This window comes from Coffea arabica, chromosome 11c (genome assembly GCF_036785885.1).
Source record: "Coffea arabica cultivar ET-39 chromosome 11c, Coffea Arabica ET-39 HiFi, whole genome shotgun sequence".
NCBI classification, from domain to species: Eukaryota; Viridiplantae; Streptophyta; class Magnoliopsida; order Gentianales; family Rubiaceae; genus Coffea; species Coffea arabica.
This window is the reverse complement of record NC_092330.1, coordinates 34245948-34317327: the sequence shown is the minus strand read 5'-3', so window position 1 is coordinate 34317327 and position 71380 is coordinate 34245948. Positions and strand designations below refer to the sequence as shown.

General features: G+C 33.5%; 5 protein-coding genes and 1 pseudogene across 14 annotated transcripts; 3 read left to right on the top strand and 3 right to left on the bottom strand.

Annotated features, from left to right (window-relative positions):
- The first annotated feature begins 580 nt into the window (after positions 1-580).
- Positions 581-8416, top strand: LOC113715639 (RNA demethylase ALKBH10B-like). Of its 6 annotated transcripts, XM_072070344.1 has the most exons (9): positions 581-1821; positions 3332-3400; positions 3757-3869; positions 3975-4092; positions 6429-6554; positions 6677-6789; positions 6879-7033; positions 7436-7896; positions 7972-8416. In XM_072070344.1, the coding sequence occupies exons 1-9, from the start codon at positions 1179-1181 to the stop codon at positions 8151-8153; spliced, it is 1980 nt and encodes a 659-aa protein (XP_071926445.1). In that variant the 5' UTR covers positions 581-1178; the 3' UTR covers positions 8154-8416. The 6 variants fall into 6 exon arrangements, with proteins under 6 accessions (XP_071926445.1, XP_071926443.1, XP_071926444.1 ...); XM_072070342.1 differs by having other exon boundaries at positions 3338-3400; positions 7436-8416; XM_072070340.1 differs by having other exon boundaries at positions 583-1821; positions 6432-6554; positions 7436-8416.
- Positions 8417-14869: 6453 nt separating this feature from the next.
- LOC113716333 (uncharacterized) lies at positions 14870-20334 on the top strand. Its single transcript, XM_027240623.2, has 8 exons — positions 14870-15025; positions 15117-15243; positions 15401-15476; positions 16094-16166; positions 17136-17231; positions 17701-17751; positions 18633-18998; positions 19761-20334. The coding sequence occupies exons 1-8, from the start codon at positions 14957-14959 to the stop codon at positions 20103-20105; spliced, it is 1203 nt and encodes a 400-aa protein (XP_027096424.1). The 5' UTR covers positions 14870-14956; the 3' UTR covers positions 20106-20334.
- A 433-nt stretch (positions 20335-20767) lies between these two features.
- Positions 20768-24367, top strand: LOC113716081 (purple acid phosphatase 8-like; annotated as a pseudogene).
- A 6159-nt stretch (positions 24368-30526) lies between these two features.
- LOC113716335 (purple acid phosphatase 3) lies at positions 30527-37359 on the bottom strand. Of its 4 annotated transcripts, none has more exons than XM_027240624.2 (8): positions 37036-37359; positions 34208-34426; positions 32393-32549; positions 31999-32106; positions 31677-31804; positions 31385-31513; positions 31013-31080; positions 30527-30929 (listed from the first exon to the last, which is right to left on the bottom strand). In XM_027240624.2, the coding sequence occupies exons 1-8, from the start codon at positions 37228-37230 to the stop codon at positions 30719-30721; spliced, it is 1215 nt and encodes a 404-aa protein (XP_027096425.1). In that variant the 5' UTR covers positions 37231-37359; the 3' UTR covers positions 30527-30718. The 4 variants fall into 4 exon arrangements, with proteins under 4 accessions (XP_027096425.1, XP_071927158.1, XP_027096426.1 ...); XM_072071057.1 differs by lacking the exon at positions 37036-37359 and adding an exon at positions 34536-34657; XM_027240625.2 differs by lacking the exon at positions 34208-34426.
- A 3756-nt stretch (positions 37360-41115) lies between these two features.
- LOC113716336 (purple acid phosphatase 8-like) lies at positions 41116-48209 on the bottom strand. 2 transcript variants are annotated; one of them, XM_072070451.1, is made up of 8 exons: positions 47685-48209; positions 44143-44299; positions 43944-44051; positions 43596-43723; positions 43276-43404; positions 42998-43065; positions 42789-42914; positions 41116-41421 (listed from the first exon to the last, which is right to left on the bottom strand). In XM_072070451.1, the coding sequence occupies exons 1-8, from the start codon at positions 47877-47879 to the stop codon at positions 41397-41399; spliced, it is 936 nt and encodes a 311-aa protein (XP_071926552.1). In that variant the 5' UTR covers positions 47880-48209; the 3' UTR covers positions 41116-41396. The 2 variants fall into 2 exon arrangements, with proteins under 2 accessions (XP_071926552.1, XP_027096428.1); XM_027240627.2 differs by lacking the exon at positions 41116-41421 and having other exon boundaries at positions 42485-42914; positions 47685-48204.
- Positions 48210-51442: 3233 nt separating this feature from the next.
- On the bottom strand, positions 51443-57399 carry LOC113716337 (annexin D5). The gene is made up of 6 exons (XM_027240630.2): positions 56751-57399; positions 53874-54019; positions 53424-53639; positions 52513-52728; positions 52345-52434; positions 51443-51926 (listed from the first exon to the last, which is right to left on the bottom strand). Exons 1-6 carry the CDS (start codon positions 56824-56826, stop codon positions 51723-51725), a joined length of 948 nt encoding a protein of 315 aa, XP_027096431.1. The 5' UTR covers positions 56827-57399; the 3' UTR covers positions 51443-51722.
- Between the last annotated feature and the right edge of the window lie 13981 nt (positions 57400-71380).

Here is a 71380-nt window from a genome sequence, read left to right as displayed (position 1 = left end):
CATTTTTGTCATAGTCAATACCCTCAAAGGAAAAAAGGAATGTTTTTTAACATAACCACAAATATATAGTAATTTTATGAGTAGTTCATTATTTTTTCTCACTGTTAAATTGCCAAACTGTTAGTAGCTTTAAATATAACATCCTAATTAGCAATACGCGTCAAAAAGTGTGATGAAAATACGTCCAAATGCGTAAATTACGCTACTTTATGCTATAGATTCACAAGTAATTGCCTTTTGTTTCTCAAGCAAGCTATTTAGACTTTGAAAATTATTGGTTCCAATTTTCTAGGGTTGAATTCCCTTTGTTATAATTGAATGAATTATTGACTCCACTTTCTGACATTATATTGTTGTTCAAGTCATAGGTACACAATTTGTATTCCCCCTCCCTCTATACACCCAAATTATTTTTCTCCAGAGCAATTTACTATTCAATAAAAGTTCCTCATGATTCTAGCAAAAACCAAATACTGCAACAGCAAAATTAAATAAAAAGAAACCTAAAATTTCCCAATAAAGTAAAATTTAACAAAACAAAAGAAGAAACAAAAAGGGCAGAAGCAGCCAAGAAGGCAGCAGCAAGGTGCCACCAAGCTGCTCAAAGAGCCCACCAACCCCATTTTGAGACTGTTCAGTACAAACTCCCAAGAGCTACCATTAAACCACCAATTGAAACTTTCTTTAGATTTTCTTTTAACAATCCTAATTTCTTTTGCAATTTTTCTCCTCCATTTTCCGCGTGCTCGTTAAGCCAATTCTCCATCTTCCTCCTCTCTTTTCTTTCCTTGTTCTCAAACCTAGATCTTCAAACACACACTTCACACACTACAAAACACGCACTAGGACATATGTAGAGTTGTACAAACTTACGTCACTCTCATTTCCACTCTACCCCAGATCTAAAAACTAAAACCCCACTTCCCCATAAACAGTTTTTTCACACACAGAAACATACACAAAACACGCACATTTTCGCAAGAACCATCAGAGTTTACTTCTTTCACTGATCTAAGACCAACCCTTTTCATATTTTTGCTTGTTTTACAATCCCTTTTCAGCTTTCCTCCAGATCTGCTTCCAGCAATGAGTTAAAGAAATTTTTTGGAATTTTAGTTATAAGTGAAAGAACTGGTTTTTAACATTAATTTGACTGGTAGATTGTTAGGTATAGTTGTATGTTGATGGCAATGCAATCTGGGAATGCGGTGGTGACGGAGAAAATGCACGGGGGAGGCGGCGGTGGTGGTGAGATGATGATGATGCAGCAGCAGCAGCAGGGGAGGGGGCAACAATGGTGGCATAATTATCAGCCTGCAGGGCAGCAGCATTTGGTGCAAATGGATGAGAGGGAGGGGTTTATGTTATGGTTAAGGGGGGAATTTGCAGCGGCGAATGCGATAATTGATGCATTGTGTCATCATCTGAGGGTAGTGGGAGAGCCAGGGGAGTATGATGGGGTGATTGGATGCATACAGCAAAGGAGGTGTAATTGGAATTCAGTTTTGCATATGCAGCAGTATTTTTCTGTGAATGAAGTGGCTTATGCGTTGCAGCAAGTGGGATGGAGGAGGAATCAGTCGCAGAGGGGGGGTTTTGAAGGGAGTGGTAAAGGGGGGAAAGAGTATAGGAGGGGTGGTGGTGGGAGGGGAGGGCAGAGATGGGAGGGGTTTAAAGAAGGGAAAGAGGGTCAACATGGGCAAAATTTGAGTAATAATGAAGGGACTTTAGTGAACGGTAAGGAAATGAATGTGAATGGGAATGAGAATTTGGAGAGTGGTGAGGGAAGAGTAGGGAATGGAAAGGTGGAGGAGAAGAAAGGTGAGTAATGGGAAATGAGAAATTAGAAAATAATTTGTTCACCTGCATATGATTTGTCAAAGAATAATCTTATGCATTCCCATTGCGGTTTACGTGATTGTGATTTAGTGTTTGTGAAATAATGATTGGTTATATGGGATTGATATGCGTGTATCCTTTCTTATTCGATGAAGGGTTTTTGGTTGTTTTGCATTCATGAGTGTAGAGTGGTAATTAGTATTAGAATGTGGACCTATTTCCATTTCTGGCTAAATAACACGACAATAATGGTTTTGGATAACTTTTTATAATTAGTGAAATTGGGTTGCCATTTGTTGATAATGAGATATGGTTGAGTGGTTAATAAGTTTTAGCTGAATGGAAAGTTGTTATTTACTGTATGGAAGCTCTGTTTTTAAACATCAGAGTAGATCACAGATTCATAGTTTGCATGTACTCCTTTTGTATGAAATTTGCTTTTATTTTGTATTTATCTCTCTTTCCCTGTATGTTCGTAGCTGTTATCTCTTAGTGATTATGAAGCATAGTAGCCTTCACTTAACATTTACATTTGAAAGATGAGGTTAATCTATTTCTGGTGTCTTGATAAGATGCACTAACCTTGCCCTCATCTATGCACCAGAAGAGAACTGAAATCATGATAAATATTAGTACCTTCACAGTTTTGCTAGAAATGGCCTGGCAATAATTGTCATTTTCATCTTTATTTTCATTCATTTAGTTTTTCTTTTTGGATTATGCTTATTTGCTGGTATCAACACTGAAACTTTCAAAGTCAAAGTGGTAATTTGATGACCTTTGTTCTCTAATATATTTTACCTTTTTCATTTTTTTCGGCAGTAACTGGTAGTTTTGTGGATTTTTTTTTAGCGTTACCATGTCTTCGGATAGAACTCTTGGTAGTCTTGCCTATAGTTTTTAACTTAACAAAGCTACACTTTTTCAAGGATTATTTGCATGTTGAGTATTCTTGAAGTCTAGAACATCTAGAGAATCCATTTTAGATTGAAATGCCTCTTGCCTTGTTTGCAGTTCATGCTTCCTCAGATGGTGCATTGATGGTATGCTTTTACTGTTTTTCTTATTATAACTGCTAGCCGATAAATTTGCGCGATCTTCATAGCAGAAAATTAGCTGCATTCTAAAAGTGACCCTTACTTTGCAGTATATCTATTATTTGTTTGACATTTTAACCTAGAATTATCACAACCAGATTATCTGTTATCGTCTTTAAAGGAATTCTGTTCATCAATTTGACAGAGGCTTATATTTGGCAATTAATCTGCTATTTTTTTGTTTGAATTTGCTTAAGTGGCATAAGGTGAAAAGCGTGAATTCTTCTAATGTCATGCTATGGTTGGTGTATTTGCAGTAGCTTGTGTCTGTTGCTATGCATAAAACTTGGACATAGATTTGAGATCCTCTTAAGTACTTTCTCTTACTGTATTTTCTTGTTAGGAAGTTTTCAACTAATACAGTACTAATATTTAGTTACTTGGTATTGGGACAGAGGCAGTTGTCAAACCTGAAGTGGATAGTTCAGTTGAAGTCACAGGAAGCAGACAAGCAGTCTCCTCTGGTTAGTCGGAGCTTGAGGAGAAAATTTTAGATTATTGACATATTTCTAACTTGAAAGCTGCTCTCTGTTTGTGTGATTGCTGGTTCTTCCATATTTAATGTGGTCTGGAAACTCAGCTGCACTTGTTGTAGCAGTCACTTCAATTTTGAGTGAACATCTACATCCTAGCGCATAACTTTATTCTACTATTTGTTGTGCCTTTGATGTGCTTTATGTTCTGGATGTATATGCATGTGTATATGTTTTTGTGCCTCCTTGACTTCTTCTTCCTTCTTTCTCTGATGCATATTTGATCATGACAAATAGATTTTAATGTCCTCTGTTTGTTTTTTATTTTTTATTTTTTGCTGTTGAAGGTTCATGTAACGTGGAAAATGATACTCACTCTGAGCGCATACCACAACAAGAGCAGAACCTTACAGTTACTCCAAAAACATTTGTTGCTAATGAGACATTTGATGGAAAAACGGTAATTTTCTGCTCCCACTTTGCACTTGAGATTTTGGTTTGTCAAGATCTTAGTTTTTAGTTGTTTAGCCTTGTTACAACTGACTTGGGCCAGTCGCTGCTATAGGTTAATGTGGTTGATGGACTGAAACTATACGAAGAAATTTTTGATAACTCAGAAGTTTCAAAACTTGTTGCATTGGTAAATGACTTGAGAGTTGCTGGGAAAAGAGGACAGTTTCAGGGCAAGTTCCTTGTTTTCTTTAGTATTTAATTTCCCTGACTATTTGATGCTTTTTTCAAAGTATGCAAAATTCAACACTAAAATAAACGTAAAAGTGTTGTATCATGCATTTATTCTTTCAGTGTGTTCATGTGACGGATGGCATTAACTACTGAATTGTTAATTTACTCATGTTTTATCATTGTGTCCTTTTTATGGTTTGCATGATCATTTTTCAGATTTGCATAGCATATTATGTGTCAGTATATAATGTTAGCTGAAGGAATGCAGCACTGGGACAATATTAGCCTAGTTGCTTCTTGTGTTATAGTTGCTTGTGTTGGGTCTCATCATGGAGTCTTTTTCCCTTTTGATGCTGGGACATTTAGGTCTTAATACACCAAATCTCAAGCCCTAAAAATGCAAAATGCAGCAGAAAACACTCCATTGAGGTCATTTTATTTGGGCTAACATTTCTTTTAAACCATCTTCAAGCTTTGTTGTGCTAAGGGATCTTGATGTCTCAAAACATAGTTCTTCATCCTTGATGCTATTGCAATTAAGAAACTAGAACTTCTCTGGATTTATATTTCAGGAACAAGATATGTGGAATTTCTTTAATCAACACTTTTAGCAAAAGAAATTCAAGATCATTAGCGTAGAAAATTTCATTTTTTTTGCTTGGTTGTAATTTACATTTTCTCCTTTCTGATTGGAATAAAAAAAGAAATTGCTCATAATCTAGATGACAGCATCTGTTCAACTAGAGAACAAGAGCTTGAGCTCTGGGATTGTGCTTCTGCAGCTGCCCTCAACCTCTAAAGACAATGCCACCTAACGTATAGCATGCTAATGCTTTGCGATTATGCTTGTGCAATTGCACTCACTCTCAAGTCTCAATAGATAATGCAGTCCAGTGTATGGCATGCTATAACACTCTATTGATTTCTTGTATTGATTGCAATTTGATCATAGCACTCAATAATCTGCTTTTTGGAAGTTTCTTTTGAAAGCTGTACTTTGGATGGTTTAATTTATAAAGCTTCCCTAACGATCAGTCAATCTGCTTCTGCTTTCAGGAAGTTTCTTTCGAAAGAGCAAACGACACTTTGGGTGTTTTGGCTGTGACATTCTTAATGTCCAGTCCTTTCTTATAATCTTGTTCCTAATGAAAGTTTTTGAATAATGCTGAGTTGAAAGTTGTTTTCTCGTTCGCTATGATAGTTTTTTTTTTTGGGTTCACCTTTTTAGGAGAGGATTTGTCCAGTTGATAAGTACATGCTGCATTATGCACGAGAAGTTTATTTGTTGTTGCATGTGAGATTGAGCTGAATAACATGGTTGTTGGTCATCCTGTACTTCTCACTGGTTACTATGACTTGTGGGACAAAATTTATGAACGTATTTCTTGTTCTTTGTATGAAAATAGTCTTAAGGATTAACGGATGTAAACCTGAATATATTATACTTTTCTCTCTTTCCCCCTCTTTTCAGTTCCCTTTTTGAATGTGCTGAATCATTTGCTTAGATGCAACCTTGTTAGCTTCTTTGCATTTGTTTGTTATAAGAGATGGATCACAAGAAGCTTGGCCATACTGCTGCCAAAACTTACCTTCCACCCTACCTTTACCAACAAAAAAAAAAAAAATGTACTACTTTCTTGCTTGATCATCATTTGCTACGTGTTACAACTATGAGATCTGTTTATTCAATGCTGAACCTGATTGGATGGTTTTTCCTAACTTGATGACAGTGATAGCTGGACAGCACCTTAAACAAATCACCCCCCCCCCCCCCCCGGGGGTGATTTATTTATTTATTTGTCAGAGCATTTTGATATGGTTGTAATAACTTCTTTTAATGAAAGGTGGATGGGTGACTTCATGACGACTATGTAACTGAAAATGGTCATTTCTTCATTTATGGTTCCCATTTGGACTTGTAATAGTTCTGTGATGACACAAGAAGTTATGTTGTTAGGGCCATAAACCTGGTTTCTGGTTAATGGTTTTTGGTGCTTCTTTTGTCAATGTAAAGATCTTGGCTTTGTTGATTGTGTAAACTAAAGTTGCATTCAAATTTTGTTTTTTTTTGTTTTTGCTTTGAAAATGTAGTGGAAGGATATGCACTATTGCATTAGTTGCTGAAGGTTTATAGGACATATACTGTAGACTAGTACAATGCTTCGTCAAAAAAGTAAAGTAGTGCTTTGTCATAACAATGCTCATGAGAAATTATGTCCTTCTATTTTTCAGTTGATGATGCCAGTTGTAGCATTATGGACCAGTGTTCTTGTACTTTCCAACTTTGACAGCCTGCATATACGATGTCTTGATTTCTCATTTCTTGTTTGTCAAGAAGCAGGACAAACATTTGTGGTCTCTAGGAGACCCATGAAGGGTCACGGCAGGGAAATGATTCAATTTGGCCCGCCCATTGCAGATGCACCACCTGAAGATGAGGCTTCATCAGGGACCTCCAAAGGCATGTCCATATTGGTCAAATTAATGCCAGTTGTGAAACAATTTGTTTTGCTTTAGCTGTTACAATGAGAATTTATGTCATGACTCTTAGATATCTTAATTGAACTAAAGATTAATTTGCAGATCGGAAAATGGAACCAATCCCTAGCTTGTTTGAAGATATTATTGAACGTTTGGTTGCCTTGCAAGTTGTTAGTGTGAAGCCAGACTCTTGCATTGTTGACATATTCAATGAGGTTTGAACTTATTATTTTCCTTTCAAAAAATATGTGAGATTTGGACACTCCTATGCAGAATCATCGACTTATTTCTTGTTTAATTGCAGGGTGATCACTCACAGCCACATACATGGCCTCATTGGTTCGGAAGGCCAGTGTGTGTTCTGTTCTTGACAGATTGTGAAATGACATTTGGCAAGGTAATTGGGATAGATCATCCAGGGGATTACAGAGGATCCTTGAGACTTTCGCTTACACCTGGGTACTGCTCTTACTCCTGTTAATTTTGTTTCTCATATATTCCATTTGCTGTCGTGATAAGTTCATTGGGATTCTTTTCATTTATTCTTCCTGTTGGGGTGTGGCTTTTCCTTGGAGCTTTGAGTTTTGCTGCAACATTGTTTTTTGGGAATATCTTGTTCATTTGCAAGTTGGGATGCATTAACTTACCAGTATTTTCTTTTATGTGATGGGAACCTGTCTGACGATTACAGATTGATCAATACTTAGCCACTCTTATGTGTTACTTTTAGTTTCTTGGTAGGAATCACTATAAGAGTTTCATTGCCAGCTTATAGTCTTGTATCTTCTGATCCTAGAATTAACTGTGCTTTGAACTTTTGATGTGTTAATCTATTAGCTTTCTACCATGAAAATGTTGTAGATCCCTGATGCTACTTGATGGAAGATCCTCGGATTTTGCCAGACATGCAATCCCCTCCATCCGGAAACAGCGCATTCTTGTCACCTTAACAAAGTCACAGCCAAAGAAGATTACATCCAGTGATGCTCAACGTTTTCCTTCCTCTGCTCCAGTTCCTTCTCACTGGGTTCCACCTCCAGGCAGGTCACCTAATCATATTCGGCATCCTGTCGGCCCAAAGCCTTTTGGTCCAGTGCCCACAAATGGTGTATTGCCAGCTCCACCTGCTCGTCCACCATTACCACCTCCAAATGGCATCCAGCCAATTTTTGTCCCTGCTGCAGTTGCCCCAGCCATACCTTTTCCTGCACCTGTTGCTCTGCCTCCCGCTACTGCTGCATGGCCAGCAGCCCCTCCAAGGCACCCTCAGCCTCGGTTGCCAGTCCCTGGCACTGGAGTTTTTCTTCCTCCATCTGGTTCTGGTAATTCAGCAAATCAATCCAGTATATCCACCCCAGCAACTGAAAATGCTAATATGGAGGCGTCGTCCCTTGCAGAAAAGGACGAAAGGGAGGGGAATTCAAAAGTTGACAATGCTTCTCCAAAAGTTGCAGTCAGTGAAAAGGTGGAACAGCAAGAATGCAACGGGAGCACCGATGAAATTGACGGCAAGAAATCAATAGGGAAGGAAGAGCAGCATGACAGTGTTGATTTGAAGGCAACTGGGGGATCAGTGTAGAGTTAAGAGAAAACAAGGAGGAGTTGGCGGTGAAGATGCACATTTTGGGAGAAGTGTAGGCTCGAAAATATAGTTGAGTTTTGAAGCAAATGTAAAGAGCGGCAAAATTGATACTTACACTTTTCACACCTACAGCAGGGCATGGGGAAAGGTGTTAATCTGGTCTTTTGTCTAATGCCTCTGCTTGCTGCTGCTTTTTTGTTGTGTCAATACTATATGGATTCTTAAAGAGTATTTATTAGCTAGGGGACTCTTTCACACAATTTCGAAGTAGTTCCATCTCCTAGACACTCTTCTATCTGATCTTGCTTCCACACTCTTGAGCAACCATCTCTCCCACACTCATTCGCACAATTTTGTCTAATGGCCTTTTGGTGGTCAATTTAAATTGTTGCCTGTTTGGGCAAACAGGGGAGGGAAGAAATACAGTACCTTTCAAGCCTGGATTGCTAAGGTCCACAAACTCTGAAAGGTGAATGCCAATGAAGAATGTTTTTGGAGTTTCTCAGTTTTTAGCACCCTGGGATAGTTTCTTGACTTCTATCGCTAGAAGTAAACAGGGAGAGAACAAACAATTTTCAAGAATAGTTTTGAATAAAAAAAGAGACGAGCACGGTGTGACAAAGTAAATTTTGCTTTGCATTATTTAGGGTTAATTGCAGTTTCCTCTCCTAAACTATCACACAGTATTACCAAAACTTTGGCCCCTACACTTTCTAATTTTTGCACTTAGATACCTAGAACTTACAATTTTTATCACATACACTCCGGTTAAAACAACTCCGGCAGACTGAAACGAGTTGCAGGCGGCCATGCATTTATGAAAGGACACTTTCAACACCTGGAATTTTTTGTCGGCCATGTGTTTATAAAAGGACAGTTTCAACCTTTGGAAACTTTTGTCCCTGAAGTTACAGCTAGCTTTTGTGAGAGAAGTGAACTCTTTTGTGGGAGAAAAGAGCGAAAACTAATGAATCACACAGGGAGAAAAACAAAAAGAGAGAGTGTACGAGAAAGTAGTTTGGTGTAAAGGGGATGATGATTTTTAGTGAAAAAGGAAGCAAAAGAAAATGGCAAAAGAGTTCTCAGGATATTGTTGAAAATTCAAATTAGTCTACTTTGGGTTTTTTTTTTTTTTAATAGTTCACACTAAATATGAGTGCACATCAGTCATAAGCACTCTTTTTTCTATTGGTGTCATCTTAAATAAAATTGTGCTAGAAATTATAAGTTTAAAGCGGTTAAGTACAAAAATTCAATCGTTGGGATTAGTCCAGTGATTAAGATAAGGTTCTTAGAGTTTTCTCCACTGCTAAGTTTAAGATTTGAATTTTAAATTTGACTGTTGAGGGTGAGAACTGGGAAGGATGGGGAGGGGATCAAGGGTAAAAAGAAAAAAGGTACAAAATTTCAAAAGTTTAGATAGGGGTGAAAACTGTGATTAGTTCTAGCAAAAAGATACTATATACTACCTTTACGAAACTTGGATCCCGCCTCTTCTTTAAATTGCTAGCAGCCCACAATCAGTTTTAACAACCGGCGCGGGTTTCCTTGAGCACTTCCATGTATTTTCCATGGTTTCCAAAGCTATTTGTGTTTTTTTTTTTTTTTTTTTGAGGGTAAAGCTATTTGTGTTCAATGTCATCAGCCAACTTGTGCTACTTCAAATAAGAAAAAAAAATACTACTACTTCTCAAGCATCTAGCAAAATGCATACTTTGAAGTATCAATTCAATCAGTTCTTCACTTTTCTTTCCTTAAACTATTAAATTACAAAAACAACTAAAAGTAGATTCTTTCAGCTCAAACTAACATCGAAACACACATAAACATATATAACTATACATATAAAATACACATTAAATATATTTACACACCATTCAAATAGTTGAATCATTTTTCCTTGTTAAGTTTTGTTGAGGAATTGTCTGCAAAAGGATCTTCTGTCTTACTTCTTATATCATTTCCTATCTCAACATCTATTAAATCGCCATATATTCTTCACGAACATTTGATTTTAATTTTTTCTTGTCCCTTTAAGTTTGAATAATTGCTTATAGTGTAGAAAAATAACAAACTAAATAAGGATATATAACAGATAAACAAAAAATATCAAAAAAATTATTGAAAACCCATTTTGTAGTTAAATTTTATTTTTTTTTAGTCTGTGACCTTTTATATTCTACTGTGTTAATAGTGTTGGAACTTAAGGGACAAGAAAAAATTCAAATTGGATGCTCATGAAGAATATATGGCGATTTAATAAATGTTGGGACAAAAAATTATACAAAAAAGTGGGACAGAAGATCCTCTGTGGGAATCATCTAGTGATGTATATGAAATCCGTCTGACTGGATTTGTTGATGCAATGCTCATAGTTTTCTTTATTTACTTGCTCGAAAGAATCTCAAATCTAACCTTTTTGGCAGTAAACTGTAGTTGAAGTTGCACTACTTGTGAACTTATTAACTAAAAAGTCGAATATATGTGAAGTTTATATGAGAATTATTAAACAAGGCATTAAATTAAATAGAAGGCTTTTTGCACTAGCTTTAAAATTTAGATTCCATCTCTAAGCAATAAGCTCGTAATAAAAATGAAACTCCACATAATCGGAATATCTTCTTTATTTTGATGGGAAAAGAAATTTTGAGAAATAAAATAAATGATGGTTATGTCAAAACAAAGCTTTGATTTAATCTTACAATGCTTGTTTAAGAACAATGTATAGGATTGTGAATAGGGATGGAATCAAACAAAATTTAAGTTGAGGGGGTGAAATTTAACAAATCTAAACTTAAATATATAATACAATATTTATTAAGGTTGTTGTCAGATAAAAGTTTAAAATTCTAGAGAACATCTCTAAAGATTTTCAATTTTCTATAGGAGCAAAATCCAATTTTGTAAAAACTTGTAAGACAGAAATAAATTTCTAAAGAATGTCTTTACAAACTAATCTTTTGGCCATGAAAACTACTAGACTTTTTTATGCACCCGTAGTGGAGTGAGTTTTTTTGCGTTGGTAGCTTTAAATGTATGTCATATATGCATGGTTTGAATTTTAAATTTAAATTCATGTTATGTGATATGATCTAAATTTGCTTATGTAAAAAAAAAAAATTATACACTGACAATATGTAAAAAAAAGTTACTCTAAACTAAATACGTGATTTCCTTTCATGTGCTAAACATCAATACACAGGAAAATCCCGATTGACATCCTTTTGCCACTAGTTTGTTCTGGTGTTGTAAGGGCAACTTTTCCCATCTGAATTTTTTCCTAAGGCTCTTGTTTATTGTCATTTTATGTTATTTCAATTGGTTTACATCCTTTGCTAAGTTCTGTTTACACATCTTTTTGTGAGCTAAATTTAAAGTTGTTAATTTATTTGACAATTCTTTTTACTATCATGTTCCATTCAAGTATTTCTCTGAATATATCTTCAATTGATGTAGGTGTAAACATTTCATAATACTAAATATGACCATTCCAACTGTAAAAACTGCTAGGTCTTAACATTTCTTAATATTGGATATAACCATTCCGACCATAGGACGATTGATCGACCATGTTGAATCTATTTACGATATTGATACTGATATTTTCATGGAACATGAATTTTCAACATGAAGACTCCAATTATATCAAGAACATGATTGTGAGATTGCCAATCAAGATACTAAGGAGGGGAGTATTATGTAACTAACAAATTGCAAACAACATTTCACCTATGTACCTTTGTCCTTGACCTCCTCTCCAAACCGGAGATAGTATCCTTCCTCCCCAACAAGAGATGGAGCAAGCGGGTTTGAGTGCAAGTTCATCAAAATTCTCCATTAGAGTTTAGCCGAGGCTTTGCTCAGATTTCAGATCAAATATCTTCGTTCCCTATCTCTATCTCCTCTTTGTGTGGTGAATAGAAGGAGATGTAGTCTGCAGCCATTGACTGGCTACCATATTAATGAAGGGTGTTGAATTTACGGGAAATGGGGTTTCTACTTTCTACCATGGATCAAAGACTTGACTGAGTCGTCACCGGAACGGGACTTTCCGTTCCGATACCGAGACGAAATGATTTCGAGATAATGGATCGTCGAAAACTTGACCGAGTCACCAAGAACTCGGCCGAGATGTCTTTGAGACGGAAAGAAACGGCTGAATCGCAACGAGTCATACCGAGTCAACTCGAATTTTTATTATTTTTGTTAATTTTTTATTATTTTTGTTTATCATATATATATTTTTTACAATTTTTAGAATATTAAATGTTTCAAAAATTTGCATTTCGCTAAGATCGCAACTGATATACTGAGGTTGATGTGGAATGGTCTGGGCCATGACGACGACTTTGAACCATGGTTTCTACAGTTTAGCTCTCTCCAGTTGTGTAAACCAATACAATTTTGATATAAAAGTGAATTATAACTACTAGTGCTTAAGGCACACTTTAACGCATTTGCAACTAATAAAAAAATATGTTTATCACAATTATCTCTTTAAAAGGCTTTTTTTTTTTGTATAGATTTTATGGGTCAAATTCTATTATAATGTAGATAATCATACATGAAACGGACATGATGGAATTGGAGAAGAATATGTGGGAGTTGGAAGTTAGTATGAGAAAGTTGTAGTAAATTGATAACTGAATAGATAATTACCTTATGATTCAAATAGCTATTTGCAATTGAGACAAATTTGCTCTTATAATTGAGGGTATATTAGAAATTTTAAAGAACGACGACACGGTGTATTTCACCACAAAGTGACGCTCTTCCTTTATATATTGTATAGATAAAGGTTTGAAGGAAAATAGAGACAAGGGTAAATTTAAAAAAAAATACAAAATTAACACCAAGTTATTTACTAACACATACTTTATTATTGTAAATGTTGGTGTAAATTCACAATTAGACCAAAAGTATATCAACTTACGTCAAAATTGTGTCAATTTACACAATTGAACAGAACTGGAGGAATCCAACTAGAGAGGCTTCAAATCCGAATTCACCCAAAATTAGAATTTGGTGATATAAAATTCTTTTTTTGGGGTGATATAATATTCTTTGAGGTCAATAACATTGCGCTAATCTGAAGTGTTAATTACTATGTCTGGCGGGTAATGAATTGATTTGTGGTTTATATCTCCTACACTCCTAGTGACTTAAAGGTACGAGTATAGTGTTAATTTCGTGGGGTAATTTCAGAAACCTGTTCTAAGGTTTCTAACAATATCACTTAGCCTCTAGAAATTCAAAAAATATTACTTGACTCCTCTATTCTCAAATTTTTATAAAATTTTCAACTAAATTTAAAATATAAAATTAAAATGTATTTGTGCTAAGGGTAATTTCGTAAATTCTCACAGCATAGTTTTTTTTTTTTTTTTTTGTAAAACAATTTATGAACGTATATATGTGATACGCCATTTACAAATTTTTCAAAAGTTACATCCTACATAGAATTTCAAATCTTCCTGTTAGCTTTAAAGTTTCCCCTTCAAAATTTGAGACTGATTAAAATTTTCATACTGAGATAGGAAACTATACATAAACTACTTCAAAAAGCATTATTATATCCAAAGCAAGCTACTTAAATACTTATCAAGCTTGAGACGAGTAGAGATCGTTTGAGATTAATAATTTATTATTTCACCAAAGGATTGCTTTACAGTGTTTGAGCCAAATCCACAATTTAATGAAATAATAACGCAATCAGCTGCTCACTTCTTGTACTTGGCTCAGTGAGCACAAATTGTTAGATAAATATCTTAAAAAAGAATAAATTGATGATGAATGAAAGTCCAATTGATCAAAATAGTAATAGATACATATCTTTATCAGTCTTTTAAGAAAAATTCAATTAAACTAAACCTAGAATTTGTTTTAAATAAAAAAAAAACCAAGATGAATTTTAAAAAGTATTAAGGGTCCGTTTGAAGTTATGGTAGTTTATTGAAAATTACTTCACCAATATAGCTTTTGATAAAAACACTTATTAAGTGCTTAATGCTTTTATGTATACTATTTGGATACATAGTTTAATAAGTAATTAATGTATTGGATAACGTGTAATTTAAAAATTTTTAAATGTTTTTATCGTTTATTTAGTTCATAATATAGGATAAAATGATTAAATTTAATGTTTTATTTTTTTAAAACGCAAAAAGTATTTTAAAAGCATTAAATTTGAACTTTTGTTAGAAGTGCTTTTGCTAATAAAAACTTCACTCCTAATTTTATGAGATAATGTTCTTCAAATGGCTCAAAAAGTTGGGGGGAGGAATGGTATGGGTGGCATGGAGAGGAAGTGTAAGCAAGAGGTCTCTGTTCGAGTCCTTCTGCTTATACTAAAAAAAAAAAGACTCAAAAAGTTATTTTTAGCAGCTAAAAGTGCTTTTATTATCAAAAGTACCGTAACTTTAATAGCTATGTGTACGATATTTCAATTCACAAAATTTGATTTGTAGCCATTGAAAAATAGCTATAAGTTGTAACAAATTTATTGTTTTTACTTAGAAATTTATGAAAAGGGTGATCTTATAATGATTGATTAATCAATAGAGTAAATGTAATTTTGAACAATTTGTAATGAAAATTTATAAATAACAATTTGCAACCAAATAGATGTAATTTTGCTTAAAAAAATTAAAATAAAAAACAAATTTGCTCAAATACCCTTCAAAATAAAGAAGATTCAAATCGCACCCTGTTTTGCCAGTTCTCTTTCCATAGCTTCTTCTTCTTCTTTTTAGTCAATTTTCCATTTTTCCAAGCAGCTGAAAAGTTTTTGGTTCACAACAATGGCAAAGGAGACTGAGGAGCACCCACGTCTCATCCTCCACAACTTTCTTTCTCCGGACCTTTGCAAGGTTTCATTTCATTTATCTATAATGAAGTTTTTGTGTATCATGAACTTCTAAATCAAATATTTCTTGAAACCATATGTTTTTTTTTGGGTAGGAACTGGAGTTCATACACAATAGCAATTGCACAGTTGGATACAGGCCAAATGTGTTCTCCACAACTCTTTCTCATCTAATTGCTACTAATTGTGCGCACCTGATCATGCCCTTTGTTCCCATTAGAGGTTCTTTCATTTCATTTTTTTTGCCAAAATCCTCCAGAAAGAAAAAAGATTTTTAATATATAATTTCTTTTCTTTTTCTTTTTTGGTAGTTTGAATTTTTAGTTTGTGGGTTCTGTTATTTTGATGTTTTTAAAGTGGGTTTTCTATAAAAATGTAGAAAAGCTGAGGGAGACAGTGGAAGGGTATTTTGGATGCCACTATGAGTTGGTCATCGAATTCACTGGCCTCATCAGGTTTGGCTGAGTTTTGGAAGGCTGGTTGTATATGTCTCTTCTGTTTTGCAGGATTAGATTTATATGGAAAATGGTTATTAGTGGAATAGGATCAAAGAGTGGGAAAGAAAGAAATTTGCACTAGGCTGTTCAGTAACTAGGGAAAACTTGTGAAAAGGCTGCACTTGGATGCCTAATTTCTGTTACTGCATGATTTTGGGCTAATTATTTTAAGGGATTTTGTAGTATTTTTGTTGGAAATGTGCTACTAAACGTATGAAAATAATATACATTTAGTATGCAAGTCAATACAAATGCTATTTGTGCCATCTTTATGAGTTAAACATCTATATTATATTTTAATGACGAATTAGCCAGAATTATTAGGCTTCAAAAGTGGTTAGTAGCTGGTCGTAGTTTTCATCTTACCATTTTTTTCACTTTGATCGGTCGTATATTCTCTCATATGGATAGTATATATGGCTTGCTCTTATTCTTGTTTGTCCAAGTTTTTCTCTACTTCATCCGAGTTGTAGTTTTTATCTTGTCCTGACTGAGCGTTCTTTACCTGGCTTAGTTCTTTATACATGGAACATATTCTGGTGAAACAACTGACTCTAACATGTTTGATGAATTAGCTGGACTAAAGGAGCAAATATTGGATGGCACAGTGATGATAACAGGCTTTATCTAAAACAAAGAGATTTTGCGGTGTGTATATTTACTCTCTTTCATTCCTCCACTATTTTATCCTATTTTTCTTTCTACACAGTGGTATAGCAATTTCAGTATTGTTCTAGAATATACTGCTTCTCATTTAGCATTTGGCTGTTTAATTTTGATCTAAGTGGAATTGATCTTTGTTTTCTATTTCGTTTTGTCTCAGTCAGTCATTGTCTGATAATAATCTCACAAAATGTAAAACAATAAAGGAGGTGTACTTTATAAAATTGCAGAAAGTAAATGGTTCATTGTGGAAATTAAATATACACATGATTCGCTGTCTGTGGAATGTGAAGATGTATGCTGTTTAGCTGTTCTTTACACCCACTCAAATGCATAATTGCACACATATTTGCCCTTATTCATTGACTGAAATAATATCAATTATTAACTGAATAGTATTTGTTTGGCCAAGCAAGATGAAACATCTTTTTATAGCTTGCGGTGAACATATTACATCTTTCATTTGCCCCAAAAAAAAAAGAATTTTTTTTTTCATTTGCCCTGGTGATTTAGAAAGATGATATTAAAAAATATTTTTCTAGGCAAGCATGGATGTTTTTACTTCTTTTTCCGTCTCCTGTGCAAAAAAGATGGTTTTTTGTGCTTTTAGAGGATAAGTTTGACTAAGATAATTTCCAGATTAGTAGACAAACTAAAAGATTCAGTCTATAGCCTGGATAATGGACTAATGTGCATTAAATTTTCTTATTATCTGTATTTTAATTTGTGATGTATCTTTGGTGGATTTGCTCAAGAATTTGAAATGATTCTTTCGTTCTTGTACGTTCTTCTAGGAGTATTTATTGCCAAGTGTTAAGTAATATCTATACCTTACCAAAGGAAAAAACTTGATGTTGGCAACTTTCATTGCTCATCTGTGATTGAAAAATCCATTTTTAACTGCATTACTTTCCTGTTTCGAATTTCTGATTTTGTTGTACCTCTGTGCTGAAGGCAGTGTGTTATTTGAATAGTTACAATGGGGATTTTAGAGGAGGACTCTTTCACTTCCAGGATGGGGAACCATCAACAATTGAGCCCATGGCTGGAGTAAGTGTTCAGCTTAGATGCTACTTTTCCATGTAAATGAACAATAGTGTTGATTGAAATGAAGTCAGCTGCTTTGACAGATATGCAGATGCAAACTCTGTGGTTGTTTCTTTAGAACTTACAGATTCAAATACATATTGAAAGAAAATGCAGTCATAATCATTTTAGTTCTAGTTCTACCATTTGAATTGCATTATATTCTAATTCAATTACTACGAAATGAATAGAGTATAACTAAGTGAACATTAAAAAGTAAACATGAAGCCCCATGATCTGTAATTTTCTTGTAATATTGAGACTATGTAAAAAAGAAATTGAAAACTCTTGTAGTTTAGTTAAAATGAGAATCTTAGCTCGAGCTTATTGCCATTGCCTGAGCATGTAAACTCTTAAATAGAGAGCCGTACTTTTATTATACTGATGATTTATGACTTTCTTGCACTGATTAACCGCTACTGCATCTTTTCAGGATGCTGTGATGTACACAGCAGACAACAGAAACATACATTCTGTCGATGAGGTAGTTTCTTTATAGATATTATCTTTCTCTGTCTTTATGCTCAGATGATTATTATGTCTAGCCAGGATTTCTAAGTCGAACCTTTCTAATTTAATCAATGTTGCATTTCAATCCAGTAGATAGGCTGCTGCAGGAGGAATTCCAAAGTTGGGCATACTCCAATTTATGATATAAACCTAGGCTTCCTAGTAAAACCAAGAGTCAAGATCTGGAAGACGGTTGGTTTATCAGAAACCCTAAAGTTCTATCAGGGGAAGGTAGAAAGGTGACTTGCTTTAGTCCCTCTTCTGAAGAACAGACTTAGGTTTGAAATTCAAGTTCCAAGATGAAGTAGATTATCACATAAGATCATGATTTAAAATACCATATACATCTTCTTCCTAAATTTGGAGAATGTTACATGAAATCTAAATGCTTAGATCTGACATTTGGCACAGCTACTTGATCTAAAAACTCCTAAATACATTTATATAGAGTGGATATGCTCTTCTGGATTACGTATCTTTTGTACTTGCCAATATGTAAATTTTTTTCTTAATACTCTGGATGGAGTTGTCAATTATTCATACAACAGAAATTGTTGGATTTAAGTTAGACTGCCTTTGACAAGGATAAAAGAGCAGCAGAAAGAAGCCATTCCTTCAAGGAGAAACTGTAGTTTTGTGTCAAATTAGCGATTAGTGGATGTATATTGGACTCTCCTGTATTATATCCTTGACAGTCTTGCCCATAACAAGTATTCCTGCATCACTGAAGAATTTTGCTTCATGTATTTGCTGAATTCTGCTTTCTTCTCCTCCTCTCTCTCTCTCTCTCTCTCTCTCTCTCTCTCTCTCTCTCTCTCTCTCTCTCTCTCTTTGGGCATTTATTTTTTTTATCAGATAGTTGAAGGAGAAAGGACCACCCTTACCCTGTGGTTCAGTCGGGATGCATCTCATGATGAAGATGCAAAACTGATTTCATTTCTGTCACAAAATTCGCTCAACTCATATTTACCTCAGCCAGCATCCAATAACATGTACTGGTTTCCTCCTGATGAAGCTTTGAAGTTTCAATCTGGATTCGACATACGTTGTGCAAGATTGCATATGCTTGGATTGGCTCTTTATTCTCCTTACGAGAAGATATGTCCTTCAGCAGTGAATTCATCATACAACTTGCTAGAGTTGCTGATGGGGTCATTACAAATAGCGAGGGGAGTTGATTTGTTTGACAGGGAGTTTGTCAACGTAATGCATGTCCTTCAGGTACCTTTTCTTCAGAAATGAACTTGTTTTTATTTGCTGTGGAATTACTCATGTTGATCATAAATTCTACATAATGTGAAGTTGTTGCTGTGGACTAATTCAAGTCTAGTAAGTCATTGACAAGTCTATTTTTGTTGTTCTACCTGGTTGTCAATTTGAAGGAAAGTGGACTGAGCTTAATAGCTATCCAATACAGGATGTGTCATAGTTAGGCAGACTCACATATTGAAGGAAATTTTTAGTCTTATACGCCAAATCAGAAGTGCATATCAACTTTTTTCATTACTTCTTCTGCAACGAGTTTGGGTTGAATTATCACCATGGGTAGAGTTCATTGAAGTTTCCTGTGTATTCTTCTTGAAAGTTGATATGTATAGTTTCAGCCAAGGTTTGATGGAACTTTAAATGGATCAATTCTGTAAAGTTTACACTGTAGCTAAAGGTTTAATATTTTATGCCAAGATAAAATGAGTTCAAAATTTAGAAAGCTATATCTTAATGCAAGATTGCTTTAGAATGTCAAAGTGAGATTTCTAATACCTGACCCCTGCCAGTATCATAGCTCTGCGGTTACTTTCGGGCTACTTTGTATCTGTAAATCAAGATTTTTTTATTTTAATAGTTGTTGCAACTTATGGTTATTCCTTCTTTTCTTACAGTACTCTCTTCAACCTCTTCTTTTCTTACGGTACTCTCTTTAACCATAGTACTTTAAGTCGACGGATTCGAGAATGAGTTTCTGTTCCATTGTTTAACTAACAGGTGGCGCAGTTTTACTCTTGGAAGTGGTCGACTTTGAAGGCAACAGAAGTCAAAGAAGTCTCAGCGGACATTAAACCACTCTCCCAAGCACAACAGGAGGATATTAATTGTCTAAAATCAGCGGTTCTGCAAGATCTTCAACGGGCAGAGACCTTTATCAAGGACCTAAATTGTGGAAAGAAAGTGCAGGATCTATTTGACTGGGGTAGTTTTTCTGCTGCTGTTGTTGAGTGGGAAGCTTATTCTTGTAATTTACATAAAGAAATGGTTACAAGCTTTCCACTCTGGAGAAAGCATGGATCCATCTTTTCTTGTCCTGTGGGTGATTCTGCTGAAACACTGTGAAACGTTCACTCCCATGCTATTTGTTTGTCTTCAAAAGTATTAAGAGCATCCTGTCAGTAAAATTTTTACACTAGTAGATCTAAAGGCGACTGATAAGGGAGCACATGCCTATATGAATATGGGCTGCATTCTGCCTTTTATGGTTGGCCTTGGTACTAGTTCGTGTTTTTAACAGGGTTAAACTTTCAGCAAGAAAAGGTCCCATTGGACAGCAAGTTTTTGGATTGGACCTTGAAATCTTTGCTAAAATGGTCATGTATTAGTGAATTTCAGTTTCTTATAAAGAATAAAGATAAAAATTTATAAATATAAATCATAACATGTAAACTTGAATATACATTTGTCATTGCCCTGTTCTTCATGCAATGCCAGAACCCTTTGAAGTGTAGTTTTCTCTAAATATGTATTCAATTGCACGCTGCAGCATATCATTTTTTTTTTATCTCACAGAATTACAGCATGCCAAACAATAGACAAATGCTATCTTCAGAAGCCAAAAAGCTGCAAAACTTTCTCGGTTTCTTTGTCAAACTTCCTTCGAAAGAGAAACTGTCATCCTGCCTGCTTCAGTCAGATGAGTCTTGTATCTGTATCTTCTTTGGACTTTTAGTTTAGGATTCCATCTTTCTGCCGCTGAGCTTCCAAGCTTAAACCACCCTCGAATGGCTGATGGTTCCCTCAGCTTCCTTCTCGTTGGAGACTGGGGAAGAAAAGGATCATACAACAAATCAGAGGTTTGTAAGCTAATTTTTCTTTATCAATCTTATTGTCGTTAAAATGCTGAAAAACCACAGGAGGTTTTCTAGCTCTTTTGAAGAAAGGACCAACCCAAGATAGAACTTGTCTGTGCATTCAGAAATCTTCACATATTTTGGAATCGAAAAACTGTTTACCATTCCCATTTTTGTGCCCCTCTAAAATTTAATCGGTGAACGAAAACATTTATCACGTAGGTTTATCATCGTTTACAAAAGAATTTTAGTCGTTAAAAAAAATGTATGCATATGGCTGCAGCATGAGCCTGTTGTTTTTCATGTTTCAAAATGTAGAGAAACCATAGAAATAAACAAAAAAATTGTCAGCATAGGTAACTTTCGACTTGGTGAAATGATGAAGTAGGATGCTATTTTCTTTGTGGCCTTTCTCTTCCTTTTGGAGATATGATTTATACTCACACGTTCCGACAGGAATGTGGGCCGCTGTACTTTTTTGCTACGAAGTTTACATTAGTGACAAATGCAACATATCTGAATAAGAAATAATATAAATCTGAAAAATTAATCTAAAAAGTACTAAAGATAAAACCCTGTAACACAAAAAACTTGCTTGATGACTTGATCACCAAAGCTTTTGCTAATGATTTGGTAATCATGGATGGGGAGAAGCTAGACGTGTATAGATTCCGTGATCTCAACTGGAGACAATTTCTACGAAGATGGATAAAAAAGCATGGATGATCCTGCATATATTACACTTGTAAGGCTTTGTTTTCCAGTCGAAATATTTTTGTCCATGATCAATTTGAATCGTGGAAGTTGGACTGTAATCAGAAAAAGAAAGAATAAACAAAATTTAAGGGCTTTCTTATAATATTCATTTCAAGAAAATAAGGAGGAGACAGATAAACTTTTTAACGTTAATTTTAAGCATATATAGCACTAATTGAATTTAGATATCAATTGCATTAATTTAATTGTTTGACAGATTGAGTGATTTTAATTTTAGAGTTTATCATGAAAGCAAATATGTGGGGTGTGTGCGCATTTCTTTTTTTCGCCCATAAATAAAAAACCTAATTTTTCAAATTCCTCCCCAACCCCCCCCCCCCCCCAGACAATATGTTTGTGTATTTATTTTATTTTCTTTCTTTTTGTGTGTGTGTGTGTGCCTATATATATATATATATATATATATTCTGATTCTTAATGTTTTTCTTTGTGTAGTTTTGGGAAACCATGATTATAGAGGTAATGTTGAAGCCCAATTCAGTCCCGTCCTCACGGAAAAGGATAAAAGATGGTTGTGCTTCAGAAATTTCATGCTCAATGTAGGTGAGGCAAAATCCACTGCTGCCTTTTGATATAAGTATATCGTATCAACATTTGTACAAGAAAAGTTTGTTGTATGGAAATAATTTCAAAAATTTAACCATGAAATTATTAATAAGTTATAAAATCGATCATTTGCTTATATGAAGTCTACTAAGTTTTAGCTATGCAAGGGGTGCTTGCAACTCCTATTTTTATTTTATAGGAAATGTGTGCTACTAATTTTTTCAAATCATACTAAAATTTGTTCTTTCTAAAGCTACCGTAGAGAAACTTGTAGACGTGATTTTTGTAGACACGACTCCGTTTATCGACGAGTATTTTGTAAATCCTCGAGATCCTTCATATGATTGGAAAGGCATCTTGTATAGAAAGAATTAATTATCTTTGAGACCTGATAAAGGTAATGCAACCACAAATTTTTTTTTTTAAGTAATGAATTAACCAAAATTTTATGTAAGCACAATAGTTAGACAAATATTTTTAATATCATTAATGCTAATTAAAACCAAATTCTTGATTCGATGCTGTTGGATTAATCTTACTTATTTCCTGAACAGGAAGTTGATTTTGCATCAAGGGATTTCGAGAGAAAACTAGAAAATAGTTGCAGGTCATCACACAATCAAAAGTGCTGGGCATCATGCGTGGAGCGACCAAAGAGCTTGTTGATTCTCTACTGCCAATCCTCCAGGTATAAACGAAAAGTTTGAGAAATTAAGGTAATTTTGTAGATTGATAACCATATATAATCTCTCTTCTTCGTATTAATAAGAACTAGATATTGAAACGCATGCAAAATCCAAAAAAGAAACTTAAATTTTAAATTAAGTCCACTTGAAGAATATAGCTACTTAAGTTAATTTTTGAGGAGGGATGATGTACCTAGTACGATTAAATGCAAATTTTTTGACATGTTTTCTCGGAAATGTATGAACTTAAAAACCCCATTCGATTTCTTTTTTTTTTTTTTTTTTGCTTAATATTTTTTGAGATAAGTTAATGCATTCAAATTGGTCTATATATTAATGCTATTTGTGAAATTACATGGGAGTTAAAAAATTGTGGATAATTGAAATTTGCTAGCTAGCATCTACACTGAAAATTAAGTTGTGTTCATTAACCTGAAAATATGTCAAATTAAAGAAAGAGATGACACATTAAAGATAGAGGAAAGACCACAAGAGTATCGATTGTATCGAAGTGAACACTTTAGACTTTTGATGCCACTTAATGAAAGGAGTGGATCGAATTTAAAATTTTTGAGTATAAATTGAGAAATGTATTGGTTGAATGGTTTTGTTTTAATGATTCAACGGTTGAACAGCTCATTTTCTCTTCCTCAGCTGAAATAGCACATACCTCCCATTTACAGCCTTTTTGCTGTAATCTCTTGTTGCATTCTTACTGTTATATTTCATTTTGGATCCCTAAACTAAAGGCAGACTCCCACTTTAATCTGTCAACTTCAATTTTGGATACTTTATCTCCTAAAGTACGAAATTCATTCCACTTTAGTCATTAGACTTTAATTTTGAATGCTTTATCTCATAAAACGTGAAATTCATCCTACTTTAGTTCTTAAATATCAAGCATCACTTGTCTAATATTCCACGAATTTTGACAATTCTATGGATGGATTTCATGCCTTAAAGTGTAATTAAAATTTCCAAAATTAAAATTTAGGAATCTGAAGTGAGATGGATTTCATACTTTAGGGGGTGAAGTGTTCAAAATTGAAGTTTAAAGTTAAAACGGGAATGCATCTATAGTTTCAGGATCCAAAATGGTATTTAGCCTATTTTTGCCGAAAGTTTTTGACATCTGATTCTAATCTTACATTTTTTTTTCCAGGCAAACAAAGTTGATTTTTACATCAATGGACATGATCACTGTTTGGAGCACATTAGTGGTATTGACGGATATTTATGTTATCGATAGTAACAATGATTTTATCTGATTACCTATGAATTAAATTGCCAAGAAACTAACAATATTTTGTCTAGAAATATCCAATTTTTGACAAGTGGTGGTGGCTCTAAATCTTGGAGAGGTGATGTTCGATCATGGAATTCAGAGGTTATGAAATTCAATTTTGATTGCCAAGGATTTATGGAATTCAGAGGAGATGAAGCTAATTTCACATTTTATGATGTTTATGGTGCAGTCTTTCATAATTTTAGAATATCAAAGGAACTTCATTTGCCGCATTAATGTAGTTTGACAAATCTTCAAAAAGTGATAGCAAGCTAAAATGAGAGAGGGGAAGAGGGGGGGGGGGGGTGTGACTATATACCCACATAGTCATTATGTTCAGTGAACTTGTAATGTAAAGACATGGATTTAAGAAATAAATTTTTATAGTCAATGCAAAATATAATATTTTTTATACAAAAAAAACCATTTGATTTTACAAATTTAATCACGCTTGTCATATTATTATGTTCGCATAATGATTTCAAACAAATATATAGTTGTTTATAGAACTTAGCCAATTATTAGCTTTTTCTCAATATGATAACATTTTCAAGGTAAATCAATTTTGGTTTTCATTGAATAATTTGATTTTTTTGTTATCCATTTTTGTTTTAAGCAAAATATTGGTTTTGTTGATGAGCAAAAATTTTACCCAAGCAAAACAATGCAGTAAAGTCAGCATTAAGCTAGAACTAATACATCAGTCCTCTAATCTGTTTACAAAAAATTTCCTCTGAGAAATCTCAACTTAGACTCAGTAACCAATTCTCCGGTCAATTTTTTAGAATAGAAGTCTTCTATATATATTTTGTATCTTAATCACCCAAATCACTTGTACTTTAAATCGAGTATTGAAGATAGATTCTTGAATATAGGCATGGTTAGCACTTGTGATAATTTCCAATTTAATTCTGTTGATCAGGATGATGGGATTTTAGTTGTTGACATTAGACATAAAAAACTTAAAAAAAAAAACAAATAGCTTATTGTGTGAAGTTTAAATGGTGAAAACATCAAGGATGTAAATGGCATAATTCTTCTTCTTTTTTTTTTGGGTTCAACAAATAACTATAATATATACACATGGACTAAAATATATACATTTAAAACAAATTTCTAACAAAGGAGGAATGAGATTTATGAACTAGGAAGGGAAAAGAGAAATTCGAACTCAGGACTTTTTTTAAGTCTTGAAGCCTCAAGACAAAAACATGCACATATATATGCTTAAAGCCAAAATATATAAATATCAAAACTCATAGGTATAGATATTCGTATTTGCTTTTTTTTTTAGCACAAACATAAGTATTTTATTTATTTTAAGAAAATTTTGACAGAGTTTCTCCTTATAAATAGATGAATCTCCCTGCCAACAAGCCCAAATTCAAGAAAAACATCACATGCTATCAAGCAACTGGTACGAGTGCACCATCTCCCGTCCATGCGAATTTCCCCTCGCATCTATCTTGGAATTGCCCTTTCCTGATTGTTCTACTACAATAAATGGAGCCTAGGCCAGTTACACAGAAGGTTTTTTAAGAAATCGGAGAGAAGGAAGACCTAATTTATCCAACTTGACTGCCCCTCTTGCCAGCTGTGGCAGGCGACTTGGTTGATCATAAACCCTAATCGGATCAAGTGGATGCAATAGACCTTTATTAGCGAGTATGTCTGCCACCGTATTTGCTTCTCTAAAGCAGTGAGAGAATTACCCTGGACCCTCAGCCAGCTGCCATATTTGAAATACCTCTCTACGAATCTGTCACGGACACTAAAATCTGCGTTGCAATATGCCTATTAACACCAACGAGTCAGACTGTACTCGAATTTGTGTAAAACCTTTCTGACCGCAAAGTCAGAGACCTGCTAACAGAGCCAATACCTCAGCACGCAAACTCATACTGAACCCTAGGAAAACTGAATATCCTATCAAAGCTTGATCATCTGAGGCCCGGAATACACCACCCCCGATATTCGTATTTGCATGTACAATTGAAACTTTGAGTACAAGTTGTCTTGATCAGCCACAGATAAACAAAGCCAAAATTGAAAATTTATTCCTTTATACGCTCATTCACTGTGAAGAATTCTCTCATGACTTCTGCAAACATGAAACCCATGTTGATTTATCTTCTTTTCATTTTGACATTTGGATTGCATCTGGTACGTTCTGTTGCTGAGCTCCAATACTTTAACTACCCTATTGAAGCTGATGAACCTCTTGTTTAAATGGTGTTTGGAGAAGCGCTAGGACAAAGAAACCAATCAGATCAATTTGATTTTAAGTTTGCAAACTGTTCTTGAGTTATTAATCCTCGATTAGCAGGTTATCATTAGTTGTCTACAAGCTATTCAATCTTAGGTTATCTCAAGTGCTAAGTCTTAACTACAGAAGTCTTTAGTTTGTCCCTCTATACATCTAAAGAGTTCAATAGCATTTTATTGAAGATTTACACGAAATTCCTCCTTTATCGAGTCCCTTAATCAATACTATAGATGGAGTTTGAACAAATTTCACGCAATCTTGATGGCTTCTTTAAGAAGAATTTTTAGAAACATGTTATTGTAATATTTTCAAAATGAGGACATGAGTGCGATGAAACACAATCTAGATGAGAACTTCTTCGTATACATAGAATACTTATAATTTTGGTTACAGTTATAATATTTCTAGTTGTAAAGAAAATTAGAAAAATGTCTCCAGCTTAATTGCTTTTTTGTCAATATTACTTCATGCATGTTTATCTTTGAGAAGTCAAGAGAAATTTCAGGATGTACAGTAATGAAAAAAGGGGTAAACTCAGAAAAAAAATTTGCTTTGTACATCGCTCTATTTCGAAATGCTAGCTGTCCTAATTTGTAGCGTATTAATATTGGATAATATGCAGCCTCGTTAGTAAAACACTTTACTTAAAACTAAGAGGTTATGAATTTGAATTATTACGAGGATAAGTGGGGAATCATTATTAATTCTCTTTGGGAAAAAATGTTGGATAATATGCTTAAAAATGGGAATTTGAGATTTCAATCTTTTGTTCAAAAGTTCACATTGTTCTACCCTGCAATTGTGTATTGCTGGGTGAGTTTATGAATTTTGAAATCCTGTGCTAATATATTTTCGTTGTGTAGATGGCAATAATGGGAAAGAATGTGGACTTTAAATTTACGCTTTCAAATGCATTCATTCTCATTGGAGATGAATTAATTTGAAGGCGTGGAAGTTCCAGTGGTTAAGGAATTTGTCTATAACATCTACTCTGACCCTAGCTTACAAAAGCACTGGTAAAATGGTTTTTTTTTTTTTTTTTAAACTTTATAACTCAGTATTAACTTTTGAATTAACTTTTTACATGTTCCCTCAGAAGACAATGTTGAATAACTATGGTATCTTAAGGATGAACTTGTCTACAACTCAGGAATGATTAATGGGCAGTTATCATCAACTTAAAGGTGTAAAACTTAAAAGAAAAAAAAAAGATGGCGTAAAATATCACGCCTTCGGGTGAGTTTAGTGTCATTAATTTATGTAAAACTTTTTCTCATTTTCTCTTTTCACTTCTCAAATTCCACCTTTTTCCTGTTAGAAAATTTTTAAAAAAAATAGAGCATAAATTAGAGATTCTACGTTCAAGTTCGCAATTGGTGTTAGATTGGACGGATCATCTATTGGTGTTAATCCCACAATTTGTCAGTGTTGCAATTTTATCAAGAAATAAAATATGTCTCTAGCTCCCTTCTATATATGATTGGTATGGAATTCTGTCTTAAAGAGAAAAAGAAAAAAAAAAGTCATATTTCTGGTGCCTGTTTTACTAACTTAAGCAATATCCTCTTTCAATTATCTTAGATTTAAATTCGTACTAAAGAAATACACCGGATTAAGACCGTACAGCCAATGGGAAACTCAAAATTTTTTAAAAAGAAGGTTACTTGTAATCAAACATTTTTATAGGAGAATATATATCAGGGTGAACCTAGCTACAAAATTTCCAAGGGTGATAAAGGGGGGGGGGGGGGGGGGGGGGTGAATTCAAACATATTAAAAAGTTTGGTAGCTAAATTTGTAATTATTTTGTAAAGTTGATGCCAAACCCTCACGTATTATGACTTCACCACTGCACCTTAAAGGACCTATGTTTCTACATTCTAACATCTATACTGCCTTACCTTTATTCCAGGGAAACAATATATGTTGACTTTCACATCAATGGACATGACAATTTTGTAGAACACATTGGTAGCATTTACAGGTAATTGACTAAAAAAATTCTATGCAATACTTACATCAAAGATTTGGATAGACTATTATTTGGAATAATTACTGTAACACTTTTTGTGATGTGATGTATGTGAGATAAAAAAGTGATCGAGAATGTAAAAGGGTGAATTGGAAAATGTGTTTAATTATAATGCAAACGAAATATTATTTGAAAAATTTTGATATCCAAACAAATTCAATCTCATGTTGATTTATGTCATGAAAATTTGACAACTCCTTTTTTTTTTTTTTTTTTTTTGTCGTTTGGCAAAATTCAGCCATATCCAAATTGCTGTTGGATGGGGCTCCAAGGTATACGCACTCAGAAATTGTGTTAAACCATTAAAATCAGAGAAAATGAAATTCTATTTCAATGGCACTGAAGAGTACATGGTAATGGAATTCAGTCAATGGGAAGCAGCTGCTTTTTTTATTTTATGATGCTTCTGGATTTCTTCAACACAAGTATACAGTATCAAAGGAACTTCACTTTCCCAGTTAAGTTGTTTAACTGAAGCTGAGAAAACTAATGATACTCTGATATGTTTGAATATGTAGGCTTGGTTTTATGTGAAGTTGTTAAGTTTGCAAAGGAACATGCCAATGATTTTGGCAATCCAATTAGTAACATTTAAACATTTTCAACCACCTTGAGAAAGAACCCATGCACCAAATTTTAGCACCAAGCTTGCCCTTTAATCTTCTATTACTGGACTTAACATTTTAGAATTAAAACTTTTTACTGCATTTTGAATTTTTTTTTTGTCTTTTCGTTTTCCTCTTAGGGTCCGTTTGTTTCGGGTGAAAATGTTTTCCAAGAAAATATTTTCCTAATTTCCCGTGTTTGATTGCACAAAAGTTACTGAAAACATTTTCCTATGTAAAATATTTTCACTCATCTTATGGAAAACAACTTCCCATCCAAACTTACTGAAGTTGTTTTCCAAAATGCATGCATCCCGCCTGTAGTATGTTCCAAACTTACTGAAAATATCTTGTAGTATGTTCTTTTTTTTTTTTTAGTGTAAACAGGAGGACTCGAACCCAAGACCTCTTCCTTACACTCCCTCCCCCGTACCACCCAACCCAACCCTCCCCCTAGTATATTCAAAATAAAAAAAAAACTCCATCCTGCTCATCGTATGCTTGTAATTAATTATGTATAATAGGGACATTCTTTTCTAGAGAAACTTTCAGCAGTGAGAGTGCAAGATATATGTCACAATAAGCATTGCATGTGATTGATATTTGACACTAAATGGCCAGCAATTTGTTTATTGCTTAAGGAGATATTTTTTTATTCATATATACATTTCTCCAAGATTTTTTAAAGTTAAACAATGAGATAAATTTTCTTATTTTGCATGGGAAGAAGTATGTAGTTATAATGTGTAGAAAGTAAAGATAGAAATAAAAGTGAAAATATTTCAAAAGTTAAACAAACACTAGAAAAATAAAGTAAGAAAATATTTTCAATAAGCTAACCAAACACCTGAAAATGATGAAAGGAAAATAATTTTCATGGAAAATTACTTCCACGGAAAATATTTTCCCAAGGAAAACATTTTACTTCCAACCAAACAGACCCTTAGTTGTTAAATTCTTACATCTTGTTTTACTGAATATATGCTAAAGGTTAAGCAGGGTGAGATGGATTAGATAGTACGAAAGAAGGAATATAAATAAAAGGTTTCGGATTCAAAACCTTTCAATTATACTAAAAGAAAAAAAAGGTTAAGCTCCTGCGACTTAACCCTTGGAAACAGACTCGATAATCCACTGAACATACTTTCAACCTATCATCAATAAATAATTCAAAAAGCCGGCCTACATTTGAACGAAAATGCCAAGTCGTCTACCTATGATTTGTGTAAAAATAATCCCTCAAAATAATTAGTTTTTGAATCAGTAGTCAAATTGTTCATCGTTCGATACTTTAACCTCTGAGAACACATAATACTCGGTGTTAATTGTCTGCCTTTTTCAGTGCCTGTTAGCTTCTTTTGATCTTGTTCAGACGTGTTTGCCACTGGACTATCAAGTCCTCAAATATTTTTCATTAAGCTTCATCATTTACGCCCCAATTTTATTTTTATTTTTTATTACTTGCAGGCAAGCGTAATGCTTTTTAACAGACATAGAAAAGAAGATTAATTACAGATCAAGTCAAAGAAAATTCAGTTTCTACCCATACTAATACATATATAGGAAGCTACGAACATTGCCCCAATGTAGTACTACTATTAGGTTTAGTCTCTTGATTTTGGAGCAAATTTAACTAATTCCTAAGCTGTTAAAACAGCTTTAACCTCTAATAAAATGCTATTTAACTACACGGAGTAAAGCCCTTTTGAACGGCTCCATTGGTGCAAAATGTCGCCAACAATATCATAGAACTGGATATAAACATCGTACTTGGTGAGTTTCATGGTCATGAAACCTTGTCCATCATAATACAACTTCAACTCCTCAGGGCTCCATGGCCGAACATTTCCCCTCCATGCCTTTGATCCTCCACCACTCGTCAGAAATTGGAGTGGACTGCAATAGTGATCAAAGAGTTCTTAATTTTCCATCTGAAATTTTGTTCATTCTCATCAAAATATGCAATGTAAATTTTTTACCTGTCAGGGCTACTGATGTGTTCCAAGCAATGGTCGTGTCCATTTACGTAAAGATCAACATTGTTTTCCTAGAAAGTTCGTCGATTAATTGGTCGTTAGGCCATGATTAAGAACAAAATCAAGAGCTCAACTAAAAAATATGCTACGACTGTCATATTATACGGGCAAATACAATATATGCTAATACCGTCTAATCTCTTAAAAGATATATACATCGATGAATAATATGACAATCAAGGTTTAGACCCGTTCGAAAAAAAAAATGCGTCACATTATTGATGTTTATATAAATAAGTACAGCCAACAAAAAAAATTCGTTTATTAGTGGAAAATACAGCTTAATTACAACTGAATGGGATTAATCAAGATTACCTGAAGAACTGGAAGAAGTCTTTCCTCAAGCTCAACTGTGATTCCATGATCTCCAGCACTTTTCAGTGTATGGTGACCAACAACTATCTTCCAATTTGAACTTGATTCCTTTAGGGCTGTGTCTAAATCCTATTATGATTAATTAGAGGAGAATGTTAAGTACTTTTAATGTCAACGAAAGATTCCCAATTCAGTGCAGAAATGGAATTCAAAATAAATAAATTTTCCTCGTGTTGCAACTGCAAAAACTAAATACTCCTAACAAGAGCCATATGTAAAATTTTACATTTACCTTCAACTGATTTGAGAGATATTCCTCTCTGGGCAGCACTCCTCTCCAGTCATATTTATCATCTTCTGGGCGGAAGAAATATTTATCTACGAATGGCGTTGTATCGATGAAGAAAAATTCCGCAACATCTGCTCATATTTAATAGAAGAAAATGATGTCAATCCGGTTATAACTACTTTCTGCTGTCTAAAAGGAATGATATTTCCGATATAGCAAACTTCTTTGGATAAATAATCAGTTTATTTTCAGAGCTTAGATATGTATTGAGGTTTATCACCTTCCCTTGTTAATATATTTTGAGTATGTTGATTTGAGAAATTACCTGTATTGAGGATAAAAGATCTAAGACATAACCATTTGCTATCTTTTTGTCCGAGGATGGGATCCAACTGTGCCAAAACATCACCTCTATAGTCATGGTTTCCCAAAACTGCACCAATATTAGTTAGGACAATAATTAGCAGGCAACTTTACTCCAGCAAAAAAGATCCAACGTAATGGTGTATACACTATATGTATATATAAAATTTACTCTAGCGAAAAGGATTAATTTTTTTACACAATAACAGTGTGTATACTATCAGTATAGAATAAATGATAATTAACGTAAATTTGAATTTCTGTTATAATGTGTATACACTATCAGTACATATAAGATTTAATCTAATGAAAAATAAGGTGCTAAATGAAAATATAATGTTGGGTTGTGAAATTACCACTGTACCACTGCTTTTGGAGGCTTGGCCCCAAATAGATATTGCTAAATGACTCCTCGAATGCTGGATCCTCAATACCAGTCAATCCGTCTTCGTAAAAATTGTCTCCCGTAGAAATGATGAAATCTGGGTCCATCTGGTCTCCAATTTTTGCCATCTGTTGGAGGATAGCAATTATAGTATGAACCAAAATCATAATATAATTACATTTGCATTAGCATCTTGATTCATCTTCTGTACTTCAGTGTATATAACTTTTTTACTCAAAAAGAAAACAGAAAAAGGGTATTAAAAAGGAGTGCAGAATTTTTACAATTGTTAGTTTCAACTGCACCGTTCAATCTATGTAGCAGCATAACAGAAGTAGATATTAATATAATAAATGTAGACATTAAGACAGTAATGGATAAAAACACAACAATTTTTTACCATTCATTTAAAAGTCGTACTCTAAATTCAATTTTATTCATCCAAATTTAAAGGTTAAAAACAAAAAAGTCCCATGTGCTATGCCTAATACACAAAAAAGTCCCTCGTAGTTTCAAAACATATAAAATGATATCTCATGTTTTGAACTAAATTGTAAACTAACAAAATTCGTTAAAATTAACAAAAATGACGGTCTTGACTGTTAAAGTTACCGGATTCCGTTAAGTTTTCCGATAAGTTTACCGGATTCCTTTAAATTTAACGAATTCTGTTAGTTTACAAATTAGTTCAAAACATGAGGTGTCGTTTTGTATGTTTTGAAATCACGAGGGCTTTTCTGTGCAATAAGTATACCATATGGGATTTTTTTTTGTTTTTAACCCAAATTCAAATGAAACAAGTATGAGCCATAAATTCCCACACTTGTTTATGCGAAAAGAATCAGCATGGAATCTATGTGGAATAATACCTTATCTCCACCAGGAAGCTAGCTATTGGATGCCTAATAACTTAGGCAACAAAACCTTTGCTGACGAGAGGCAAGCTATAATTGGACAAGAAAAGCATCACAAGACTAAAGTTGAAAGCTACGTGGGAGAAAAGTCTAGTTTAGTTACGCAATAGCCAGGTATTATGAAGGGGAAAAAAGATAATGACTTTCTTGATTATTGCTATATCAAATCACATGGTAAACCAATTCACAGTCAATACAATTTCTTAAGAACTATTATGTATATTTCATGTTTATCCGAAAGCAAAGTTATGGGATGATGTTTACTTTGGTTAGTTAAGTTGTGCACTGGCCAGATGATTGTTTAGGGAGTGAAAAGATGATTTTATGTAAATATCATGTTTGTCCTAATTCAGAATCTCTATAATAATAAACTTCATCAATGGTTGATCTATGGAATAATATATATATATATATACACACACACACACACATCTGTGTGTAGATGTGTGTGTGTGTGTGTTTGGGGGGGGTGTGTGTTATGATGTAAAATCAAAGAAGCTTTTAATAAACATATGCTTGGCACTGTATTCTGACCAGAACAGGAAGAATCGTGAATGCTTTGAGCTGGAGCAAATAAATATTTCAAACGTATATCTTTGGGTCCAAAATAATGCAGTCTAATTCCAAACGGCAATAATGACCATAACAACACGTATTTGTTCATATCTACCACGTAATTTAATGGAAAAGTTCAAACCCAACCAAGAACAATTAGCAATGGTTTGTTAAACTTGATCTTTTATATATATATATATATTTATATATATATAATCCAATACATTCATTAAACCATCTAAAAGCGTGATCTAAATATCATCTAGTCAAGTGTAATCAAGAAAATATTGTTTCCATAAATACAGAAAGACAAGAACCTGAGCTGCAACTTCTGTTTGGTTATAAGCTCCTCTTCTTCCCCAGTCTCCAACAACCAGGATACTGAGCAATCCATCAGGTTTGATGGGATGTTCAAACCTTGGAAGTTCAGCCTTTGAGTAAACCAAACACAGCCCACAAATGAGAATGATCTTGTAGAGAAGAATGATATTCTGGAGGTTCTTGGAAGCCATGGATGTGGTTTGAAATACAGCTTCCTAAAGAGTTAAATTATCAGGGCTGTTTGGGGTAAGATGTATGGGGGGAAACTGAGAAAAGGTTGATTGAATAACTCAGACAGAAAGGTAGGACTGAAGAGGATGGTACCTAGGAAGCTTCCTCCTGATCTGTGCAAGTCCAACGAGTCCAACGAGTCATTTTTATGCATGGACAAAATCAGAGGAAAGGAAAGTGTCTTGAATGGGATGGAACTTGGGATAAAAATCTGTTTGAGCTTTTATAATTTGGACAAATGGAGACTATTTATTCAGAGCTCCTTTACACCTTTGACTCTTTGTGTGCGTGTTGTGTGGGTATAGATTTCTGTGCATAAGCATTTGTACACATTTATTCATATACATGTACATTTTATAAAGAAAAGTTTCACTTTTAGGAGATGGAAGATGTAGTAGTTGGTCCCATTGCATCTCCATGACTTAAAAAAAAAAAAAAAACTTGTCTTTCTTCTTTTTTTAGTCATGATGAAACTAACTTAATTAACTACCTAGAAAATGAATTCAGCAATTACTTATTTTTGCTTGTTAGATTGAACTTGCGTTGCGTGTACAAAAGGATTTTCTTTAATTTAATCAATCATGTGACTAACTTCTCGTTCAAGTGCGCATTTGCATGGGTCCAAGATGTTTTTTTTTTTTCCTCCCTTTGGCATGGGTCCAAGAGTTAATAATTCAACGGAATATGTAACCAATTGTCAGAGACAAAAAATCTAATGCGCAAATTATTAATGTCAAATCACTTATATACGTGTCCTAGATTTTCTTGAAATAAATCAAAATTTATAGGAGTAAGAGGTTCTGGATCTAATCCTCCTACTCCCTCACCACTCTTTAAATCTCACCATCTTCTACTAGAAAAAATTTAAAAAAATCAAGGATGGACTCCATTTTATACCTTTAAACTTGTATCACCTTCTTATTTTGCACTCTAAACTTTGATTTTGAACACCTTGCAACTTAAATTATTAACTTTAGGCACTTTGTATTTTGAACTCTCAATTTTGTCCTATTTAAATCCCACCAATGGCAACGTTAGTAAACTTATAATAGCATAAATGACTATACAAGTCAATGAAAATGTATTAGAAGTGATCAAAAGCAACCAAGGTATCACATTTAGAAGAAAATGATACATTAATTATTATAATTTGTATCATTCATTAATTGTCTTGTCAATTTTGCTAATAATATTCATAATTGGGATCACATGAATCAATAATAATGTCATAAAAATAGTAAATAGGAGTTAAGGGATTACAGGTAGAACAAAACTATACATTGTCATTAATTTATACCACCCTTTATCTCATGAATTTTGCTAACTTTGTCGGTTATTAGATTTAAAGGGATAAACTTAAAGAGTTTAGAGTACGAAGTATTCAAAATTGAATATTCAAGGTACAAAGTGTTCAAAATTAAAGTTTAAAACACAAATGAAGAAAGTGATACAATTTCGGAGGTGCAAAGTGATGTTAGTCTAAAAATCAAACTTAAATCAGAAGACAGAGACATCAGGAAATGTCAACTTTCTGAATGGTGGATGAGTACATTTAGTTCCACTACTTCCAATAGGTTCCCATACTTGTTTATCTTAAGAGAATCAGTATCAAATCTACATGGAATAATACCTTATCTCCACCACGAAAGTTAACTACTGGATGCCTAATAAATTGGGCAACAAAACCTTTGCCGACATGAGAGGCTTTAATTGGACAAGGAGAGCATCACAAGACTATAGTTGAAAGCTACGTGGGAGAAAAGTTTAGTTTAGTCATGCAATGGCCAGATGTTGTTATGGGGGTAACAAGATAACGATTTTCTTGATTAATGCCTTGACTAATCACATGCTAAACTAATACACAGTCAATATAATTTTTTAAGAACTATTATGCATATTTCATGTTTGTCCTAAAGCAAGAAATGGGATGAAGTTTAGTTTGGTTAGTTAAATTATGCACTCGCCATATTATTGTCTAGGGGTGAAAAAATGATTTTATGAAAGTATCATGTTTGTCCTAATTTAGAATTTGTGTAATAATAAACTTGATTAATCCTTGGAATTTGTATGTATATATGTATGTATGTATGTATGTTATGATATATCGTATGTAAGTAGACCTTGAGCACATATTTTGATTAATCAATGTAAAAAAAACAAAGTGGCTTTTGATACACATGTGCTTGGCATTGTTAATCTTTTCAAATTTGTTAATAAGTCTTGATAATGTCTTGTTGGTATTACTGTAGTCTGACCAAAACAGGAAGAATCATGAATACCTCTAGGCTGTTATATGCTGTCGACCGAGCAAATAAATATTTCGTATGTGTATCTTTGGGTCCAAAATAATGCAGTCTAATTCCAAACGGCAATAATGACCATAACAACATGTATTTGTTCTTATCTACTGCATAATTTAACGGAAAAGTTCAAACCCTACCAGGAACAACTGGCAATGATTTGTTAAACTTAACCTTTCTTGCTTTATAAAATCCAAAACATTCATTAAACCATCTAAAAATGTGATCTAAATATCATCTAGTCAAGTGTAATCAAGAAAATATTGTTTCCATAAATACAGAAAGATAAGAACCTGAGCTGCAACTTCTGTTTGGTTATAAGCTCCTCTTCTTCCCCAGTCTCCAACAACCAAGATACTGAGCGATCCATCGGGTTTGATGGGATGTTCAAACCTTGGAAGTTCAGCTTTTGAGTAAACCAAACACAGCCCACAAATGAGAATGATCTTGTAGAGAAGAATGATATTTTGGAGGTTCTTGGAAGCCATGGGCGTGGTTTGAAACACAGCTTCCAATAGGGTTTGTTATCAGGCTGTTTGGGGAAGATGTATCGAGGGAAACTGAGAGAAGTTGAGAAAAGGTTGCTTAAATAACCAAGACAAAAAGGTAGGACTGAGGAGGATGGTACCTAGGAAGCTTCCTCCTGATCTTTGTGAGCCCAAGGGGTCATTTTTTTGCACAAGATTTTACCTGAATATCAGAGAGGAAAAATAATGGGATAGAAATGCATGGTACAAAAATCTGTATGAGCTTTTACAATTTGGACAAATGGAGACTATTTTTCCAAAGCTCTTATACACCCTTGATTCTCTCTTCTCTGTTTGTTGTCTAGGTAGAGAGTTCTGTATATAAGCATTCGTACACATTTATTCACATACGTTTACAATTTTTAAAGAAAAGTATCACTATTAGGTGATGTATGATGTAGTAGTTGGTCCCATGCCTTCACCATGACTTAAAAAAAAAAAAAACTTGTCTTTTTTCTTTTTTACTCATGAAACTAAATTTAAATAATTAGCTAGAAAACAAATTTCAGCAATTAATTTTGTTTGCCAGTTAGATTGAGCTGGCGTTGTGTGTATAAAATGATCTTCTTAAATTTAAACGATAATCATTTTATTCTTTTAGAATATCTTTCTAGTTAATCAATGGTTAAATACTTAAATTATTAATATCTCCCATAATTATACACATTAAAAAAAAACAAAACGAAATTGTGACAATATCCAAAATTAAAAGGAAAAAAAAGGATCAAACCCTTGTATTCCTCCTATGAGTTTACGTGAACAGGGAAACTTCTGATGTAGCACTTATTATGCAAGTTCTGGAAAGTGCTCATTAATTTATTTCGGTGTTTCGTTTTCTGTTTTTTCGTGAAGTAAAATGTACTTTTTTGTTCATAAGTGATTGGATATTGAATCCCAGCCAACAATCCAGACAGATGGTTTATGGATTGCGTGCACGTTATCATAACTACTCTAGATGTATACGTTTTCAGCACTCTATAGATCAACTTAATTGATTAGCAGGCACTCATTAATATATAATTCAGGTATTAAATTTTTTTAGAAAAGTAAAGTTAATTAAGTAAAATATATAAAAAGGTATTAATTGTTAATGTGTGCATTAACATGATCAGGTAGATGTGATTTAGGTACATTAACGAGTGTTTATTAGGCAGTCGCTAAAAAAATCTTAAATTTAATATATATTGTTAATGTGTGCATTAACATGATCAGTTAGATGTGATTTAGGCGTATTAACGGGTGTTTAGGAGGTATTCGTTAGAAAAATCTTAAATTTAATACTCCACAATCACAAGGAGCACGTAATAAAATTAGAATTCACGTACATGTATGTCTGCTGCATAATTTCTACTAAGGTCAATTAGCAAATTTCAGAAGCATTTTCATAAGTAAACTTACCCACCACCAATACCATCCACAATTTCCCCCCACCCAAAACAAAAAAGGAAAAAAAATTAATTAAGTCCATAAATTTTAGTATTGAGAAAGTCAAGGAATCAGAAAAACTAAGGCCTTGTTTGGAAAGCCATTTTTTCCCAAAAAATTTTTACGTTTACCGTAAATGCATTTTTTTATTCCATATACATCAAATTGTTACAGTACATTTTTCTATAAAAAAAACTTTAAAAAATAGCAGCAATTAACATAAATAAGAAGGGTACTAAAATATCTTTGAATAATTAAACATCCTATTGTCCCGGTTAAAGCAGGAAAAAAAATTAAAAAGGAAAGTTGTCCACTTACTTGGCTTCAAATTCCACAGTCTATTTTGTTTTTAGATTGCCTTCGGAAATACTTTATTCTATGCCTAAGATTCCTTGCCTAAGTTGCTATAACAGACTAACTAACAATGTCCCTCAAATGTCGGCTACAAGCCCACAACCAATCCTGTCGTATACAAATTGAGAATCTCACATGGAGCAATGAGCAAAAAATAACTAGGGTAGATACATTTGGTGATTTTAATGTGCAATACAAAATCTTTTCAACTAGTCACTTGATGTATAGATTACAAACAATTATGTTGGATTTTTATCTCGATGGCTTTTGTTAACATAGCTCAATGATACTTAATTTACTACGTATATGCAGATATTAATAATTATTACTCTTCGTTAGATTCATACACTTTTTTTTAAATTAATTTTACATTTTTAAAAATTTAACACCTAAAACACATTTTAACATTTCATAGATACTCGTCATGAGTGCCCAATAAACACCTATTAGATGGGCTCATTGTTGTTTTCCGTTTCACAACTAAAAGAAACAATTGTAGAAAAAGAAAACCATCGTGTCCAGAAGTCTTGTGCCATAAACTGGCATTTGTGACTTTTTTACTGCAATAGTAAGAAACACACACACACACACAATTAGAACATGCACGAGAGTTAACGGATAAACCGGCCCAATAAACAAGCAATCTAAGAGAAACTCACAGAGCAACCCGATTCAGCCAATTGGTAAACTGGTATTTGTGACTCGTTAAGTTGAAAATTCAACTTAATTTCTGCAAGTTTTTTTGGTAGCTGGCATATTTCTTTGACCAACATGTTAAAATTCAAGTGACTTGGTAATGTTTAATTAAATGCTCCAAATAGTTCTTGACCCTCGTCAAATTGCAATTGATTTTTTTTTTTCCAAGTTATATTTGCAGGTCCAAATCAATCCACGTCTATCAAAATCAGGGCTGATCTGGATAGTGAATCATCCCATACTCTGTCGAGTGCCGACCCACGTAAGCGAAACAACACAGACAAACTTCAAACAAGAGTGCGTGATTTTGTTGGTCAGGATAAAGAAAGAAAGTCAACTGAAATGCGGTAGCTGGATTTGATGCAACTCTAGAGGAGCAAACTGGACAATGAAGATGAGGAGATAAGGATTTTGGAGTTCTGATTTCTGAACTGAAAGTCCAGTTTCTCAGAGGAGTTTCCCATTAGTTTCAATGCACTTGGCCATTTTACACCATTTGTTTGGTCTTCTCACATGGGATCAATAATTTGCACTATATTATTCAGGAGAAATTGAGAAGTGGAGGACATAACTTTTGGGTTGCATACTTGTAGACAATCCAGATGTTCTCCCACTTGCCCTTTTTTTTTTGTTCCCTCTATTGGCTCATCCACTCTTAGTACTCTGTTCCTATTAAAGATAGCATAAGTATTGTTTGTGGGACAGTCTTAAACTGTTCCATTCAAGGGTAGATTCCACCTATCTCTTGTAAGTTTGCCAATCTCTGTTATACCCAATTACATCATTACATTTATCTATTTATTTTATTCTACTTCGATTTTGATTTTTTTTATTCTTGTTTATTTTTATTTATGTGAACCCTGGTTGCTATGGCCATTGGGTTTCTCCTAAGGATTAAAATTATTAATGTTATTACAGCATGATTTGTTATTGAGGTTTGCCATTTAATACGTTTGGATTCTTGTAACAATTACTGTTTCCCATCTCAAGAGAAGAGGAAATTGGTGAGGATTGAGATATGTCTCCTTCAGCTGTAAACAAATTATAGGAAAAAATTTAGGATTAAAATTGAGAAAAGCAAGAAGTAAAATGATCAATTTTTGCATGTCAATTTATTCATTGATTTCTCAAAAGAATATTAAATTTAACAGTTAATTAAGTTGGTTGATGTCATTTTTCATCAAGCTACAAGGGAACTTAATGAAATTTATAAAACTAAATTAACAATATCTGCCAATGTATTTGTTCAAGTGTGGGGTGAGTTAGTGGACTCAGAAGAAACTACTGTTTTCAGGTCTTAAAGATTCAAATAGCCCTTGTTAGACCAATATGCTTTCTTTCCCCGAGAAAGAATTATAAACTAGTTTATCATGCATTTGAAGTTGCCAAGAACGTAATACCATTGAATAAGAAAGAGGCAAGACTTCTTTTGAAAGTGGTGTTATTTTCACTGGAGGAGCACCAAATCAACCCTAGTTAAAATCTGTCCCAGTGAACACCTTCCTCCGTTTTTGCATAATAGCATAGGTTTATGTGAAAGTGGGAAATACTTGAATATATGGTGCTATTTTCACTGGAGGAGCTCCAAATCAACCCTAGTTAAAATCTGTCCCAGTGAACACCTTCCTCCACTTTAGCATCGTGGCATAGGTTTATGTGAAATGGAGAAATAAAAGCCTGCATGAAAATGTTGGTAGAAGTAATAAGTAACTACATAGGACATGGAGGCAATTCAGAGCAGAGGTACTGCTTTCAAGACATTGAAAGGCACGGAATATACTTGCATGATAAGTGAATGTAGTATATACTTCAGCAGCATATCTAGGGCTCCTGTTGTTTTTAAGCATTTCATAAATTAGTTAACCTCAGCCTTGCAATTTTTAATGTCAGATAAAAAAAGTATGAAACCAGTGAGTGTATATTCCTAGACTAATAGAAGTCCCCCGCCTAACCATGTATCTATAATTAATATGGGCACCTATAGCTCTCTTCTAGTGTACTCAAGAAAGGATTCTTGTACTTTTTTCCTACAAAGTTTGGCTGATGGACCAATATGGTCCTCCATCTATCACCAAAAGTAATGACACATAATTTTCTACCAAATTTGCTCATTATATGTGGGAGAAAACATGTACCACTTTGTTATGAAATTAACAAAACAAAAAAAGGAAAACTATTGGCCCTCCAATGATCCTCTCAAGACAGCAAAGAATACATATAGAAAAGTCAACTTTTGATTGTTAAACCAAGAAGAGCCGTTGCACTATCAAATGCAATGGCTCTATCCTGACAGCATATAAACTAGAAAATGTGTGAAAACTATGCATTCCATTTTTCAGAAAAGGCATTTTTTTGTGAAGTGAGCTATGGTCTTCGTCAGGTATTAGAGGTACATATTGACTAGCATTGTAGTTGAAGAGCAAGTATGTCTTCATCAAGTTATCACAGGAGCTCAATTCGTGGAAAAGCATCGTTGAGGATCAAAAACAGAATTTGTGACCGCGGATGCAATGCAGCAATTAGAATTTCAGAAAGTGAAAGAAATCCAGATAGACTATATTTCTATTACACCAAATGTGACTATTTCAAGTGTCACATTCTCGATATTAGAGAGTATTTAAGTGTCATTATCAGAAACCTTGAGGGAGGTTTCTAAAATTATCCCTTACTTGATTGATTTCTCAATAGAATGTTGAATTTGACAATTGAACTAATTGGTTAATGGCATTTTTCAACAAACTACAAGGGAACTTGATGAGATTTTTAAAAAACTAAAATAACAATATGTACCATTTTCTTTCCAACTGTTTGGTAAGTTTGTGGGAAGCTACTAAGATTGCTCCAATTAAGGAGCATACAGGTACTAGTACTACTAGGTTTAGTCTCTTCATTTTGGAGCATTTTTGACCAATTCTTAACCGGTTAAACCAGCTTTAACCTCTAATGAAATGCTATTTAATTACACGGAGTAAAACCCTTTTGAACCGCTCCATTGGTGCAAAATGTCGCCAACAATATCATAGAACTGGATATAAACATCGTACTTGGTGAGCTTCATGGCCATGAAACCTTGCCCATCATAATACAACTTCAACTCCTCAGGGCTCCAAGGCCGAATATTTCCCCTCCATGCCTTTGATCCTCCACCACTCGTCAGAAATTGGAGTGGACTGCAATAGTGATCAAAGAGTTCTTAATTTTCCATCTGAAATTTTGTTCAGTCTCATAAAAATATGCAATGTAAATTTTTTACCTGTCAGGGCTACTGATGTGTTCCAAGCAGTGGTCGTGTCCATTTACGTAAAGATCAACATTGTTTTCCTAGAAAATTTGTAGATTAGATTATTGTTTGGATCATGTTTAAGCATAACATTTTAGAAGATCTATATATCTATGAATGAAAGGTATGATGATCATGGTCTTGGCCCGTTTCTTATTGATGTGCATAAAATAAGTACAATCGATGGATGATTTCGTTTTTAGAGCAAAAGTACAACAAAATCACAATTAAATTGGATTAATCAAGTTTACCTGAAGCACTGGAAGAAGCCTTTCCTCAAGCTCAAATGTGATTCCATGTTTTCCAGCGCTTCTAAGTGTATGGTGACCAACAACTATCTTCCAATCTGAACTTGATTCCTTTAGGGCAGTGTCTAAATCCTAGTAAGATAGATCAGAGGAAATTCCTCAAATGCAATGCAGAAATGGAGCTCTAAACATAAATGTTATTTAAATTTTTTTAATGCATAAAAATAATTAATGCAAACTCGAAATGCTTAAAGCTTTTTCTTTGGTAATTAACTACAAATCATCAGTAAATTAATTCAAAAATTAATAAATGTCTCATTTACCTTCAACAAATTAAAAAGATATTCGTCTCTTGGCAGCACTCCTCTCCAGTCATATTTATGATGTTTTGGGTTAGTGAAATATTTATCTACGAATGGAGTTGTATCGATGAAGAAAAATTCCGCAACATCTGCTTAAAATTGATGCAGAAAATAATGTCAAGACCAGTTTTAACTACTTTTTTTGCTGTAAAAAAAATTATTAAATTTCGACGTTGCAGTTTTCGTTCGTTGAATAAATAATCACTTTATTTCAGAGCCTAAATATGTATTAAGGCGTGTCACCTTCCCTTATTAGAAAATGACATTTGTATCCTAAATAGTTTTGGAGTACATTAATATGAAAATTACCTGTGTTGAGGATAAAAGATCTGAGACACAACCATTTACTATCCTTTTTTCTGAGGATGGGATCCAATTGTGCCAAAACATCCCCTCTATAATCATGGTTTCCTAAAACTGCACCGAAATTAATCTGGACAATAATTAGCGGACGATAACGAAAAAAATGGTGCACGGGTGAAAATATAATATTGGGTCGTGAAATTACCATTGTACCACTGCTTTTGCAGACTCGGGCCCAAATAGATATTGCTAAATGACTCCTCGAATGCTGGATCATCGACGCCGGTCAATCCATCTTCGTAAAAATTGTCTCCAGTAGAAATGATAAAATCTGGTTCCACCTGGTCGCCAATTTTTGCCATCTATTGGAGGATAACAAACATATAGTTATTAAATTTAGTCCGAGCTCAACCCGGAGTATATTGCATGACAGTTATCTTATATGTTATAATAATATAATTTTAAATTATAAAATTAGTACAATTTTAAGTTGGTGGTTCAATCGGGGGTTCAACTGGCGATTTTTTCCGGATTTACTGGTTGAACAACTGAATTGTTAATTGGTCAACAGGTTTGTTGTTTAATTGGTTTAATTAGCAATCCAACCCAATCCTATGGCTGGTTAATCAGATTGACCGGTTCAATGATCGAGTTGGATTTTATAACTATGATAACAAATACAGTATATATAAACCAAAATCATAGTCTAATTACATTTGCATTAGCATCTCGATTCATCCAATTTCCTATAGTCTAGTTTATGTAACATTTTTACTCAAAAAGAAAAACAAAAGAGATGCTATGTACATTTAAGGGGGTTTAAAGATCTTATGGTTGCAAAATTAGCAAATGGATGGGCAAATTTAGCTCCTTTAACATTGAAAGAGTATGAGTAAATTAACCTCTAGGAGTTTTTAGGGAACAATTTTATCTACAACTAATACGACTCAAAAAAAAAAAAAAAGAAACTAGTTTTGGAGATGCTAGTGGACAAACGGTGGATCCTATGTTTTTTTGGAGGAGTCTATTCAGCATTTTTTATTTTATATCCACCTTTTTAGCACATTTACTGACTTAGTATAGTTGATTTGATAAACTGTGGTGATTTTTAGTTTCTATTGCAAGAGAGGAATTGCAGGATATTTCAATAGAAAAATTCTTGTTCTAATGAATTAGTAGTATGTTTGATGCAAAGGATTGTAGCTTGCTTGCACAATATATAGGCTGCTTAAGCAACGAAAATGCAATCCGCAAAAGATGTTTTAGATGGCTTTTTACATTGTATAGTTGCGAAGTGATGAGTTGTTTTAAGCTGTTAGAATTAATGTAATCAATCTATCTATTCATAACATCAAAATCAAGTTTACCTTAGCAAGACAAAGGAAAAAATGAAACACATTTTCTTTCTCTGGAGTATGGAGTATTAGTATTTTGACAATTAGACAATGCAACTTTTATCCTCTTTTTCTGCCACTTTGGTTCAATTTTCAGCTTGAAGCTAAATGCATACAATAGAATTATTTTATTAGACATGAATGCCATGTAGTATGATGGATTACGAAGAAAAATAGCACCCTTTCTATCATTATATAGTACTAAATTCTTATTCAAATACGCATTATCATGGGCTCCGGAATTATAACTCAATTGTGACCAAGAGAAAAAAAAAATGCTGTTTAATCATTGATGTCCTAGATTTTTATTGAATTAAATCAAGCATAAATCAAGATGAAAAAGAAATTAGAAAAATCTCAACTTTCTCAATGGTGAATAAGTGCAATTTTAGTCCACATGTCCCACTAGGTTCCTATGCTTGTTTATGTGGAGAGAATAATTAAAGAATCTATATGGATTTTTTTTTAATGGCATCTATATGGAATTATTCCCTATTCGCCAGGAAGAAAAAAACCACAACACGAAAGCGTAATAACTTTGGCAACAATACATTTGCTGACAAGAAACGTTCTTTAATTGGACGCTAAAAGCGTCACAAGACCAAAGTTGAAAGCTACGTGCATGGGAGAAAAGCTAAGGTTAGTTATGCACTGGTCAAATATTATTAAGGAGTAAAAAGATAATTATTTTGTTGATTACTTCCATATCTAATCATATACTGCCACCTAATACGCAGTCAATACAATTTTTTAAGAACTATTATACTACATATATTTTATGTTTGTCCTAAAGCAAATGATGAGATGTATTTTGGTTTAGTTTCGTCATGCACTGGCCAGATGTTGTTTAATTAGCGGCGAAAAGATGATTATTTAGTTGATTTCTGACTATGCTATAACCTAATACAGTGTTAATACAATTTCTTAAGAACTATTGTGTTAATATCATGTTCGTTCCAATGGATTCTCAAAATCCACGTATCATCAGATCACAACCACCCCCACTCAGACACCTATCATTTAGTTTATTTATGAAACAAGAAACTAGAACACATGGTAATGGTATGGCTTAAAAAAACTAAACTCAATAATACCTTAAATTGACACTCTCATGTTATAAAATTCATGCCTTGAATGCATTAAGGACTTGTATTGTGCGCAATAAAACTTATATAGCTTGTAAATTTAAGATTAAAAAGATGTAGATTTAGAATTTTTGTGATAATAAACTTGATGCATGAATTTTAAAATAACAATTTTACACAAACACACACAGTGGCGAAACCACTTGTAAGCAAGTGGGGTGATCAATTGACCCCACTTAACTTTGAAAAAAATTCGATTTTAGGTTTAGAAAATTTAAAAAATTTTAAAGTTGCATCTTATTTGATCCCAGTAAATTTTAGTATTATACCTCCCATGACACGAACTCATCCTATGGCCATCCATTGTGGCCGTGTAATGAGCATTATACGTGTCATCAGAATGATGTGCATAAATGTTGCTGAAAAAAAGGAGATAGTGGGCTTTTTTTCTACAACGGATAAAATTTCATAGTGCAAGTTAACGTTTAATTTTTTTTTTAACGGTCTTTTTTTTATTTTCTCTATATAAACACATAAGACACCTTTGTTTTTTTCATATCTCACTGTTCTACCATATTATTTCTCTTACTCTCTCACTCATTTTCCTCAACCTCTTTGCACAATTTTCTAAAATTTCAATATTTTGTGATTATTGATGAGAATTTTAGTAGTTTTAGAAATATGTTAATTGCTCCAAATAAATGTTTGATTTGATTGTGGATCTATACCATTATACCGTGTTGGAGTGTAATCCATTGTAAGTAAGAGTATGATAAAAGATGAGATAGTAGAATGCTAATATAGCATATGAATGTCACTGTGGATGCCCTAAGATTGACATTGTTAATCTTTTCTTCTTTTGGGATTTTGTCATTTCATATTTTTTGTTTAAAAATGTCCTAATAGTGTCTGGTTACGCTCAGTTCCGACCAAAACGGGAAGAATCATGAAACATCTGAGCTCAAATATGCACTCAGCGCAACAAAATATATGCGTCATATACTTATCCTTGTGTCCAAAACTAATGCAGTCTAATACCAAACTGCAATAATGACTATGACAACATTTATTTGTTTTTATCTACCTCATAATTTAATGGAAAATTTCAAACCCCACAAGAACAATTAGCAATGACTTGTTTAAACTTATATTATCTTTTTTTCTTTTCTTGGAGTCCAGAATATTTGCCAAACCATCTAAAAATTTGATCTAAATATCATCCGGCCAACTGTAATCAAGAGTTTCCATAAATACAGAAAAATAAGAACCTGAGCTGCAACTTCTGTTTGGTTATAAGCTCCCCTTCTTCCCCAGTCTCCAACAACCAAAATACTGAGCGATCCATCAGGTTTGATGGGATGTTCAAACCTTGGAAGTTCAGCTTTTGAGTAAACCAAACACAGCCCACAAATGAGAATGATATTGTAGAGAAGAATGATATTCTGGAGGTTCTTGGAAGCCATGGATGTGGTTTGAAACACAGCTTCCAAGAGAGTTAAATTATCAGGGTTGTTTGGTTTAAGATGTGTCGGGGGAAACTGAGAAAAGGTTGCTTGAATAACAAAGACAGAAAGGTAGGACTCGGGAGGATGGTACCTAGGAAGCTTCCTCCTGATCTATGCAAGTCCAAGGGGTTATTTTTATGCAAAGATTTTAAGATCAGGGCTGTTTGGTGAAGATCTACGGAGGGAAACTGAGTAACCGTTGCTTATATTATGGAGGGAAACTGCATAAAGGTTGCTTATATTATGGAGGGAAACCGCATAAAGGTTGCTTATATAACTAAGACAAAAGGGTGGGACAGTAGGGTGGAGATGGAAGGAAGCTTCCTTTGAGCTACGTAAGTCCAAGGGGGGGATCATTTTCTGCTCAAAATTTAACACAAAAATCAGAGGAAAAAAGTTTTTCTTGATTATTAGGTGAGAGCTTTTACAATTGAGCAAATGGTTAAAAAGGTTACTCAATTATTTAAAATTGCACCATTTGGTCATTCAATTTTTTTTTTTTTTTTTTGGCTAAAAGGGTTACCGAACTCATAAAAATGTGTCTTTTTCGGTCATTCCATCAAAATTCCGGTGTTAAGTTAGCCAAAAATGCATCTAGATTAACAGTAAGTTTAGATTTTCAGGAGCAAAAAATCTCACAAATTTTAGCGCACATTGAAAAAAGATTGAAAAAAGATTAAGGACCTTCTCAACATCCAAACTTTATTCATTCTCTCCAGTAAACTTTAGGAATTTTGGTGCATATTTGGAGAGAATTAGTAAAGTTTGAAAACTCAAAAGGTTCTTAATCTTTTTTTACTACGCATCAAAAGTTGTAGCCATTTTTTATGCAAGTTGACAAAAGTTATTATCTTTCTCGTTTTTTTTTTCCATTTCCAGAAATAGAAAGTGTTTCTGCACATACGTAATCTAGACACGACTTCTTGATTGCGTATACGTGATTATAACGACTCCACCGGTGAATTCTTTTTCAACACTTCAAATACAAAGGTCAAAATTTTGATGGTATTGAACACTAAAGAGAATTTTATGATGATATTTTGGCACAGGGACATTAATTTTTCTTTTTTGATAAAAAAGGGAACGAAAATTCACTAATGGAATTGGTGGAAATCATCCGGCACAATTTGCTTTACAAAATCTAGAGGGAAATCTCAAAGAGATTTATTAAGGTTAACAGTTCTAGCATAGTGGGCTAAAAAGCGTGCAACCTTATTTACATCTCTAGCATATTCACTTATTGGGCTTCAAATTCCATTATTATTATTATTTAGTTTGGCAACAAAAATTATTTATTCAATACCAAATATTCGATCCCTGCCATATTTGCCAAAAAGAACAAACTCATTTCGAGTTCCTCAAACGTCAGCTGCAACAATCTGGTCTACACAAATTGAGAATCTCACATACAGCAATGAGCAAAAAATAGAGCAATTGTCTATACATTTGGTCATTTTAATGTGCAAGACAAAAAATCTTTTTTCCTAATCACTTGATGTATAGAATACAACCTATTGTTGTTTTCACCAAATTGTCACAGTAATTGCTCAAAATAGTTCGTGATTTTACCAAATTACACTTGATTCTTTTTTTTTTTCGTCTTAATTGTACTTGAAGGTCCTAATCAATCCACGTTAATCAAACCAGAATGCATGATTTTGTTGGTTAGGAATAAAGAAAGGAATGTAGTAGCTGGATTTAATGCAACTCTAGAGGACTAAACTAAGCCAATGAAGATGGGAAGGGAGGTTAGGGTTTAGGATTTAGGGTTTAGACCATCCTGGCCTCTTATTCCAACTTATATCAATACATTTATCTATTTATTTCTAATTTATTCTGATTTATTTTAGAATCTTGTTTAATGATCAATTTTTGTATTTTAATTCACTGATTCCTGAAAAGATTATTGAATTTAACAGTTGAATCCAATTAATTTTTAATGTCATTTTTTCAAACAAATTAATAGGGAACTTGATGGAATTTTTAAAAGCTAAAATGACAATACATCTGCCATCATTTTTTTTTTTCAACTGTTTTGGCAAGTTAGTGGGGGTTTAGAAGATGCTGTTTTAACTTCTCAAGACTCAACTGGCCTATGTTAAAACAATGTGCAGTCTTTAAATTCCCCAAGAAAGATATAAATTTGTTTATTATGCATTCAAAGATGGGAAGAATTTACAAAACTGTTTCAAAGAGACAAAAGCTTCTTTTGAAAATGGTATTCTGATTGGAGTAGCACACAATCAACTCCAGTTAGTATGTGTCCTAGTAAAAAACCTTCCTCCTCTTCTAGATTACAACATCTTTTTTTGGTATAAACTTCTATAAGAAACATACTTTAAAATATAGTTTAAAAAAAAAAAAAAAAACAGTCCCAGGCAAAGCCTACATGAAACTGTAACTAGAAGTAATAACAAACTATACAGGACAATGACATTTTCAGAGGTACTGCTTTCAAGAAATTGAAAGACATGGAATATACTTCTCTAATAAAATAAAATAAAAACTACTTCAGTACTCACTAGTCAGCTAGTTTATCCTGGTTCTGGTTGTTTTGGGTTGTTTTGAAGCATTTCATAAATTAAGAAAGAAAGAAAGTCTTGTATTTTTTTTTTCTACAAAGTTTGGCAGGTTGACAGATATGGTCTCCCATGTATCACCAAAAGGTCATTTCGTCCCTAAAGTTTTTGATTATTGAGGCAATAGAAGAAAATTTTCCAATTAATTGATAAACGAGGAAACAAACAACCATGTTAATCTTGGATATAAATGTTAAGAGCGAGCCCATTTGGATTGGAGTTTTTTAAAAAGTTTTATAGAAGAATATTGTGATAATATGATGTCTATGAAATAAAAAAAGTAATTAAGAAACGAGTCAAGGAAATCTTTAAAAAGTTTCTTTCTTAAAAGCTTGCCATTATAGCGGATTTGCAGTTTTGACCTCTAATGTTTGGGGTACACAGCAATATAGTCCAAAGATTTAACAATCGAATCAAACCTTCAAGTTAGGTTACATTCATTCATTGGATCATTCTCTTTCTCTTACCTCTTTACTAGCTACCCTTAAAATGAACATTGATCGCTCAACTCATATTGATTTAAATCAAATTTAAAATATTAATTTGAGGCATCATTAATCCACTATTTTCATATAGTTAACGTATATTTCTGATAATATATTGCATTGGAAAATTGTTGTGCTTGACCAGTGAACTCATTGTCCTTAGGTTTGTGTCTTTCTTCCAATTAGTTAGAGCTAATTTGACAAAGAGGGAGCTTATTACGGAAAAGGTTATTAGGGTAAAGAAAAAGGAAAGAGAATATACATATATAATCTAGGTGAGATTCAATGAAAATTTTCTTCATCACACAATGGAGGTCTTTGTTTTTGGTTACAGATGGTAAAAGCTTTGAAAATTAGGTTTCCTGATGGATTTTGACATATCCCACTAGGCATATCACCGATGCAAAGACTCAAAACAAAGATACAGATACAACCCAAAAACAGAAGAACAAGGGCCTTGAAACAACACAAATTGTGCACAAAAACCAGTTGACAATGTCAGATGAGCAGTAAATGCAATCTAGAGAAAACTACTAAAAATCCTTAACAGCAGATGCCATTCTGGACCTAAGGAGAGTGACTGATACAGGGAGGGAAGACAGGAGAGATTAACAATCAGCAATTCCTACAGAGTTTAATATTCTACCACAGCAACTCATATCTACACAATCCACACCATACTCCATATTCTGGAATTGACTGTGTAGCTGATACTGCACCAATATATGCCTTCTCTATCAGTGATTTGGTCCCAGAAGTGAAAGCAGGAAAGTCCTATAATGACCAGAGGTCTCAGAATGAACAGCATCATTCAGACTTTTCCCATGTTTCCTTCGGTATTCTGCTTTGATGTATTGCATGTCAATTTCAGTCCTTGTCACTATTACGCGAATAAGTGTTGTATCATTAGTTCCTAAGCCCTTCATTGCTTTGCGCAGCACCTGGAGAGTATTAAATTTAAAGAGTAAAAGAATGACAACAAGAAGCGTAACTTCCTATGTACATGTTTAGCTGGAGAAATGGAAACCACAGAATCCCTATAGGCTTGTGAAATACTAGAAAACATCAAATGCATATCATGGAAACAAAAATTTTTTGCATACAGAAGGTAAATATTTGATATTGAAGGAAATTTCAAACAGATTACAAGAATGTAGGACCCTGCATAAGATAAATCTTGTAACAGAAGACAACAAAGGACCAGAAGGATTTCACATAGCATGGCAGAGAGAGATAATCTCGGGAGATCAAAAACAGCAAAGGAAAATGGACTCATAAGAGAGCACCACACAACTTAATTGATTCACAGATTTACATGTAAAGTCCAGCGTTTCTGGTTTAAGGATAGTGAGATAATACCTTTGCAAAATACTTAGCTGGGTTTTGTGCACATTGTAAGATAGTCACGAGGCCAAACTCAAAGAGCCCAGATGTTTCGCTTTTCACTGCCTGCAAAACGTCTCATACTTAAGACACTAAGGTTATAGGGAAGCTGAACTGAGAGAAGACAAGAATGGGAAAATTTACCTTTTTAAGTGAGTTTCCATACATGCTATGGTAAGCAGAATCAACAGCAGCCAAATGAGCCCTGCTTCTTTCACTGAAAATGCGAATGAAAGTCTTCTCATCAGTTCCCAACTTCTTCTCCCCAGCTTTATAGAGAGCTTTAGCATCATGTTCAACCATTGCTCTGTCTATTTCTGGGCCTTCATAGCGTGGTGTACTTGCATATGCAAGTAGAAGCTACACGAAGCCAGTAAATCGAGAAAGTGTCTTAGAATTTGATTAAAACAACCTCTTCTGTAGCATTTTATGTTAAAAAAAAATGGCTTAGAAAATTAGAGTATAATTGAAGGATGATGGTTAATTAAAGAGTTCTTTGACTTGCTGCTAATGAAACATTATAGAACTAACAAAGAAGTTTGCTTTGGCAGAATTTCAATTCAAATTTACCAAGTTGCAAAGAGAAATCGACCTCATGGCCTCTTCACTGATTCAATGCTAGAAAGCTATACATATCAAGAAGGTCAATAGATTCTTTGGGACTATATATTAACAGATCGATGAATTACTTCTTTAGGTAGACTACTCAACTAGCAATAGAAGCCACGTAGTACTAGGACACCAAAATCAATAGCAGAAGAGTATAAGACACCAATGCCACAAGAAAGTACAAAATGTATGCCGACAAATGTTACATCAGAGAAGGTAATATAAGGCTTTTACGTAAATAAAAATGAAAAAATTATAGTGAAAAGCAACAGGTTCAGTCCACAGGTTCCCTTGCACAGGCATTAAAAAACCAATGATTCTAATACCTCCAGATTCACATTGATGTATTCCAATGAAAAGCAATTGAAGCTTTAAATAGAACTACAAGAAAATTGCCACAACCATAGTTTTTTCACCTCCAGCTCTGAGAGAGAGAGAGAGAGAACCTTTTTGTGATCTCCAGTTGCTTGATATTCAATATCATGTTCCAGATAACTACCAAATAGTGAGTGGTAAACTTGTTTGAAGTGCTGAATCTGGGTTGAAGTACGGGAGCATATTACTTCAGTGGCAGCTCTCAGATCCAATTCACTGTGCAGAGCCTGTCTTACTACGGTAGCATCCCGTCCTGCAGGGTCATGCAGCCACAGTAGGACTGCCCGCTGAAGCAAGTACCCAAAATACATTGTCAGTAATTTAAAGAATGCAAATTCAAAAAACAAATATTTCCCACATTGATCTTGCTTTCTTTCTGCAGGATGCTGAGCTTTTATTCAAGTCATTTTTTTGTTACTTTGACAGTTATTTAAAGTATAAAAATGTAATATTGGTACATACAATCAACTAGAAAAGTTTCCAGAACATAAAGAAAATGCAAAGATACTATATTTTACTACCTTGACATCACCACTAAGCTCTGAAGACACCCGTTTGCTAAGCGCTTCATGATACATGCTTCTATACTCATTTTGAATTAGAGAACGTTGTGTTGCATCTCGATGGGCAAGAATATTGACAACTGCAGCAGTATCACATCCAAATCCTGGACAAACAAAAAAAGCCCTCGTGATTGATTGCAAATTTGACATAGACCAGAATATGCAGTGCTCTATCATCTTGGACATGGTATAAGAAGTTTTGTATGTTCAAAGACATCAACCAGAACAAGAGTAGTGGATCAAATCTTATTGATAAAAAGCAATAACTGAATTCAAACATTTGCACTCTTACAAAAAGTATCTCCTTGATCCTCAAGAAGACTTGACTTCTTTTACCTTAGTCTGAATGATATTACAATTTGCAATAACAGAATTGTAATATCTAATATTTCATATATCCTACCTCACATTTCTTATTTTCCCTTTCAACAGTGCTTAATACACACTCCATGAGCATGTTTTGTTAAGACCCCCCCCCCAATTATTGATCTAGGGTTGGGAGAGTAGTCAGCTTAGTGACACATAGCTACTACTTTTAAACATAACAAATGACATTACCCCAAGTCCACCTTTAGGCATTATATGTAGTAAGCAGCAATCAAATGTTTTACATTACTCAAATGGGACTTTGCAAATAAAATAGTATCAGTTCCTTTTCTCAACCAACTTCTTATTCCCCAAAAAGCATTAGTTACCTTAACTGGTTCCTACTTTCCCTTCAAGATTTAGGTATCACGCAAAGTAATCCAACATTTTTCACACTTTCTCTTTAATCTAGTAGTTTAATTTCAACTCTTCTTTTACACCTCTCCTAAATCCTAGTAGTACTTGAAACAGAGGAAAACAATCTAATTCACAGGAAGCATCCAGCAAGAGCTAAAAACACCCTATCAGAAAGAAATGAATGTAAAGACTTTCACAAATGCTTCTAGTTGGAAATTGAAGAATACAACTACTGAATAAGTAGAAGTTTTATCAACATCTCATGCTGCATGTCAGTATAACATTGTTCAAATGCATAATGTTAGAAAAGGTAACTTTGAACCCAAACAAGGAAAGCAATGTCAAAATAGTTTGACACAGCGAACAGATCTTAGTCTGACAATACTAAGTTGTGCCAGCTCAAGCTTATAAACTATAGAGTAAAAAAGACAGAGTAAGAAGCTAAGCCTATGAGATTTTTGTTAATCATACGTTCCCCTTTCAAATCAAGCAGGAGAAAGCTGTCCTACAGATTGTACAAAGCCATTTAACTAGATATGAATACATAAAAGAATCAGCAGAACATAGTGTTTTCTGAACCATCAGTAAATATCAGGTTTGTCCAATCTTAGGAAGATACATTGCCCCTCTCTTCTTACTCTCCTTTCAAAAGCATGATATCAAAATGTCAAAAGTTCAGTTTAACACCACCCAAGAACAGCTAATCTGTCATTCCAACTAGAAAAGAATTTGTTCTAGAAGTTTCTCAACTATGAATGCCCAACACAGAGTATAAACTCAAGTTATTAATCAGATTATAACTTGTAACCAAACACTTCATATTTCTTGTTTGAATTTTCTGTGCTATCAACAATTTCAAATCTCCCACTGGATTGACAAATTTGAATTTCTTATTGTTTAATTCTATCTACAACCATGAAAGCTATCAACCTTTTTTTTGTTTAGACGAAGTCTAACATGAAGATATTGAGCATGCCACTACAACGCGAATATTGCACATCAAGAACTTGCAGATCTCATCCCGAGTCAAAAGAATATCTAACATGAACATGTTCGCTACAGCACATATGTCCAGCTCAAAAAATCTCCTGTCTTTGGACAGCATGCCACTACAATGCGAACATTGCACGTCAAGAACTTGCAGATCTCATCCCGAGTCAAAAGAATATCTAACATGAACACGTTCGCTACAGCACATATGTGCAGCTCAAAAAATCTCCAGTCTTTGGACCCCTATTTTCAAATACAGCGGAAGGCCACAAATTTGCAATGTGGACTATCTCGAGTCAGGCATATACCAGAATGATGATAATCTGCATCCTTTGAAAGTCCCAGATAGTTTGTACATCCACTTTTAACAAGTCTGCTTGTAGCAAATTTGTGAAACTACCCAAATATCCTATAGGTCTGATTACTTTCTTACCATCAACTGTGGAAAACTTGCATGGTTAAAATGCATTAAAAAAATTTCTCCAGTTTCCTTAAACCAGAGAACATCTGCAGAACAAGCATGCAAGATCATGGAAATCCCATAAACCTTAATTCTTTACAGGGAAAAAAAATGACTCTCCTTAATTTCTTTATCCTTCTTTTTCTTTCTATTTCCCCCTGTTGATGAACCAAAAGTTCAACCCCGCTTTTCATTTCTCTTGAACTCATACAATTAGTTTCTCTATCTGGGTGAGAACTCCATCCTTAATTCTACCAAGATACTCTTAGCCTCTAAATAAGGTACTACCTAAGGCATAGCCTTCTAAGCATACAACCTGTCAGGAAAAAGCAAAAGAAAAATCAAGCAAATTCAAATGACGAAAAGGCCAAAATAACAAAAAAAAAAAAAAAAGAAAGTTCTAGTTCAAGGTAAAAGTAACAAGAATTCAACATTTTCCACATCAGGAACGCCAAAAAAAAAAAAAAAAGACTCAGCGTTCTATCTTTCTGTGACCCAGCAAAGTGGAAAAATCGACCATGCAAAATTCGAACTTTCCAGCAATTTACAACCCAAAATCAAGAACCCACAAAGAAAAAGCCCCAGAAACAAAGAAAATAAACAGAATCACAAGAAAAGTACAAAAAAAAAAAAGGGTTGGTGATTATCTGTTCTTGTTTTACCCTTGAAAGCTTTGTGAAGATGTATGGCATCATCACGGGGTGTAGTTAACGTTGGAGGAACAGTCAACGTTGACATCTTCGAAAATCACTCCGTACAATCTTGGTCTTCTGCTTTCTTTCCAGCTAGGAGTTTCTTGTGTCCTGAATCAATGATGGTTGATGGAGGGAGGACGAAGAGTTGTAGGAGCTGGTTGGTGGATTGATCATTAATTCACCATGTGGAGAACACCTGGGGCAGTGGGACCTTAATTATGGGTAGCTGGATCCTGGCAAGAAATGTTAAAACCAATTCTAACACGTGACTTTTTCGTGTGTTCTTATGGGAATGTTGATCAACTCCCAAATTTGTTTATTACATCCATATTTGACCTTTTATGCTTAATCATATGAAATGATAGGCTGTCAGATAAATACATTCAAAAAATGGTGGTAGTATTTGACTAATGGCATGGAAGGTGAGGATATTGTAGAATTTCTCGAACAGATTATGAGTTACATTTCATCTCATTTACCGTATAAGAGAAAAATCGGGTGATTGTAAAATTACAATTATAAAAGATGATAGTTATGTATTTGCATGTGATTAAAGAATATCAAGAAACACGTGGCAACTGTACAACAAAGGGACAGAGGGAACAGGGACTATTTTGGGAACAAAGGATCTGAAGTCGAAAACATGGGTTATATCGATGGAAACGGGAATACGATTTTGCAAAATATTACTTTTAAAAAATAAATTTCAGTAAAATACATATTTATTAATTGTTAACGACAACTATAGAAAATAGGAAAGACTAAATTGAATTAGGTGATAACATGAAAGAGATGATAAGCATGAGAATTATTATTATTATTATTTTTTCGACACAGAAGATATTTCGACTTTGACTCGATTACTCTCCTGCGATTCATTCAGAGGAGATGCCCATCCCCTGGAACACATTAACCCCAGGAGTCGAACGTAGTGATAGGGTCATTATCACTTGATCCCATAACGTGTAAGAGATTGTATTGAATTTCCTTTTCCTTAATAATGGAGGAATTGCTTGATTGTCGATAATGTCCACGTCGTGTCCGTGAAAGCGTAAAGTAAGCAAAGCTGATACAACTGCAAGCCACCTATGAGTTCTTGACGAAACAATGACGGCGTGTCGGCGCAGTTTCCATTGTCTTGACTCTTGTCAAGACCAAAGTCAACGTGACGATGAAATCTTATCCATGTAGGAGCTTGCAATTGATTTCAATTTGATGAACCGGTTATATGATAACATTGACCAAATTCAGGGGCTTTTTTTTTTTTGGGATAGAAAGAGATATTATTAACTAAATTATTAAAAATCGTTCAATACGAATTATTTAAACAAAGTCGGGTGGGGAATTCCATAAGAATTCCACGAGGTGTGAAGATTTAACATGAAAAATTAATTCATGTGCCATTCTAAAAAGTCATTTTACATCAATAATATTTCCTTCCAACATAGATTGTCGCCTTAAATGGATACATACCTGAACTCTTGATCTCGGGTCTCACAATTTATGTTTCGTACATAGTCGCACAAGTTGACATCTGGTGTAAATTAATAGGATTTCGATGTAAATCAGGTCCGATTTGATATAAATCAGATACAGTTTAGTGTATTTTAATTTGTTGGTATAAATTAGGTACAATTTGATATGAATTGATTATTATCACTTAGTGTATATTAAGAGCAATTTGGTGTAAATTAAGAGTAAATTATTAACTTGCACCAATTTGTGCGAAATGAAACTTGTGAGGCCATTTCCCTCCAGTTTGGTGGCTTATCGGTGGGTAGCGTAATATGGCAGATCTGAGTCTTCATTTCTAATTTCCCACGCCTTTCTCACGCGGTTCACCAACTTAATAGATTCTCTGCGCATTGGGACAGGTTTCAATTCACGCGGTTCACCAACTTAATATGGCAAAGCTACCTATTAATATTCTTATTTCTAATCCCCATTCCAAACTTTCTACATTAAACTTTGTATTTTGGATAGAGTTGCAACATAAAGCTACCTATTATTGTGACTTGGCACTTCAAAATTACCAATTTGTTCTAATTAATCATCTTGATCTCTCACACTATGACCTAAAACAAATGATACGTGCCGCACATCATGCAACTCTTTAGCTAATATGCAAAATGGTTGCCTATATGCTTTTGATATCCACTAAAGAGAATTTCTTTTGTGTTTTATGAATTAATAGACAAATAAAAAGAAAATCACAATTCCCCAACCCTTTATAAGATTTTTGTGAGGACTTAGAAAAACAGTCTTTAAATCTATTGACCTAGATCAGTATGTGCCTCATGCTTGAATCCCAACCAAGAGTATAGAATTTTCCCACTTGTGTTCTCAACATCAAATATCAATAGTACACTTGGATATGTAATTACTTAAATTCAAGTTTTCTTGTCTCAAATTTTGATCACTTAGCACCCTTAGAATGATAATCTTTATAACATGATCACATAGCTTTCCTATTTTTAGATTGTTTGAGTACCTCAAAACCCATCTTTGGTTGCATATGCACAAAAATAACTCCCAAAATGTGAGCAATTTTTATGGCATTTTTGTTATTTTCTTTTTACATAATCTAATTTAAATGTTTTTCTTTTTTCTTGCCTTTTCCTACATAAGAAATAGGGATAATTTCACAAACCTCCCCCAAGGCTTTTAACAATTACAGAGAGTTTCCCTCAAATTTTGAAAGTTACATATACTCCCATACTTTTACTGTTTAATAAAAATGTAGGTCCAACAAGTTAGATTTTTTCTCAAATATCCTATATTGCCCTTTTGTACAAAACTAAGAAAGAAAAATATAATGTACTCAATCATTTTCTTTCACACTTTGCACAAATTAACAAACCAAATCCCTAATAACCACCCAAGTATAAATTCTAAATCCAAATAACCATCCAAAAGATCATAAATTGTATATACAGTATCAATACACATGCACAAATCCCGTTAACAACCAATTTTATACCCAAAATTAATTCTCAATGCTCAAATACCTTTCCAATATAAGTTAATTTGGCCTAAAACCACCATTACAATTCTTATATGGCCTTAAAAATATTAACATCTCAACAATAGAGAATAAATTCTACCTTTACAATAAAATTATAATAAAAAATTGCCAATCCAATGAAAGAAATTCTTATGTAATTATTAACATTTTATAAAAGTTTTTCTTGACAATAAACAAAATATGACAAATTCCAAATCCTTAGTTCTTTTTCTTATTTTAATTATCAATTTCATTATTTGTTTCTCTAGCATTGCGAGTCTTTTCATTTCCTTCTAATTTAACACATAATCTGCTCCCTCTGTTGATTTTGTACCTTCAATTTGCTAATATCCACAAAACTAAAGATAATAAAAAGATATTATATTAACTAGAAAAGAGAGAAGAGAAAATAGACAAGAGACAGAAAAATAGATTTTTTTGGGTTTTTGTAAATTTATTGCCTTAAATTTAAATTGTTTACCAAGTGGAAGGCATTATAGGCATTTTATTATATCAAGGGAGGTAAGTATAATTTCTTAAATCTGAGGGGAGCCAACTGAAACTTCTTAAATCAAGGGAGGTTTCTTAAATTATCCCTAGGAAATATGAAAAGGTCGGAAAAAGAATCAATTTATTTTTATTTTTGTCTTCTAAATTTCAAAAATCAATTTGCAAAGGGTAAAATTGGAAAAATGTTATAGTCTCTCTTTAAAATATATTTTTTAATACTATTTTTACACAAAGGGGTTGACATGTTACAACGATTGTCATTCTAAAGGTACTAAGTGTGATTTCAAAAACTTGGGACTGCTGGATGTGATTAGGGGAAACCTCAAGGGAGATTTTTGAATTATCCCACGAAATTAAGCAAATGGTATGTATTGTAAATTACATGAATCTTGAGTTAATATGCAAATGGTATTTTGGTATACATGAGCTGCCTTTATGCATTTGATGCCCATTTAAAGGAAATTTCTTTGTGATTTATCAATCGTAACAAATTAGAAGAAACTTTCATGATCTCACCTATTTGATCTAAAAGTGTAACACTCACCACACCATAGGGTGAATGTTAAACAATCACCATATGGATGCAAAATATTATTAAGAATTAAAACAAAATGCACTTTACTTGTTAGAAATAAGTGTTATAATTTGTGAGCTCTAGAAAATTGAAAGTTTAACAAAAAAAAAAAAAAAAAAGAAAAGAACAAGTCAGCCTACGTTACGAAATACAATAAAACCAATTACAATAACAAATATTATCATGCAACAAGAAATGAAAAACACTTGGTCCATATAAAAACAAAATATGTTTGATATGATTAGGTACGAAGTATATACAGTTCAATAAAATTGCCAAGAGGCCCAAAATAATTTAAAAAAAAAAAACAAGTAAAGGCCCAAAATATTTTTTGTTGCTACCTTCACTTTGTTTCTTTTGGAATGAATTGCTTGTATTTATACCTGTTGGAGTGATCTTCTCTACTACGAAGAAGAGAATGTATCATGCACAGCAACATTGCGAATTTAGGGTCAATGGAGAAAATGCTGTAATTTTATCTGCCTTTTTTTTTTCCCTAAATCTTTTATTTTTTTGGCAACCCAAAGAAAGTGAGATTTGTGTAAACCATTTGCAGCCATTACAAAATTCCTGAAAAAAAAAAGGATTTTCTCTATGGCTCATTACCAGTTTCCACATGTCATTTTCTTTAATTTATTTGAATAAAAAATTTAATCTATATTTGTCTTTTTTCCCCAGAAGGTTGTGGAATGATCTTTATAAAAGTGATTTAAAACTCTTATCCCAACCCTGACCATGATTTTGACATAGCTTTACCTTTATTAAGAAACAGAAGACGATTTTGGTGCTGAATGGAATCTATTTTATTAAAGATTTAATTTGCCTCGTGTGTATATATACATATATATATATATATATATACATATATATATATATATATATATATATATATATATATATATATTATTGTTAGTTCAACAAATGGCCGAATGGAATCTCTCAAAAGTCAACACTATGGATCCAGTCGGCCAAATCAGCCTTCTTGCTGAACTTCTTTTTCCATAAAAACGTTATAAAAATGTATACCAGCAAAAGAAAATGAAAACCATTTTGTGTGAGACCAATCTTTTTTTTTTTTTTTTTTTTTTGTCGATACGATAGAATTCCTATAAGCTAAACTAGCCTATTCGAGGGGGAGGAGGAGGGGACTCGATGTGAGTAGAGATTCCATCGAAACTGGTCAATAAAGACCGTCACACATTGTGACAAATTTTATGGAAGATAAATTTCGAACCCTTGACCTCCCACACCACCAAGCCTAAGAAGGCTTGGGATGACCACTGGACCAGTGGCTGAGACTAATCTATTCAGTAGTAGAGCAAGTTTTTTTTTTTTTTCCCCCTCAAAACCAAACTCAACCCTATGCTTCTCAAAAGCTTCACCAAATTGTTATACTGATTACTACTTCACAAACCAAGGTCATCTTATGACCCTTTCTACATCAAACTTTAATTGGTAAAAATTGTAGGTAATCTTGTAGTATTCTTTTCACCTAAAACGACTTAATAGCAAAAGCCTTATTTGGCCATCGTCGATTATTGGAGGCAAGAGGGATCCATGGCAGAAGATCCTTACATTTTACCTTTGGATTAAAATAAGTAAAAGGGAGCTTAATGATCAAATTTGTGTGCTTTTCCCCAAAACAAATATAGAACACTTTTGGTCCTTGAATATCTCCATGCGCCACCGAAAGGGCTTCCACTTTCTAGCATGTAGACGATGTAGACGAACGTCTTGACACATAGACGCACATTATGTCAATTTTCAGATATATTTCAACTCTTCTCCCTAGGACCTAGTTTGGGAATGTAAAAGAGATGGGAAAAGAAAATAAAGAATAAGTCATGACAGAAAAGAAGGGAAGACAAAAGATATGATTTTCTTTTGAAGTTGATTGGGAGCTCAAGAAAGAAAAAGAATGAATTTAGGCATATGGGGTATTATGATCTTATTTATAACATTTTATAGGTAAAGTTGGGCTTTTGAAATAGCTGAAGTTTGTCAAGGAAGCCTTGGTTTATTACCTAAACTTGACCCTTCAGAATTTAAAGGTCTGAGTTCTAATATTCCTTCGTCTTTACCACTTATGTTTCATCCTTTTCCTGCTTCAAAAAAAAAAAAAAAAAGTGGTATCAGAGCTTCTGGTTATGAGTCTGGACTAATCATTGACGAGTGAATTTTTCTCGGAGTTGAACCAGTGAAGTTCTCTTCTTGATGGTGAACTGAAATGCCAAGAAGTTTGGTTGATATTGAACTAGGTATGCCATGACTTTAGCGGAGGTTTAGTTGGTGTTAGATCAATGAGCTAAGGGTTGGGGTTGGTGGGGGTTCAGAATCTAGTTTGAATATTAAAGAAAAGTGAGTCCATTATTGGAAGAAGAGATGCCTTTGGATATTAAGATGGATTTGTATTGAGTACTAATGTGAAGATGTATGGCATCATCACGGGGTAGGGGTGGCAATTCGGGTCCAAATCAGGTTGGCGGGTCGGGTTCGGGTCAACCCGCCAGAAAATCTGTTGACCCGAACCCGACCCGCCAACTCGTGACGGGTCAGGTATGCTGACCCGAACCCGAAAATTTCAGGTTGACGGGTTGGCGGGTCGACCCGAAATGACCCGAAACTTAATTTTAATTTATTAATTTATCACTGTAATTTCTAATAAAATCAATTTCTCACAAAACTAATTACATAATCAAGTAATAAAATTTTAAATAAGTAATTCCAAACCAAATCTAAAATAAATTAAACACCGTAAAAGTGTTTTATCCCAAACAAAATATAAAATAAATTAAAACAGTATAAAAGTAAAAAATAATATAATATATTATTTATCCAAATATAATAATTTCAACTTCACACAAATTAAATAAATTCATTTATGATTAAGTAATTAATGCCTTTGAAAAAAAGAATAACTTAGGTTAGTTAGATAAAATTATTTTTATATTTATTAAATTATTTTTAATTCGTAAACGGGTCATATCGGGTCATATCAGGTCACCACGGGTTGACCCGAAATCGACCTGTTTTCTTTTCGGGTTCATCGGGTCCAACCCGATTCTGACCCGAATTCCCAAAACCTCAACCCAAACCCATTAATTTCGTGTTAGGTTCGTGTCATGTTTTCAGGTCGTGTCGAAAATTGCCATCCCTATCACGGGGTGTAGTTAACGTTGGAGGAACAGTCAACGTTGACATCTTCGAAAATCACTCCGTACAATCTTGGTCTTCTGCTTTCTTTCCAGCTAGGAGTTTCTTGTGTCCTGAATCAATGATGGTTGATGGAGGGAGGACGAAGAGTTGTAGGAGCTGGTTGGTGGATTGATCATTAATTCATCATGTGGAGAACACCTGGGGCAGTGGGACCTTAATTATGGGTAGCTGGATCCTGGCAAGAAATGTTAAAACCAATTCTAACACGTGACTTTTTCGTGTGTTCTTATGGGAATGTTGATCAACTCCCAAATTTGTTTATTACATCCATATTTGACCTTTTATGCTTAATCATATGAAATGATAGGCTGTCAGATAAATACATTCAAAAAATGGTGGTAGTATTTGACTAATGGCATGGAAGGTGAGGATATTGTAGAATTTCTCGAACAGATTATGAGTTACATTTCATCTCATTTACCGTATAAGAGAAAAATCGGGTGATTGTAAAATTACAATTATAAAAGATGATAGTTATGTCTTTGCATGTGATTAAAGAAAATCAAGAAACACGTGGCAACTGTACAACAAAGGGACAGAGGGAACAGGGACTATTTTGGGGACAAAGGATCTGAAGCCGAAAACATGGGTTGTATCGCGCAACGGATCTTCTGTCCCATACCCTGTGTCACTCTCTGTCCCACTTTTTATTATATTGCTATTTCTCATTCATAAACATCATGTTTTGTTAACCAATTTTTCAAAAGTTTTGTTTTTGATAATTAAGCACCATTATATGTACATTAGTATGCATTTTTTTAATAAGTTCAACTGCACCCCAGTCTTTTCCTTCACCAAATGAATGATTTTGGCCTATTTTTCCCAATTAAACTAGATAAGAGAAAATTGGAGTTAAAAAAAAGAAGAAGATAGCTTTCCTATTTTTTAGATTGTTTGAGTACCTCAAAACCCATCTTTGGTTGCATAGGCACAAAAATAACCCCCAAAATGTGAGCAATTTTGATGGCATTTTTGTTATTTTCTTTTTACATAATCTAATTTAAATTTTTTTCTTTTTTATTGCCTTTTGCTACATAAGAAATAGGGATAATTTCACAAACCTCCCCCAAGGCTTTTAACAATTACAGAGAGTTTCCCTCAAATTTTGAAAGTTACATATACTCCCTTACTTTTACTGTTTAATAACAATGTAGGTCCAACAAGTTAGATTTTTTCTCAAAAATCCTATATTGCACTTTTGTACAAAACTAAGAAAGAAAATATAATATACTCAATCATTTTCTTTCACACTTTGCACAAATTAACAAACCCAATCCCTAACAACCATCCAAGTATAAATTCTAAATCCAAATAACCATCCAAAAGATCATAAATTGTATATACAATATCAATACACATGCACAAACCCCATTAACAACCAATTTTATACCCAAAATTAATTCCCAATGCTCAAATACCTTTCCAATACAAGTTAATTTGGTCCAAAACCACCATTACAATTCTCATATGGCCTTAAAAATATTAACATCTCAACAATAGAGAATAAATTCTACCTCCATAATAAAAAATTTCTAATCCAATGAACGAAATTCTTATGTAATTATTAACATTTTATAAAAGTTTTTCTTGACAATAAACAAAATATGACAAATTCCAAATCCTTAGTTCTTTTTCTTATTTTAATCATCAATTTCATTATTTGTTTCTCTATCATTGCGAGTCTTTTCATTTCCTTCTAATTTAATACATAATCTGCTCCCTCTGTTGATTTTGTACTTTCAATTTGCTAATATCCACAAAACTAAAGATAATAAAAAGATATTATATTAACTAGAAAAGAGAGAAGAGAAAATAGACAAGAGATAGAAAAATAGATTTTTTTGGATTTTTGTATATTTATTGCCTTAAATTTAAATTGTTTACCAAGTGGAAGGCATTATAGGCCTTTTACTATATCAAGGGAGGTAAGTATAATTTCTTAAATCTGAGGGGAGCCGACTGAAACTTCTTAAATCAAGGGAGGTTTCTTAAATTATCCCTAGGAAATATGAAAATGGCGGAAAAAGAATCAATTTATTTTTATTTTTTGTCTTCTAAATTTCAAAAATCAATTTGCAAAAGGGTAAAATTGGAAAAATGTTATAGTCTCTCTTTAAAATATATTTTTTAATACTATTTGTACATAAAGGGGTTGACATGTTACAACGATTGTCATTCTAAAGGTACTAAGTGTGATTTCAGAAACTTGGGAGTGCTGGATGTGATTAGGGGAAACCTCAAGGGAGATTCCCACGAAATTAAGCAAATGGTATGTATTGTAAATTACATGAATCTTGAGTTTATATGCAAATGGTATTTTGGTATACATGAGCTGCCTTTATGCATTTGATGCCCATTTAAAGGAAATCTCTTTGTGATTTATCAATGGATATAAAATTATATATATAGCAATTCACAATTTTCCGAGCCCCTAGGAGAAATGATAACTTATAACGGCAGTTTTTAAACCGATTGGCCTACATCAATGTGTAGCTCGTGTTTGAATCCCAATCAAGAGAACAATTTTGCCACTTGTGCTCTCAACATAAGAAATTGCTAGCATACTTAGGTATTTAACAACTTAATTTCAAAGTTGCTTGTCTCATATTCATTAGATTTTTGGTGAATTATTCCTTTCCCCTTTTTGGTACGATTCCAATCTAAACAAATTAGAAGAAACTTTCATGATCTCACCTATTTGATCTAAAAGTGTCACAATCACCATGCAATATGGTGAATGTTAAAACAATCACCATACGGATGCAAACTATTATTAAGAATTAAAACAAAAAGCACTTTACTTGTTAGAAATGTGTCATAATTTGTGAGCTGTGGAATAATTGAAAGTGTAACAAAAAAGAAAAGAACCAGTCAGTCAATGTTTCGAAATACAATAAAACCGAAATCAAGAGGCCCAAAATTAAAACCGGGAAAAAAGAAAAAAAAATGAACAAAAGTGGCTGTTTGGTGGAAGTCTCCCTACAAGATCAGAGACCCGGAGCCCTCCCATTTGACTCCAATACCTCAAGTTTTAAGGTGCTTATCCAGTCCGTGGTGGGCTGGAGGTTTGAGAGTGAGGAGAAAGCGGCCCAAGACCTGAGGATGGCTTGAGCGTAATTTCAACACACCATTCAACCACTTTAATGCCCCACTCGGTTAGAAGCCCACGTTACTGGGCTCGGCGCTTTCTTGTCCTTTCTGGGATATAATAAACAATTTAGCGGCTAAACAGCGGGACGATGTGGGAATTGGGATACGTTTTTCACTTTAGCAAATACTATAATCTTTCGATTCTTCTGCAACACGTATGAAGTCGCGTTCTGAGTTCCTGCGCTTTCTTGCAGCATGGATGGATAGACGATTGATTTTTCAAGTTGGTCATGACTTTTGGATCTAGTCAAAGGAAAAAAGGGGGAAAAAATAGTGGTAATCCTTTTAATGGATTGAAAAGTAAAATGGATTTGTATATAATTAAAGAAAGTGATAGAATTGGGATTCGGGACAACATTCGAAATTAAAATTGTCCCTTTTTAAGCTTTTGCATGTCCTGTTCAAAGATTTTTTTTGTTGTTGCTTCCTTTCCTTTTTTTTTTTTTTTCCTCCTTTTGGAATGAATTGTTTGCATTTATACGTGTTGAAGTGACCTTCCTTACAAATACGTAGAAAATGCTGTAATTTTATCTGACTTAAAAATTTTTTTTTTCTGCAACGCAAAGAATGAGGGATTTGTATAAACCATTTGCAGCCATTACAAAATTCCTGAAAAAAAGGTGTCATTTTCTTGAATATATTTCAATAAAAATTTTGAAATGGCCGAATGGAATCTCTCAAAGTCAAACTATAGATCCAGTCGGCCAAATCAGCCTTCCTGCTGAACTTCTTTTACCATGAAAACGTCATAAAAATGTATACCAGCGAAAGAAAGGTTGTAGCACTTTTTTTTAAAAAGGAAATGGATAGAGGATATAAAAGTCACTTAAAAGTTTTATTCAACCCCGACCTTGATTATTCAGGTGCGTGTAACTTTATATATATATAGAAGACTATAATTTGGTGCTGAAGTGGAATTTTTTCAATTAAAGATTTAGTTTGTGTTGTATTAATTGTTAGTTCGACAAATGAACGAACACAATCTCTCAAATATATGATATGATATATGGGAGATAAAAAAAAATAGATTGGATGATAGATACACAATTTAAAAAGCATGTATATGATGCAATAAAACAAAATTTTGCAAAAAAAAATGACAATTCAAACAATTCTTTCTTTTCACATTAATTTTTTTCTCCAATTGGTTGCAATGGGATTGTCCGAAATTTTTCTCTAATTGGTTTATAATGGAGTTGTTTCTTCTCAACCACTTCATTTCCTCTCGGTATTTTTGTTTGGTTTGTGATTAAGAAAAGAGTACCGGCGGCTAAAAATTTCTTAGTTTTTTAAAGAAAAGAAAAAAATGAATTAAAATATGATTCTTGCTGTTTTTGTTGATCCAATTAATGAGCATGCTGTGGTCAATTGATGAATTCCATTCAAATTGTTTGACATTCCATCAATTGTCCTTAATTAGTCAAATTTATGGAACTATGAGAATGAAATGTGTTTGTGTGAAACTTTAGGGATGAATTTGGTTGAAATTATAAAATTATGAGGATGAAATTTTTTTTTGATTGAAACTTTGGAGATGAAATTATCCCACACCCCAAACAATGGAGATGGATAAATAGGACCGCAATATTTCCTTGGAAGTTGAAGAGGTATAAGTGCAATAACCATAGAATTGTATAATTTTTGTTGATTCATACTATTGTTATAAGATCTATGCCAAAGTTTTAGACAGAAAGAAAATATTATTTTTATTTGAATACCATTTGTTAACCAATTTTTAGAAATTTTGTTTTTGATAATTGAATGCCATTATAGGTGCATTTAGTATGCATTTTTTTTTTCATGATTTCAATTGCACCCCAGCCCTTTCCTTTACCAAATGAATGATTTTGGCCTATTTTTTCCTCACTTTTCCTAATTAAACTAGATAACAAGAGAAAATCGGAGTTTAAAAAAAAAAGAAGATAGATTTCCCATATTTACATTGTCTGAGTATCTCAAAACTAGACTTTGGTTGCATATGCACGAAAATAACGTCCTAAATGTGCAATTGTTATGCCATTTTTGTTATTTTATTTTTACATAATATAACTAAAATATTTTTTTCTTTTTACTTTTCTTGCATAAGAAATATGAAAAGGGTAAAAAAGAATCAATTTATTTTTATTTTTATCTTCTAAATTTCACAAAAATCAACTTGCAAAAGGACAAAATTGGAAAAATGTTATAGTCTCTCTCCTAAGTATATTTTTTAATACTATTTTTACATAAAGGGGTTGACATGTTACAAAGATTGTCATTCTAAAGGTACTAAATGTGATTTCAGAAACTTGGGAGCGCTGGATGTGATTAAGGGAAACCTCAAGGGAGGATCCTGAATTATCCCATGAAATTAAGCAAATGGTATGTATTGCAAATTACCTGAATCTTCAGTTAATATGCAAATGGTATTTTGGTATACGTGAGCTGCCTTTATGCATTTGATACCCATTTAAAGGAAATTCAAAGTTGCTTGTCTCAAATTCATTAGATTATTGGCAAATTATTCCTTTCCAATCGTAACAAATTAAAAGAAACTTTCATGATCTCACCTATTTGATCTAAAAGTGTAACACTCACCACACCATAGGGTGAATGTTAAACAATCACCATATGGATGCAAAATATTATTAAGAATTAAAACAAAATGCACTTTGCTTGTTAGAAATAAGTGTCATAATCTAGAAAATTGAAAGTTTAACAAAAAAAAAAGAAAAGAAAAGAAAATAACAAGTCAGCCTACGTTACGAAATACAATAAAACCAATTACAATAACAAATATTATCATGCAACAAGAAATAAAAAACACTTGGTCCATATAAAAACAAAATATGTTTGATATGATTAGGTACGAAGTACATATAGTTCAATAAAATTGCCAAGAGGCCCAAAATAATTAAAAACAAAAAAACAAAAAGTGGCTGTTTGGTGGATGTCTCCCTACAGGATCAGTGATCCGGAGCCCTCCCATTTGACTCCAATGGAAATTCACATTTTGGTATTTCAGGTGCTTTCCAGTCCGTGGTGGGCTGGGGTTTGGGAGTGAGGAGATGGCGGCCCAAGACCTGATTGGCTGAGCCTTTGTTCAAGGCACCATTCAACCACTTTAATACCCCACTTGGTTACAAGCCCACGTTACCTGGCTCGGCGATATTGACTTATTTTTGGAAAATAATAAAGAATTTTGCAGCTAAGTAGCTAGACGATGTGGGAATTGGGAAACGTTTTCCACTTTAGCAATTACTATATTCTTTCGACTCCGATGCAACATGTATGAAGTCGCGTTCTGCCTTCCTGCGCTTTCTTGCAGCATGGACGGATAGATGGTTTTTCATGTTGGTCAAGACTTTTGGATTTAGTCAAAGGAAAAATGGAAAAATAAAAAAGAAAACTTTTCTTCTGAATGAGAAACTCTATACAGAATGATCTTACCTTGTTGCAAGGACATACTTATCCCGTTTGGAGTGTTGTTTTTTTTTACAATTTTTGTAAAAAAATATATTGTAAAGATTTGATATATGTGAAGTAAAAATATAATTTGAAAATGTTTCACGAAAAATGTAAAATATTTTTAGAAAACTGCAATCCAAATAACACTTAAATATTGAGGAAAATGCTACGTAAAAATTTAGAATAAGAATATGTGAAATAGTGGTAATCCTTTTAATGGATTCAAAAGTAAAACAGATTTATACAGATTAGTCAGGACAAAACTCTAGATACCATGGCAGGCAACCAAAAAAAAAAAAGAAAAAAGAAAGTAATAGAATTGGGATTGGGGACAACATTCGTAATTAAGAATTTCCCTTTTTAAGCTTTTGCATGTCCTGTTCCAAGAATATTTTTTGTTGCTTCCTTCACTTTGTTTCTTTTGGAATGAATTGCTTGTATTTATACCTGTTGGAGTGATCTTCTCTACTACGAAGAAGAGAATGTATCATGCACAGCAACATTGCGAATTTAGGGTCAATGGAGAAAATGCTGTAATTTTATCTGACTTTTTTTTTTCCTAAATCTTTTATTTTTTTGGCAACCCAAAGAAAGTGAGATTTGTGTAAACCATTTGCAGCCATTACAAAATTCCTGAAAAAAAAAAGGATTTTCTCTATGATTCATTACCAGTTTCCACATGTCATTTTCTTTAAT

What these genes read in the sequence shown, in the direction of transcription:
- LOC113715639 (XM_072070339.1), top strand. Translation starts at nt 1,179, where the DNA reads ATGTTGATGGCAATGCAATCTGGGAATGCGGTGGTGACGGAGAAAATG. An exon ending in TTCATCAGGGACCTCCAAAG is followed by an intron (nt 6,555 to 6,676) that starts GCATGTCCATAT and finishes ATTAATTTGCAG; the next exon opens with ATCGGAAAATGGAACCAATC. An exon ending in TTGTTGACATATTCAATGAG is followed by an intron (nt 6,790 to 6,878) that starts GTTTGAACTTAT and finishes GTTTAATTGCAG; the next exon opens with GGTGATCACTCACAGCCACA.
- LOC113716333 (XM_027240623.2), top strand. Translation starts at nt 14,957, where the DNA reads ATGGCAAAGGAGACTGAGGAGCACCCACGTCTCATCCTCCACAACTTT. An exon ending in GCCCTTTGTTCCCATTAGAG is followed by an intron (nt 15,244 to 15,400) that starts GTTCTTTCATTT and finishes ATAAAAATGTAG; the next exon opens with AAAAGCTGAGGGAGACAGTG. An exon ending in CAATTGAGCCCATGGCTGGA is followed by an intron (nt 17,232 to 17,700) that starts GTAAGTGTTCAG and finishes GCATCTTTTCAG; the next exon opens with GATGCTGTGATGTACACAGC.
- LOC113716335 (XM_027240624.2), bottom strand. Translation starts at nt 37,230, where the DNA reads ATGGCTTCCAAGAACCTCCAAAATATCATTCTTCTCTACAAGATCATT. An exon ending in CCAAAAGCAGTGGTACAGTG is followed by an intron (nt 32,107 to 32,392) that starts GTAATTTCACAA and finishes ATATTGGTGCAG; the next exon opens with TTTTGGGAAACCATGACTAT. An exon ending in ATCTCTCAAATCAGTTGAAG is followed by an intron (nt 31,514 to 31,676) that starts GTAAATGTAAAA and finishes TAATCATAATAG; the next exon opens with GATTTAGACACAGCCCTAAA.
- LOC113716336 (XM_027240627.2), bottom strand. Translation starts at nt 47,879, where the DNA reads ATGGCTTCCAAGAACCTCCAGAATATCATTCTTCTCTACAATATCATT. An exon ending in ATCTTTTATCCTCAACACAG is followed by an intron (nt 43,724 to 43,943) that starts GTAATTTTCATA and finishes AATTTTAAGCAG; the next exon opens with ATGTTGCGGAATTTTTCTTC. An exon ending in GGCTTCTTCCAGTGCTTCAG is followed by an intron (nt 43,066 to 43,275) that starts GTAAACTTGATT and finishes CAAATTTTCTAG; the next exon opens with GAAAACAATGTTGATCTTTA.
- LOC113716337 (XM_027240630.2), bottom strand. Translation starts at nt 56,826, where the DNA reads ATGTCAACGTTGACTGTTCCTCCAACGTTAACTACACCCCGTGATGAT. An exon ending in AGCTTAGTGGTGATGTCAAG is followed by an intron (nt 53,640 to 53,873) that starts GTAGTAAAATAT and finishes TACTTGCTTCAG; the next exon opens with CGGGCAGTCCTACTGTGGCT. An exon ending in CAACTGGAGATCACAAAAAG is followed by an intron (nt 52,729 to 53,423) that starts GTTCTCTCTCTC and finishes GGCTTCGTGTAG; the next exon opens with CTTCTACTTGCATATGCAAG.